The 71,111-nt window shown below is 43.2% G+C and overlaps 4 protein-coding genes across 5 annotated transcripts in view; 1 reads left to right on the forward strand and 3 right to left on the reverse strand.

Annotated features, from left to right (window-relative positions):
- Window positions 1-5,029: 5,029 nt before the first annotated feature.
- On the reverse strand, window positions 5,030-25,083 carry DNAJB14 (DnaJ heat shock protein family (Hsp40) member B14). The gene is made up of 8 exons (XM_035112751.2): window positions 24,794-25,083; window positions 14,719-14,893; window positions 10,698-10,843; window positions 9,178-9,360; window positions 8,545-8,639; window positions 7,680-7,789; window positions 6,077-6,249; window positions 5,030-5,594 (listed from the first exon to the last, which is right to left on the reverse strand). Exons 1-8 carry the CDS (start codon window positions 24,924-24,926, stop codon window positions 5,470-5,472), a joined length of 1,140 nt encoding a protein of 379 aa, XP_034968642.1. The 5' UTR covers window positions 24,927-25,083; the 3' UTR covers window positions 5,030-5,469.
- A 407-nt stretch (window positions 25,084-25,490) lies between these two features.
- On the reverse strand, window positions 25,491-29,926 carry LOC118084450 (histone H2A.Z). Its single transcript, XM_035113979.2, has 5 exons — window positions 29,754-29,926; window positions 29,160-29,237; window positions 28,445-28,558; window positions 27,282-27,411; window positions 25,491-27,157 (listed from the first exon to the last, which is right to left on the reverse strand). Exons 1-5 carry the CDS (start codon window positions 29,754-29,756, stop codon window positions 27,096-27,098), a joined length of 387 nt encoding a protein of 128 aa, XP_034969870.1. The 5' UTR covers window positions 29,757-29,926; the 3' UTR covers window positions 25,491-27,095.
- An 11,568-nt stretch (window positions 29,927-41,494) lies between these two features.
- On the forward strand, window positions 41,495-46,197 carry LOC132592623 (sel1-repeat-containing protein YbeT-like). The gene is made up of 4 exons (XM_060278476.1): window positions 41,495-41,705; window positions 42,319-42,364; window positions 44,514-44,600; window positions 45,597-46,197. The coding sequence occupies exons 1-4, from the start codon at window positions 41,567-41,569 to the stop codon at window positions 45,688-45,690; spliced, it is 366 nt and encodes a 121-aa protein (XP_060134459.1). The 5' UTR covers window positions 41,495-41,566; the 3' UTR covers window positions 45,691-46,197.
- Window positions 46,198-64,875: 18,678 nt separating this feature from the next.
- The window catches only part of DDIT4L (DNA damage inducible transcript 4 like), a 9,005-nt gene continuing 2,769 nt past the window's right edge, over window positions 64,876-71,111 (reverse strand). For both annotated transcript variants that reach the window (XM_035112478.2, XM_035112477.2), the window contains exon 3: window positions 64,876-67,764. In XM_035112478.2, coding sequence (XP_034968369.1) covers window positions 67,280-67,764 — 485 coding nt within the window. In that variant the 3' untranslated portion in view covers window positions 64,876-67,279. The remainder of the gene's footprint in view (window positions 67,765-71,111) is intronic.

Consider the following 71,111-nt stretch of genomic DNA (forward strand, 5'->3'; position numbering starts at 1 on the left):
TATAAGGAGAATTGTGATGGCTAAGAAATAAGTAAATGACAGTTCAATCCATGAACTACTTAAATCAAACCAAGTACAGTACTGATACTCTTAACTCTGTGCAGCTTCACTCAGGATTAAAGAATCAAATCTGGCATCTTCAAGGGCTTCAGATGTAACTAGAGCGTAGATAGCGGGTACTAAGGGCTAAATTATACAAGACATTTGTAATTATTCCTCTGCTGTGTCCAGTATAAATCACTCCCGATACCAAAATCTAAAGCGGAATTTGCTAATAGATTCAGGGTGAGAAATTGGCATTCTTTTCAGCTCTCCTACCCGCCTATCCAAAATACCAATGTATTTCATATCTGGCAACAAATGTGCCCCTTTGGTTTCAGATAAAAAGCCTGGGACACAAATCTTCAGGCGGCTCCTTTGCCAGAAGAAATGTATTTAGCATTAACTCTGAAGGTGTATTCTCCATTTGGACCAAACTAAGCCTCCTAGAGCACAATATAGATCAGGAGGCTTAGCTTGGTCAGAATCAAGTACTGTATACACTTCTAGAGTTAACCCTAAATAAGCTGCCATAGCTGCTGGAGGGCCATGAAAGTTTGTGTCCCGGGCTTTTTAGACTCGTCTACCTGAATTGATGCTTTTGAATTATGGTGCTGGAGGAGACTCTTGAGAGTCCCATGGACTGCAAGAAGATCAAACCTATCCATTCTGAAGGAAATCAGCCCTGAGTGCTCACTGGAAGGACAGATCGTGAAGCTGAGGCTCCAATACTTTGGCCACCTCATGAGAAGAGAAGACTCCCTGGAAAAGACCCTGATGTTGGGAAAGATGGAGGGCACAAGGAGAAGGGGACGACAGAGGACGAGATGGTTGGACAGTGTTCTCGAAGCTACCAACATGAGTCTGACCAAACTGCGGGAGGCAGTGGAAGACAGGAGTGCCTGGCGTGCTCTGGTCCATGGGGTCACGAAGAGTCGGACACGACTAAACAACTAGACAACAACGACAACAAACCCATGTGCTATCTGAAACCAGAGAGACACATTGGTCTCCAAATCCGCCCCCCCCAAAACCCCATTATGGAGAAGTTTAATGCCAGCTGCTTCAGCATAGCTGCTGTAATTATATTCAGAGCCTGATGGCAACTTTCAACAAAAACAAACACATCAGGGTATCATGGCCATGAGAATCTGAGGCATGAAAGCTATAGAGTTAAACTATTCTAATTGCAAAGAGACTATTTCCCATGCCATCACAAACCCATAATTAAAACTATGGGAGAAGGATATATGTTAAGAAGAAAAGGCTGCTTGTGTTTTCAATTAAACATATTGCTTGACAATGTATTTTTCAATTACAGGTCATAAAGCACCCCCCACCCCACCCCAAAAAAAGTTTCCTGAAAGTCTAAGGAGAACAACAATGTACAACAGCAATAACAAAATCAAAGAATGACATCTTAACACTAAAAGCAGATCTCTCAGGCCACTTTTAAAAATGGAGGACTTTATGCTGTGAGTAAGACACACTCATTTGCATTGCAAAAATAAAGTATCTAGTATTCCAGGTCTTGGTTGTTACAGAAGGTTGACCCAGTTCAGCAAATATTGCAGAGTTAGAAGTTTAACTGTAATCAGTATGAGCATTCTCCAAGTACATTTCAGTACTTTTTCAATATTACCACTTGGATTGAAAGATACACAAGTGGAAGTCAGTTTACACACAAGAGGACTTTACCACCAATCCTTTTCTCTGCAACCTGCCCCCCCCCCCGCTGCTCCTGAGGGTTTGGATGGCATGGGATGTGACAAAAAGGAGACTAGAATCAATGGCAATCAGGATAGGCCTCATGTATGAGCAGATGAACCTTCTGCAAGGACAAGAACAGCTCTGTATCCAATCCCCACAGGTTTACAATGGCAGTGTTAACTGCTTGAGAATAGCTTTTATCATGGGAAGTAGGTCCAATTATTGATGGGGTGAGTACTAGTGTGGCCTTCCGTTTACTCGAGTGAAAAGTGTTGTTTCTGGTTGCCGCCTGTCACAAATACAGTACTGTGTGTGCCTATAGCATTCCCTACATCAGGCATAGGCAAACCCCGCCCTCCAGATGTTTTGGGACTACAACTCCCATCATCCCTAGCTCACAGGACTAGTGGTCAGGGATGATGGGAATTGTAGTCTCAAAACATCTGGAGGGCCAGGTTTGCCTATGCCTGCCCTACATTCTTGCTGCACCTGTAGTGTGGCAGGAGAAGAAGCATATTGATGGAAAGCTTTTCTTCCTTCACCAATATTCTCATGGCAGAATCCTGGGTAAGCTTCTCCAAAAACCAAACCGAAGACCATTAATGTATTTTAACCTTTGGTTACCAGCAAAAAATTTTTTTCCAAAGCTTAATAACTGCTTATTTATTCTTGCAACATTTAGTTTTGCTAATTCAGGAAAATTGATCTGGGGAACCTCATCACTCAGAAAATAATGGGCAGCATACTGTGCAGCGCCACTAAAAAACAATGAAGTTGTCAAAAATTCAAAGAAACATCAAGTCCAATCAAGAAACCCTGGTCAAGAACCCCGGCCCTGCAAGACAAACAAACCATGCACAGATGTGACTTATGTATCTAAGAATGTAATCCTAATTAAATTACTAGGAAGAATGGAGAACTCAGTTCCAAGTAAAAGAGGTTTGCAGAATAATCTAATACGTTAACCAAATCAGGCATATTTTAGTTCCAGGCATGTCCCAAGCTTTTGAAAAAAAATGGAACCTACAATATCTACTTTGCTAGAAATCCAAAAGGCACCTTGGCTCCACCCATACTGAAAATGCCTGTCTCTACCATTTTGTTCATGCAAGGAAGACTGGCAAATTAAAGTGGGTGGGGCAGAGGGGGCGTTATTCAAGTTATGATACTGCATGTACATTCTAAGTATCAGAAAGTATACAACATTAGTTTTGCAATTCAATACAAATTGCGTGATCTTCAAAACAAAATAATCTCACAGGGTTCACATATAATACAGGCTTTGGGAACCTCTACTGATTATCACTTATGGAACCTTGCATATAAAGATGCTTAGGTACTGCTGCATGGCTTCTTTTTGTTTGCCCCGTAGCTTAACTGGGAGAAGAATGAGGGAAAACTGATTAAAGTGCTCAACTGCCACATATTCTTTGAAGCTCACTTTGGATACACTCTCCCTGTGCCTAATACTACTTGTCTTACACAAGTCAGTCTGTTCCAACCACAATTCTTTCTCTACCTGCAACAGTCATAAACATCTAGGAAAGGTTACGCAAAGCAGTTATAATCCAGAACAACATCTCTGTACAGTGGAACCTCAGTTTACGCCTACCTCCATTTACGAAAACCTCTGTTTATGAATGCCGCGGACCCGGAAATGTTTACATCCGGGTTCCACAGCGTCGGATGCTCGCACATGTGCAGAAGCGATCTGCGCAGTGTGTGTGTGTGTGTGCAGAAGCGCTCTATCAGCGCTTCGCGCATGCGCAGAAGCATGCCTTTGGCGAGCGAATGCCTTGGCGAGCGAACGCCTCCGCGCAACAGATTGCGTTCGCAAACCGAGGTACCACTGTATTCAGCCATCAAACTCTGTGTTCATGTGGTCTCCTAAATCAAGGTCAACAGATTTCCGAACCACTCAGGTAACATTTAATCTATTTTAAAATTCGAATTTTGTATACATCAGACTACAATGACTAGCTTCACTGGGGGGGGGGGATAAGCTGAGGTACTATATTTCCATTAACACGTAGAAATAGTTTTTTCTCTTGCAGATTCATTTTAAAGTAAATATTTTCTAAGATAAACCACACTGCCCTTAGAACAAAACAAATGGAACATAAATATTTTTATATGCAGTATTAGATGCAAAATAGCTTACAAAGGTTTGCTAAAGTTGGAACTCAGGCACCAAGATTCCTGTTTAAAGTTTCTCCAAAACTGCATATTAAATTTACACCAGCAAAAGTGACTAAATACTTTTTAAAACATATGATCACTGATAACTATAGCACTTTTCTTTCACCAGTGATCTCAATGCTTCTCTGTACAAAAATCTACCCTGTAACATCTGAACAGAAACTGTGGCTTCTTAGCTCTTGTCAACAACCAAAACCACAGCTTAAAGCAGCAATTCATAGACAAGCTAATTGTAAAACTATCAGCAAAGGGTTCAAAGGCACAAGGCTGAACTTTAGAGGTGACATACAACAGTGTTATCCTTGCACAGTGGACTTCTGCTTGTGCAAGAGGACTTAATCCTTTTCTCTCCCCTTCACACCCTCAAAATCTGCTCCAGAGGTGGGAATATTCTGAGTCAATTATGGGGGAAAGGAAAATCCCATTATATCCACTGGTGTGACATTGGATAATGCCCTAGAAGTGGCTTGATCAACTGTTGATACCTACACAGAAAACAGAGTTGTACATTAACACAACTTCCAAGTTCCCCAACTTTTTTTAAAATTGCCACTCCATTATTTTCTCTGCTTTTTAGTGAAAGAGACGCAGCCTATGAATGTATATTTAGCATGCTTGTGTATTTAGCAAGTGGATTTAACACCTTCCATTTCTAAAGGATTTGCACGTGACCCTAAGTTATGCTAAACTAAAAAATATGGAGAGGTGGGTTGTACAGCAGCACTTGCTTAAATACACCTTACTCTTTTCTGGAACACCAAAACAGAATGTGATTAAGTACTAAAAGCAGTATCTGTGCACTTCACTTTTTTGGTGCCAGTGTGCCGCTTAGCAAGAAACAGTCTGGTACAGATGTCTGGTTTGTCACTGTTTAGATATACAGCATTAAAACTACAGCATGAATGCTGAAACTCTGGTATCAGCCAGTCTGATCCAATCATCTCATAAGAAATCCACATGGCCAATTACTTTTTTAAAAATACTCCTTCAAGCTAGTAGATTTTATGCAGAGAGAAAATTGTTCATATTTTCTTTCAATTCCACACACAACATCTGAATAAGGAATGATGTAGTCATACTATTTGTTCCATCCATGAGATTAAAGGGTTTAATGCATCTAAATGCCTTTGAGATTTCTTTAAACATTTTTATATACACGAGTCTTCTTTTCCACACATATTTACATGGCAAGTATTTCAGAAGAAGAACCACTATGTCTACATCTCCACAAGCGTAGCAGCACATTGGAGCTGCTTCTTGTAGGAAAAAAAAATCACAGAAGCTCTGGGAGTAAAACTTAAATGACAATTCAATGATGTAAATATATGAGCTTGTCATATATTTCAGACTAAGAGGCTATTAAATTATATTGGTACTTCAGGATAAGGTTTTTGGAAACAGCTAGACAGCAGTTTTACATCCCTCTTCCTTTTCATGATGGAATAGTATTTTCTCAGTTTACAGATTTTTCTTTTTATACATAGAGAGCGCATGTACAGGCAGTACATTTCAGGATCTAGCTCATTCTCCCCGATAGATACTGGTCAATCGTTCTAACTCTCTGCAGTTGTCCATGGAGATGGCTTCTGCTTTCCTTCGAAGACGTTCGTCTCTGTACACTTTTGCTGCATACAGTAAATCTGTTTCTTTAAAAACAAAAACAAAGTAAATAAAACATCTTGGCAATAGCTAAAAAATGTTATTTCTTTATTTCATAAAACGTATACATCTGCAAGCAGGACCTAAGCACAGGAGCACTTGCCCTTCCACAAGCCATCCAAGTTGGTAATTGGCAGTTAGGTGCTCCTGTTGATGTGTCAGGAGGTGTGGGTGGAAGAATCTGATTCAGCAGGACTGAACCAATGGGCAGGGGTTTCAGTTCTGCTTTACGCAGGGTTCAAGTATGCAAGTGAGTTCCCTGCATATCTGCTGGTGTGCGGAGGATTCAATGCAACATCAATTACAGGGCAGGTGGGTGCTGTTTAGGGAAAATGAACCTGGATCTCACAAACCCCTGAAAAGGGGGAAAACTCCCTTAGGATCCATGCCAGTATCTCATTCTATTTGGAGATAGATGTTATTTCGGTATAATGCTTTTATTTTTTGAAAAATCATAAGGTCCACTTACTTTGTTGCCTCTCTTTCCAACAGTTATTTCGAATATTGGACACATAGTCCTCTTCCACACTCTTTTCCACCTTCTGCAAATTTGCACCTTTATATTCATTTTTAAAGTCCTTGTTGACATAATAAGCAACACCCAAGTTTTGTGTCTGCATCTGAATGGTCTGTCCTGAACCCCTGTAAAGAGATCCCATACTAAGTGTCAGCCTGTGTCACTGTCCCCAATGTTGTTGTTAGCAAAGAAAAATCAAAGAGGGTTTCAGATTCATTGCAACATAAGAGTTTTCACGAATGTCTTTATGTATATACAACACCAATATGCCATGTCTGTAAAGCAAGAAACAGCAATGTTGTAAATAATGTCTTATATCTGGTGTCTGATTTTCTGTAAACTCTATACCTTCCATGTCATTGGTTTGCTAAAATATGTCTAGAGCTTATCACAATGAAGTGGCCATTCTTTTGAGTTAGATTGCTCCTAATTAGAAGGCTCCACATTAAATATCCTAGCATGCACTTTGCCTTTTTCACAGCTACTGCACACTGGATCAACATCTCCATCAAGCTATCCACAACTGCAAAGTCTCACTCCTGAGTCAGTCACTGCCAGTTCAGACCCCATGAACGTATGTGTGAAAGTATGACCCCCCCCTACATGTAACACTTTACACTTGTTTACACTGAATTGCATTTTACAGTTCATTTTGGAGAGGTCCCCTATCTTTACCTTTGCTTCATTTTTTATTAATATACAAGAAAAAATATTTTCATACTAAAGTGTTAAATTAAGAAGTTCCTAATTGCCTATATTTACAGAGCCAGCCGGGTTAAGATAGTGGTTTCCATTACCATAGGAAACTGGAAGCTAGTAATGCTGTGGACTTTTCACCTTCTAGGGAGAGGCTATCACTCAGGTAGGCGGTCCTGGCCTCTGACACATGCAACCACAGTCTAGCTATTAACAAAGAATCTACTATTAGCATGAAAACATCAGTGTTTTCCCAACCTTGGGTCTCCAGCTGTTTTCAGACCACAGTCCCTATCATCCCTGAGCACTGGTCTTGCTAGCTAAGAATGATGGGAGTTGTAGTCTAAAAACAGCCCGATATCCAAGGTTGGGAAACACTGATTTACAGCATCATGCTGCTACCTGTAGTTTAAACCACAACCAAATGGGTAAATTTCACTGTAAGCTCTACTTTAACCTCTGTTGAATCTACTTTCCTAAAGATATTCTAAGTCAAACTGTCCAAATCTTGTCAAAGACAGCCATGTGAGAAAGCATTAAGGCCTCTTTTCCTAGTGAAGCTGTGAAGGAAAAAAATAAGGCATAGAAACCCTTAGCAACACTGACTTAAGTGATGTAAACCTAGCACAGACCCACAATAAGCCATTGTTCAGCAGAACTGAGCTTCTATATTGAGCTAGTTTTTCAAGGGGGTAATTGGGGCATTTCTTGCTTTTCAATTCTTTCCTCATCATTTCTGAATTGGTGCACACAAAGGAGAAAAGCCCTGGAATACATAAAGCTTGAAAAAAATACAGGAACATAAGAGGTATTTTTAAATATCCATGTAAACCATACAAATATTAATAGTACTACTTACGATTTTGGATATAAGGAGTAAGGAGGGTTAGACACCATCAACTGGCTCAGCAAAGAGACAAGGATCAGCACAATAATTGGCATCAGCTGGATGAACATAGAGAAGCCGCCCTGGAGAAGGAAACAGCAAATCACAGGGTGTTTTGTTTTTCTTGGAAGGAATCTAGTCCACCATCACCACCACTTTCCTAGACAGGAAATATGTATACACCCCAAAAGACCTATACAGTAGTGGATTCCTATCCAGTCTTTCTTGAAAGCTTTGGAAGGAGATAGGTTGCACTAAAGAATAGTTGCCTTATGTGTAGTCTTTCTTTAACTTCATACTGTTAAAACCTATCACTTCGTGGCCTATCCTCATGTGAAGCCATGGCTTAGAGTAGCAATTCTCAACTTTTTCCTCTCTGCCACACTAGTGTGAATCGCTACACCCTTTGAGAACCACTGGCTTAGAGGAATTGCACGAATTCCCATAGAGGAGCAAAAGCAAGCTGCTGCTAGCTCCTCTTTATAAAGTTCATCCTGCATATATAATTATATCTATCTATCTATCTATCTATCTATCCATCCAATGTCACTACTGTAGCCCAAAATCTAATGTAGGCTAATATTATAAAGTGGTACCTGGGGGTGAGCCACAATGGGTCTTACTTCTGAGTAAACATCATGCATAGGATTCCTCCATTAAAATAAGATAACACTAGTTCAGAAAATTCGGAATTAGGTTTTTAACTGTTACTGTTTCCTTGCATCTGTTTACTAAACAGGCAGTCATTTAGATAACAGAACTGCAAGGCATGCTGCTCATTAATATTACTTCTAGGGATATTTCAAAAAATATAAGTTCTTGCAAAAGACAAACATACATCACCCCTCTCCTCTTCTCTTTCATGCCCACTATGACGATGTTGATTATGGTGACTGTAGCCAGACCTTCCATTAGAAAATGAATGCACACTGCCTACAGGGGAGAAAATATTTAAAAGATTGTATTTGGAGCAGAAAAAACACTACAAGGTGAAAAAGTAAATACTCAGCTGTACTCGTTTTGAGGCAACACTATAGGCAATGCAGAATGCCATGCTAATTAGTACAATATATTGCACCTTCAAGAAAAAGGCTTAACAGTTTATTGGACCACTGGCTGCTAGTGGGCAAGGTAAGCATTTAAGTTTCCCAAACTTGTTCTTTGGTTTTAAGCAAAGCACTAGGAAGCATTAAATAGTTCATGGGAGCTCTGATATCATTGTATGAGAACCTTGCTTGTACCATCGTACATGAGGCAATGGTTGCTGAGCATGCTAGAACAGATTTAATCAGTTACAAAAGCACTTACCGTACACTCCATTCATTTAATACATGTGTACAACTCAAGGTGGCTGAGCTACCTGAGGAAAGGGAAGTGGGAGATATTTGGGACTGACAAGTGAATGGGAAGGAAGATACAGAGGGAGTGAGATGGAAGTGGTGAGCTAAGGCGAGTTGATCAGTGAATATACCTGTTGGAAATGCTCCGCCGAAGAACATGTTAAAAAGGTCCTCTGGAGTAATATCTGCTTCACATCCCCTGTGGAAGTTAAATCTACCATTGCCAGGATGGCTGCATGGCTCTTCACTGCCTGTGAGGTCATATTGCTTTCGTTTTTCTGGATTGCTTAACACAGCATATGCATTTCCAATCTCTGAAATGCAGAGTGCAGGGGAAAGAAGGATGGGAGAAAAGAAACAGTTTAGATACACAGAGAAGGGAGTGATACATTGTACTTTTATTAATTCACAGGTCAGACAGGGACCCAGACTGCCTGACTTGCAGTGAGCCACTTTTCCACACTGCACATAGACAACATTGGACATAGTCTCATACATGTATAGGGGTTGATGCATGCCAAACAGTCTAAAAGGAGTAAAGAGTTGTTGTTGTCCATTCCCCTTCCCCTTTGAAAAATGGAAACAAATATATAGTACAGATACCAGTATGACAATAGTACTGTGAAATGCTTTGGGATGCCTCATAGGAAGCAATTTATTTATAAATAAAATAAATAACAATGCAAATAGGTATCACAACAGAAAGTGTGTTCGGTAACATATAAACTTATGTTCTTTTGGTGCAAGCAGTGCTTGACCATAGCTGTGCCCAATTGATTTTTTAATTTAAATACAGTGGAACCTCAGTTTTCGAACACTTTGGAAATCGAACGTTTCGGCTTTCAAATGCCAACAACCTAGAAGTGAATGCTTCCATTTTCGAATGCACCTCGGAAGTCGAACGGCTTCCGAGGCGCATTTCTCTATTTTTCCAAAGGATTTTGCTAACCAGCAATTGTACCTTGGTTGTTGAGCATTTTGGAAATTGAACAGTCTTCCAGAATGGATTATGTTTGACAACCAAGGTTGCACTATAGTAAGTGTTCATGTCGCATCACAAACTGTTTAAAAATGCTTTGAAACAACATACAGGGACCCTGCTCAAGACTGACAAACCCAGTACCCCCTGGGCACATGAAACAAGGTTCCCAGTAGCCTGGATTCCAGCCCATGTTTCCAACAAATTACTGGTAAGGTTCCTTTCACACCTATATCAAGGTTAGTACATAGCTGATGGTTTGCTTTTACAACCCAATATCTTCCGCCTTGTGTATGAGGATCTGAATATACTGAGCTACAACCAAAGGGCCATAAATGGGAGGAAAATAGCAACCAGTGCTATTTTTAAAAGATTTGCATAGGTGCTCCTGGAAGAGTTGCCTGCAATAAGTTACTTCTACAGCAGTTTTTATCCTTCCACTTGCAGAAGTAGAAGATCACAGATTTAGTTTCATTGTCACATAAAATGCTCTGGCCACAAGGTGTACAGCTTAGTGCAAGGTGTAAAAAGCCATCCTTTTGCAGCTACAAAAGGGCACCTTTGGATCCAACCCATTGTTAAAAGGATGTGCATTAACACAACCAGTTGGGCAGAAGAGATACACCTGCCCCTGAAATGTTTTCTTTCTACAAGTGAATTAGAAAATATTACTTTTAAAAGCTTCTGTTGCTCCTGGTGCATGATTTTTGTCCGGATGAAACTTCAGAGCAAGCTTTCGATAAGCTTTCTTCAAGTCTTCTTCACCTGCTTCTTTGGACACTCCAAGGACTTCATAGTAATTTTTACATTTTTTTATACTGCAAGAGGTCATTAAACAAAATAATTTCAATTTTAAAACACAACTATCAACTCTTAAAGCACAATTTGAAAAGTTCATTTTCAAACAGCTTCATGTTATGCACAGAAACCACAGTACCAGTATTTCAATTTCCACCCCCCTTTTTAGCAGTAATATTACACATACATTGGAAAATCCATACGTAGAACTATGCCTAATATTGGTAATATATTTTATTGTAAAGCAATGTTAACAAAGGAATCCCAGATAATTATACACACACACATCCAATATTACAGTTACCTAAAACCCATCTAAGGGTGCAGCAGTTTTTATTCTTTTCCCTTTACATAGCATGAACTTTGCAGCTCATGATGGCAAAAGCATTATGAGGTCAATGATGTAACCATCAAGAAAGAGGTGGCTTCAAACACCAGAGACTATAAAGGATAAACTCCAGGGACAAACAGCACAACTATTCTTACGGGGATGGATTAAAAAAAATGATGGCAGTTTGCAAGCAACACTCTTGTGTCTTCTCCTCAAACCAAAGGACACTTTTATCTTATTGCCATAGAATCCAGCAGCTGACTTGTGAAATTATTACTATTATCAAGGTAAAGGTAAAGGTAAAGGTAAAAGGGGCCCCTGACCATCAGGTCCAGTCGTGTCCGACTCTGGGGTTGCGGCGCTCATCTCGCTCTATAGGCCGAGAGAGCCAGCGTTTGTCCACATGTGGCCAGCATGACAAAGCTGTTTCTGGCGAATCAGAGCAGCGCATGGAGACGCTGTTTACCTTCCCCCCCTATTTATCTACTTGCACTTTGATGTGCTTTCGAACTACTAGGTGGGCAGGAGCTGGGACCGAGCAACGGGAGCTTACCCCGTTGCAGGGATTCGAACCGCCAACCTTCTGATCAGCAAGCCCTAGACTCTGTAGTTTAACCCACAGCGTCACCTGGGTCCCTCTATTATCAAGGTACAATTATTAAATGTGGGTCAAAGCTATACCCACAATATTTGAATTGCATGTACATTTTTAACTGAAAGTTTGGACAAAAGTGTTAAGAAGCATAGGAGGGAATATTATGGAAACACCTAGCAGTAGATAGATTAGCGATTTCTAAAGATTAAATAACAAAATTCTTCTGTTAAAACAGATGAGTACTTTGATACATCTATGTATTAACAAGAGGCAAATCATTTTCATGAACTCTTGCTTGTATGAATGAATATCAATAATGCATGACAGATACAGTTCATTATACTGAAGAAAGAATTGGTAAACTTCCATTAGGTGAAATAATTTGTAAATCTCTGAATATTTCTTTAACAAAACAAGCAAGGAATCTGCATGGAACCTGAAAGGGTAATTGATTTACAGTGGTTGTAGTTCTTCAACAAGGAAAGTGCACTCCTTGGAGTCTCATCTTGGTTCCAGCTCCTCTTTGAAGAGGAATTAAAAGTGCACCAAGGACAACTGGTAAATATTTTGGAGGTGCACTGATATTTCGGAAAAATGGTTTTTAAAATCCCACTGTGATTCAGAGCAACACTGATCTGATAATGTAGTAGTTCCTAGTAATAATAGTTATGAAAATGATGAACCCACCAGGTTTTTTTTCCTACTTAATGAGATAAAATACTGTGATAGATAGTCCAGAGACACCAGCATTACAATAAGAAAGATCTCCATTTCACTTTTATGCTGCCATTGTGCAGGTTTTGAAGATAATAGCTCTTTACTAGAAAGCTAAGCCCATATTTTTTGTTTTAGAAACTTGGAAATGAAATTTTGCCCACATGAGAACACATTATCACCAGACCTCTTTGGTGCAATAAAGTGAGCAGCCTTCTGTTCAGTTTGCTTAACCATTATGCAATCAGTAAAGAGTTATTGCATCTTGCACTGCTCCCAGTTGAACCATACTGTCACCGAGCAACACTCTATTGAAGAACTACAAGCACTCTCTCTTGTGTATAGGATGGGGAAGAAACTAAAATGTTTGTTTATATTTCTGCCTATCAACACACATTATTAGATTCTAACCTGGCAAAAATATGCTAAAACTAATCATTTGGAGATTGTTCTGCTCTATATATGCCGCTCCTGTCCTTCTTAACAGTATTGTCCAAACATTCAGGTGATGTACATGCAATCCAAATGTTGTTGGTATGACTTCTGTCATATTCAGTGAGCAGAGGTTAAGCATGTTGGAAAAGAAGCAGGAAAATCTATGTCAGCCATGAAGCTCATTGGCTATGTGCCAATCACTATCTCTCAGCTGAACCTACTCTGCAGAGCTCTTGTTAAGTTAGATGGGGCTTGGGGCTAAGAAAAATCTTGTCCATCCCTGTCAGCTTCTTGGAGGAAGGGTAGAATAGAAATTTAATAAATAAAAATGAGAATAAAAACCTCAGGATGAAGCAAATGCATGACTAGACCATTTCCATCATATTTTAGAACATGGTTGGAGAATCTCTTGCCTGCCAGCTATATCTGGCTCCCAGAAGATTCCCATCAGCCACTAGGAACTCTTTTCTTCAGTTTTGCCCCTCCTCGACTTTCATGGCTGACAGCATACGGGACCCCAGCTAGTCCAGAAGTACAACAGATTGCAAGCATGGGGGCCAATCCAGATCAAGACCCTGGCATGAGCTGAGGGTCCTTTTACCCTTTCCTCCTGCATTGGAAAAGCTATCTCACTTGCTTCAATGTGATATTCAATCAGGAGTTGGGAACCTTTTCTTTCTGTTGAGGGCCACATTCCCTTGGGGCAATCTATTAGGTGTGCATGCTAAAAGTGAATAGGACTGAAGCCTGTGGTGGTGGAGCCAAAGTCCAAAGTGGGTGGTGCACCCTCTTGCTTTTGGGCTTGCTCTCCATGCCCCTGCTTTTCTTTCTCCTTATCACTTGCAAATTGGGTCAAGGATCACATGTTCCTCATAATCTAATTGCTGATTGGATTCAGGTTAGAGGTGAAAGAGTCACTAATACATACACTAAAGGAAAGGAAGTAGGAAATGACCTCTTCACCTACCATGTTAATAGTAGAATTAAGTTAAAACACTTCAGTATATGGAGCAATTCAACATATTGACACAGCTGCTGTTTATACAGGCAAAACTTTCTTAGCCATCTCATTTACTGTTTGAAATGATAACAAGCTACATCAGGCTCCAGCTGATATTGACAAAGCATTCTGTCAACATAGCGGCAGTGCGCTCAAACTATGAGACCTTTCAAAAATGGAATCCATGAGTTTAGCTCTCACATCAGTGACAGCTGTACTGCTCTAAAAGGTTGACTTAAAACCTTTGTAAAGAGCAGTGTGATGTTCTCAGCTTAGTTAATATTCTTAAGCTGAAATCACACTGGCAACATCTGAAGAGGTACTTTTTTTACCTAGACCAGCCTTCCACAACATGGTGCCATTCGGGTCGTTTGGACTACAACTTTGATCAGTTCCGGTCAGCATGGCAAATGTTGTTGTTGGCATCCGTCTGGAGTATGCCTCTGAGGGTGAAGTCAAATGACTGTGTTAGCCTGGGCAGTGTGTATGAAAGTCCTGGCCTGCCCAGATGACATCGCTGATGTGATCCAAAGGAAAGCACAGCAATATGTTTTGCACCAGCTTGGCACCAGGAGTTGCCAGTAGGAAGCTTACAAGATGCCTTAGAGACTCCACTTCGGATTTTTATAGGGTTTACTCTTCAGCTTTTTCTTTTCCTGAATATATCCTGCATGGCAGCATGGCAATTGGTCAGGTATTATTAGAACTGCTGTCCAACAACAGATGGAGGGCACCAGGTTGGGGAACACTATGCTGTCAGATAAACTTGTAATTTATTATCAGTACTATCAACAGGCAATCTGTTTATTTAGAACAATACCTTTGCACTCCTTCCACTTGATCTTTGGTGTAGGGCTTCCCACTTTCACCTGCAGAAGATGCACTGTTGTCCTTCATGCTATTGGGTTTGTTTTTATCACTTCCACTTGCTGGTTTTCGACAGTAAGCACCACTCCCGGCAGCACTCCCGTTCTTTGAAATTGCTTCCAGTAACACTACAGAAGAAAAGGAGTGTAAATTACATAAGCATTGAAGATACTGCCAATGGGATTACGTTCTGAGGACAAATGGGGAAAGAATCAGATAAATTATGTTCCTAGGCTAATATTTGCAATGCATTCCTATGCAGCAATGCATATGCATTCCTATGCAGCAGGTCTACTCAGTTCAGCAGAACTTACTTTCAAAGTAAGTGTGTATAGGATAGCATTTTAGAGCATAATTTGAACCATCCCACCAACTTCCCAAGGAGTTAAGACAGTGCATATGTGCCTTTCTGCCATCAGAGATGAGTGCTAATGGAACGCTATTGTCAAGTCGTTTTCATGCCAACTACTGCAAGTGCCCCCAAACAAGGCACTGAAGGGCTGTGGCACCAGCACTCCCCGAGCTTCCTTTATGCCAATCTGGAGGTCACACAATGAAAAGGAAGGAAGAACCGTCTTCCCAAAGTTAGGGAAGCAGTGCTGGATCCACTGCTTCATACACACAGGCCCCACCTCAGATCTCACAGCAAGAAATATCCTTGTCCCCCATATAATAGAAAGAGGTTATGCCAAACTAGCTGATGAATTGTACAGAAGATTGATTAGTTAATTGGTTTATTACTGTGGTTTATTATCTTTGTGCTGACACACTGCTATAGACAGCTCAATCACACACCCTCAGATGATTTCTTTAAAGCACGTAAAATGGAGAGTAGTTATGATGATGAAGACATCTGGACTGGTGTCATGAGTGTCATACAAAGGTGCCTATGCGCTACTATAAGTCCCTGCATTTCAGGGGGTTGGACTAGATGTCCCACGGAGTCCCTTCCAACTCTATGATTCTATGCTGCTACTATTACCACAGAAAGTAAGTTCAGTAGTCCTTTTTGCTAGGAAAATAATTTTTTCCTGCATCTCCATACACAGCTTTTAAGGCATAGAGAAAAAGCAATCATTTCACAGTAATTGCTGAGGCAACACTGTCTGGTTGATTCAGTCCTGCCTGCAAAGTCTTCTATAGAGAATCACACGGCGAAATGTAGCACCCAAAAAGGTTGATTCTGGCCCATTTCAGACTATGTTCTGACATCTAAATTATTAAATCGACAGAAAGGAAAACCAAGTTCTCTTCTCAAGAAGGGGTTAAACTTGAGTTATTTCTTCCTGAAAACTGAAACCTATAGTTTCAGTTTAATCAAGATCTTTTTGCTGTAAGAAGCAAAATAGAATAGGTTAGATGATACCATCAGGCAATACAATTATGCAACTAAATTACTAAAATAAGAAATATAAGCTGCCACCTTCGCAAGGGCCTCCTTCCTGGCTTGATGAAATCTTTGACAGTATTTAAAGCAATCAACTGACTCACGCCCTAAACTTCCCAAGCAATGTAATTTTAAACGTATATGATATTAATATTAGATTAAAAAGACTTTCTTGAATTAGTAAAAATAAGTTTTAAGACTGGAAAATCCTGAGCACATTTATCAGGGAGCATTTCCCACTGAATTCAGTGCAGGTCACTTCTGAGCAAATACGCTTGCGATCTGTAAGATACAGCCATTGTCTTGAAATGGGTTAAATCAGAACAGCCTTAGAAGAAAACTATTTTCTACCAAGTTGTTGTTGATCATTACTATTACAGCATTGTAGTTACTCTCCAAAAATGCAGAAGGGAAACTGCTAATTAATCAAAGTTGTTAAGAAAATGCAGATTTTTGAAACTAACAGGACTTCAAACACAATGAAAAGTGTATTAGTGTGAAGCATGTGAAGACAAATATTGTAGGTAGGAAATGGGATTACCAATTTTTATCTTTTCTAGTCCACTCACATTTCTATTAAAAATGTCTAAGAACATTATAATCCTTCTCACTAAGATATGAAGAACTGCATCTGCCAATTTCTACAAATAAAGCTGCTGTTAAAAGCACAAAAGCAGCCCAGGTCGGTGTTGTTTTCCCTAGTCAGTTTGCAATCCCAACAGGAAGACTGTCCCTCAAGTACCAGGAATGAAATGCTAATATGGCAACTCTTATTATTGCAAGTATGTCTACTCACAACTCAGAAATAAGGATACAAATTCACTAGAAGATTAAAATAATAATTTTAAGTAAGACAAAACATATCCAATTGATTTTTTAAATAATCCACATTAGTATACATATACAGTACAGTATATGCAAATAAACCATATAAATTAGTTGCTTCAATATGCCTCAGTGATGTGGACATATGCAGTGCTCTAAGGAAGAATTGAAATGGCCAGTAAAGTACTGTACAATGCTATTTATATAGTAAATTCAAATCCAGACTGTACTATTGTAAAGTCCTTGAAATACTTCCACAATTATAAGCTTCTTTCAATGCCCTTTGCTGTGTCTGCTGTTGATTATGAAAGGTACAATCTATTCTTCTGCTTGTGTATGGTTGCTATTATGTTATATAGAACCATGTCAAAGGGCATGTTTATACAGTCCCATATTCCTGGCTTGATGCTTTCATTTGTAAATAGATTGAAATTATCCCTCAGAACTCTCCACCTCCAAAAACTCTTCAGTACATATGGACATATCATGCCTAAAGGAAACACAAAAAAACAGCATGGGCTTCTCAAAGCACAAAACAAAAATACCAGCTGCTTAGATGGAAGAACAGATCCTTCTGCTCCCATAGAAGGCACAAATAAATCAGGAACAAATAGGCCTACAGGTGCTATACAGTCCCTTAACAGGTCCCTCCAGGGAATCAAAGATTGCAAGCAAAATATTTGCTGAAGTCCCATCAGTCTTAAGCATGCAAGCTACCTCTGTAAGAAAGTAGTCAAACTAACTGAAACATCACTGGCTTAAAACGACACCCAAAATCATTCTTCCTTCCAAGAACAGAGTTAAATGAATTAAAATAAATATAAATAAAGTGATACAAGTTTACTTGACATTTTCAGGGCCAACGCCCTGTAAGAGGAGGGTGGCTAACATTTTACAGCCCAAAAACCACATTGAAGGTTGGTTTAAACTCTTTTTAATATTATATGTATTTTAATTGCTGTAACCTGCTCTGGGAACTTGGAATGAAGGCTGTGTGATAATTTTTTATACTGTAGTATCACCATCGCTCCCCCTCAAGGACTGCATGTCACTGCACACTGACATGCACACCACAGGCAGGCAGAAACATTCAAGCAGCACCCCCCCCCCCTTTCTGCTGATCAGCCTAGCACTACAACAGGGAATAAAAACACTGTCTCTGTTCTTCTGAGATATCAATCTCTGAAGAGCATCTTCTCCCCCTGGCATGGAGCCACTCCTAGAAGGTCCACTCTAAGCACTCCCCTGTTTCCCAAACACTAAGGCCTTCTAAGAACTGCATTACGCCAGAGGCAGAAAAGATACCTTCATTTGAAAGAGAGCTGGTGGGCTGCTGCAAGTGCCTTTCTGGTTCACCATCTCTGCCCTATGACATCCCTCATTCAGATACTCTATTCAGGCAGATTTCTTTAATTAAGACAAATTCCTTAATTAAAGTGAATTCCTATGAAACTTAAAGGTAAAGGGATTCTTTAGTACTTACTTTAAATTGAATATGCAAAAACTAGGTATGCCTAGGCTTGATTTGATTATTTGCCATGATTGCAGCTCTTATGGCTGGTGAAGACTAAAAATTTAGATTTGAAGCAGGGCAATGATAATGTTACATGTGTTGCAAAGATCCAGTTCCACTGCCTACTGCAATTTGCACTACTGCTTTTATATCTCCTGAAGTAAACAGCACTATAAACAAGAGCAACTCCCACGTACTAGCATCAGGCCTTTTGGTTGGCCTAGAACAGGGGATTGAAGTTTACCTGAAAGTTGCTGAGGATTGAAGTTGTTGAGCTTTTTTTAGGATTTCCCCCCAGGACATATACTGCCATATATACAGTGGGACCTTGAGTTATGAACTTTATTCGTTCCGGAGGTCTGTTCTTAACCCGAAACCATTCTTAACCTGAGGCACGCTTTCGCTGATGGGGCCTCCCGCTGCGAAATTTCCATTCTCATCCTGGGGCAAAGTTCTCAATCCGAGGTACTACTTCCGGGTTAGCAGAGTTTGTAACCTGAAGCTTTTATAACCCAAGGTTCCACTGTACATGCCTGGCCTAGAATACTGTAAATGCTTTCAGAAGGGAACGTAAACACACACCATTCACTTAAATTATTCAGGTACCGTAAATCTGCTCTTTTGAGAAATTTAAACTGAACTGCCCGCTCCTCAGGTTTTTAATTATAGGGTCTAATTTAAACATGACACTAAGAGTGCAAGAACTTAGACATGGAACATTTTACAACCCTGCAGACTCTGCTGCTACCATAAGTACTGCACACCCAGGTGAGCTGATCTGGCTTATCTGAGATACTGGAGACATGGAACGCAGCAAGGGTTTTTACAAAATGTCTGGCAGTATGTTTCAGCTGGATCATAGTTGTTGGAGAATCTCTGAATAAAACAGCTCAGCTAGGTGTACATTCTACGATGGCATTTACTGAAGAAATTATCTGTTAAGTCTTATTTGTGCTTTTAAAATACAGTTCATTACAGTTCAGTGATGTGCAGGTGGGAAATTTTCCAGAAGAAAAAATCCAGCACTTCGTTTTTCTATGGGAAAAAATGTCATTTTATACATTTACTAGTAACAATGAATGGATACCAATTGCAAATACAGTATTAGGCAAGTCTGGAAGCTTCACATTTTTGCTGTATCCACTAAATACAAGTACAATAAACATGCTAAATTTGATCACTCTCTAGGGTATCAGAAAATTTTCCCATTACAAGTTACCCTTACATAGAAAAAAATATCTAGAAGATGGAGGCTGGGTAGAATTTCGAGTGACCTGGGTTTCAGTGATATGCATGGTTGAAGAAACTAAAATCATGTAAAATAAGTAAATATATCTTGGGCAAAATCTAGGTCACCCTGTTGCATTTTTTTTTAAAGTTCCTACAAAAGTCCAGTATATACGGTACATGTAAGTTCATGGAAACCTGAACTTGCATACTGCCACAGTTAAAACTGATCCCCTGTCAGCAAGCTAGAGTTAAGAAACTAGAAATCTATTAACATTTCTCAGTGGCCTCATGGAAACAGATTCCCTTACAGAAGTCAAAACCAGCTAAACCAGACCACCCAGCTACAATGCTATGCACACTTATTTAAGGCTAAATGCCAATGAACTCAGTGGCACTTGAAAAGTCCTGCATAGGATTGCACTACACAGCTGGTTTGTTTGTTGTGTAGATATACCCCAAAGATCAAGTCTCTAAAATTTCAACAGGTACAATTCATGTATTGCCAAGTGTTTTTGCAACAAGATTACATACTTTTTTGCTTTTTACAATAACAAAAAAGAAAGAAAGAACTGAGACAATGGTGCTGGCTCCAGTTAGCTCAGGCCCTAGGTATAACAAGAAAGGTGCTGGTGCTGGGGGAGTTGCAAATACTGTATACTAAGGCACTTTTAATACAGTGCAGAGCTGAGTCGATACTGAAGTAAGACCTGTGAAATTTAATGACAGCTACTCCCTACTAATTGTGGCTAGAATCATCTCTGCTAATTATCCTATAGAAGTTATGAAACATGTCAATGGGATTTCTATAGCAAGGGAGTACCCAGTTCAAAGGTTGCTTCACTAGGTAACTTTAGGTGAACTCACTAGGTAACTAGGCAACTGACTCTCTGAGCTACCTTACAGAGTTGCTGTTGTAATCCATCAATGAAATAATGGGAATGAAACAAGTTGAAACTTATAAATACTACATAGTATCATCAGAAGGATTGGTTTCAGGATATGGGGACACCAGTGGCAACTGCTAACCACTGGGTAAGGTGGAAAGTGGAGAGCCAAACAGCAGGTGGAGCCAAAGCCAATAAAGGGGCAGAGCCAACTAAATCTACTGTAGTTTTATCGCTATTCTCCTTCCTGCTGAGTTCTACAATGGCAGCACTGAGACTAAGCAAGTAGAAGCTGACAGCCAGGGCCACCCCTAGAATGACTAAGTAGAAAGACAGGTAAGTTGGGGCTGGCCATGGCTGACTGAGGTTGGAGGGCCAATTGTCCCATTTGCCCTAATGGGCCAATCACCACTGGGAGGCAACTTGGAAACTTGTCATTCACACACCCCATCCTCCTCACACATCCAGTTAGCACAATCCTCCACTGTGTAAAAGGTAAATGACCCCTGGACGGTTAAGTCCAGTCAAAGGAGACTATGGGGTGTGGCGCTCATCTCGCTTTTCAGGCCGAGTGAGCTGGTGTTTGTCCACAAACAGCTTTCCGGGTCATGTGGCCAGCATGACTAAACCATTTCTGGTGCAACGAGACACAGTGATGGAAGCCAGAATGCACGGAAACGCCGTATACCTTCCCACTGCAGCGGTATCTATTTATCTACTTGCATTGGTGTGCTTTCGAACTGCTAGGTTGGCAGAAGTTGGGACAGAGCAACAGAACCTCAGCATTGTCATGAGGATTCGAACTGCCGACCTTCTGATTAGCAAGCCGAAAAGGCTCAGTAGTTTAGACCATACTGCTATCCGTTCCCAATTCCACTGTGTACCATGAAGGGAGGGCGCATGAATGTATAGAGGCAGCAGCTCACATGACACACACTTGCTTTGGGTGGCACTGCAGGGATGACTGAGCCCCACAGCTATCCAGAAGTTGTTGGACTCCAGCTGCCACCATACCCAACCACTGGATATGCTATCTGCAGCTAATGGAAGTTGGGGGTCCAAACATCTGGAGACCGTTAGGTTGGGGAAGTATAGTCTAAAGCAGCCTTACTCAACCTTGGGTCCCCAGGTGTTGTTGCTAATCCTTTACCTTTACTCCCATCAACTTCCCCAATAATGGTTGGGACTCAAACTGTGCCAAGAGTGTAAGTTCTGACAAATTCCTCCACTGCATCTCTGACAATTTCATTTCGCAGAAGGTGGAAGAACCAACAAGAGGATCATCTATCTTGGACCTGGTCCTCACCAATAGGGAGGAACTGATTGATGAAGTGGAAGTGCTCGGAAACTTAGGAGGAAGTGACCATGTTCTCCTGGGTTACAGGAAACAGAGGCATGGGAAAACTGAGTGTAGTTTGATACGCAGTCTGGACTTTAAGAACGCCGATTTCGAAAAGCTGAAGGAGCTACTTGGTGTGATCCCATGGTCAGAAATACTCAATGAGAAGGGAGTCCAAGAAGGATGGGAGTTTCTAAAAGGAGAACTATTGAAGGCCCAAATGCAGACAATACCAACAAGAAAGAAAAGTGGGAGGCATCTAAGGAAACTGGTGTGGCTGTATAAGGAGCTTACAGATGAGCTGAGAGTTAAGAAGGGCATGTATAAGAAATGGAAGAAAGGGGAAATCACAAAGGAGGAGTATACAGTTGCAGGGGAAAAGTCAGGCTGGCTAAAGCACAGAATGAGCTCAGGCTTACAAGAGAGGTTAAAAATAATAATAAAGGTTTCTTTGGCTATGTCTGAACTTAGAGGAAGAACAAGCAAATGGTAGGTCCTCTGCATGGGGAATACAGAGAAATGCACCTACTTTGCCTCTGTCTTCACCCAAAAGGAAAGAGATGCCCAACCTGGTGATAACAAAATAAACGATGTAAGGAGGGAGCTGCAGCCCAAGATAGGAAAAGATAGGAAAAGAGGTAGTAAGGGAACACCTAGCTACTTCAAATGAATTCAAATCTCCAGGGCCTGATGAGCTGCATCCAAGACAGCTTGTGGATGTACTGGTAATTTCAGAGCCTTTGTCTATTATCTTTGAGAATTCTTGGAGAACAGGTGAGGTCCCTACAGATTGGAGGCGGGCAAATGTTGTCCCCATCTTCAAAAAGGAGGGAAAGGAAGACACAGGTAACTACCAACCGGTGAGCTTGACATTGATACCAGGAAAGGTCCTAGAACAGAGAATTCAACAGTCGGTCTGTGAGCATTTAGAAAAGGATGCTGTGATTACTAAAAACCCAGAATGGGTTTCTCAAAAATAAGTCATGCCAGACCAATCTGATTTCTTTTTTTTAATGGAACTACAAACTTGGTCGATCAGGGAAATGCTGTGGACATACTGTATCTTACTTCAGTAAGGCTTTTGACAAAGTCCCCCATGATATTCTCGCGAGGAAGCTGATAAAATGTGAGTTGATGAGGTAACTGTTAGGTGGATTTGTAGTCGACACAAAATTTTAAAATTTCTTCCACTGATCTGAAGAAGTGTGCATGCACACGAAAGCTCATACCAATGACAAACTTAGTTGGTCTCTAAGGTGCTACTGGAAGGATTTTTTAAATTTTGTTTCGACTACGTGGATTTGTAGCTGATTGACCAAACCCAAAGAGTTTGGTCCCTTGTCATCCTAGAAAAAGTGACATGTGGGGTGCTGCAGGGTTCTGTTCTGGGCCAGTTGTTCTTCAATGTCTTTATAAATGAATTGGATGAAGGAATTGAGAGGATGTTCATCAAACTTGCAGATGACACCAAACTGGGAGGGGTAGCTAATGCTGCAGAAGACAGAATCAGAATTCAAAATTACCGATTGAAGAACTGGGCACAAGCTAACAAAATGAATTTCAATAGGGACAAATGTAAGGTTCTGCACTTAGGCAGGAAGACCCAGATGCACAAATATAGGATGGGGGACATCTGGCTTACTAGCAGTACATGTGGAAAGGATTTAGGGGTCTTGGTGGACCACAAGTTTCACATGAGTCAACAGTGTGATGCAGCAGCAAAAAAAAAAATCTAATGCCATTCTAGGCTGCATCAGCAGAGGTATAGTGTCCAGATCAAGGTAAGTAATAGTACAACTCTATTCTGCCTTAGTCGGACCACACTTGGGATACTGTGTCCACTTCTGGGCACCACTAAACATCCATTAAACATTCAAAAAAACATTCTGACAGTAAGAGCTGTTCACAAGAGGTGGTGAACTCTCCTTCCTTGGAGGTTTTTAAACAGAGGTTGGATGGCCATCTGTCATGGATGCTTTAGCTGAGGTTCCTACATTGCAGGAGGCTGGACTCAATGACCCTTGGGGTCCCTTCCAACTCTAAGATTCTATGATCCTATGATCTCTAGCTAGCAGGACCACTGTTCAAGGTGATGGGCATAAGCCTCTTAATCTCAGGGTCACGAGTTTCAGCCCAACAATGGGCAAAAGATTCCTGCATGGTAGGCGGCTGGACTAGATGACCCTCGTAGTCCCTCCCAAGTCTACAATTCTGTGATTCTATAATACCGATACTTCAGCATGGAACTCTCAAGAGGTCCCCCACGCGCCAAAAAAGTTAACCACCAAACCTCAAAATTACCAAGTTGACTTCAAACCTAACCAAAGAGCTTCACTCATCACTGATGTTTCCCAAGAATGTTTATATATTCTAAATGGAAAGTGCAAAAAGAAAAGAAAAGAAAGGGGCTGTTGGCATGCCCTAATACTGTCCAAGCCTCTTTCATTACGATCAGATGGGACTCCTGGCCCGTTCTGTTTTTAGCAGCAGCTTCAGGAATAGGATCATTAATGGGCTGGGGACCCAAAGCTGAGAAAGGCTGGTCCCCCTGCCTGCTATAAAGAACAAGAGCAGCAAACGCCGCCCTCTCTCTTGCCGGCTCCCTCGACACAGCGCCCCGAGACCAGACCCCAGAGATGAGGCGACGGAGTGTATCCGACACCTTCTTATAGCCCCCCCCCCATTTCTTCTCCTTCTAGACTCCCGACACCTGTCCGTGAAGGGAGGCCATGCTGGGATCCCAAGGGCGCTCTCGAAATACAAGGGCCAACTTTCAGAGGGAGGCGCGCAGCCTCGGCCAAGAGCCCCCCCCCCGGGGGGTGTCCTCTCGGTTGGGCGCCCTGCGCTCACCTTTGGCGGTCTCGGTCGGGTAGAGCTTCTGGGCCTTGTTGAGGAAGCGCAGCGCCCGCTCCCGGTTGCCGGCCTCCAGGGCCTCGCGGGCGATCTCGATGCATTTCTCCGCCTCGTCGCGGTTCCCTTCCATGGGCCTGTCCTTCCTCCGCCTCCGCCCGCCGTAGCGCAGGGAAAAGGCGCCTGACGGGGCCAGCCGGGCGGGCGGGCGAGCGCCGCCGGGGCGCTGAGGAGGCCGGGGGTGGCGGGGTTTGCGAGAGCGGGGCTCGCCGGGGTCTTTCCGTGGGCCGCCTCACTCCGCGCCTCTGGGGCCGCTGCCGGCGGCGGCGGACGCTCTCCGCTGCATCGCCCTCCGCTTCTCCCGTCAGCGACGTCGGCTTAATGCCGCTTGCTCGACGCACCGGAGCCGGCCGGGCCCAGCACCGCCGCCGCTCTCGCTTCCGGTGACAGGCTCCGTGACCGGCCGCGAGGATCGCTTTGCGCAGGCGCGGCCGAAAGGCGCACTCGCCTCCCAAATGCCACGACGCGAGCACGGCTGCTCCGAGCGGCCAGTAGGGGGCGCAGCCCAACCCCAACGAGCAGGTGGGCTGCGGGGGCAATTTAGGGTACCTGCCTGCTCCTCACTTTTCAATACACTTCAGGATGCTTTTTCTGAGTGAAGAGCACTCTTTTGTACCTTACAGTATTATATACAGTACTTGTGTATTAGACCAGAGCTGTGGCTTTATGACAAGCTGAATTAGATCTCCCCTTCCTGAAAATGTGAGATGTTAAGAGGACCACATCTAGTTTTTTAGGATGTGCAACAGGGATTGGGAAACCGTGGCCCTCCAGATGTTGGACTCCCAACTCACACTACATGGATTTATTGCTGTTTTTAAATTGTAACTCACCCTGGTGCCTCATGGTGGTGTAAGAAATCGGTAATATTCACCAACCCATCCTGCACCTGCTTTTCAGCGCCATGCAGGCTTAAGGCAACTGTCACTCAAGTGCACTCTGAAATATTTTCTGTGCTTTAGTAGGCACAAAAACTCATGTAGCTAAACTTGCACAATCCACTCCAGGAGGCCAAGCTTCACAGAAGTACAAAACAAACCTCTTAGAAAGACCCCAAGAAGTCCAAATCAGTCCAGTGGAAATGTTGGGGGACAGAATGTAATGGTGATGCTAGGATAGGAAGCTACCTTCCAGCAGGACCAGTGGTCAGGGATGATGGGAACTGTAGTCCAAAAACTAATGGAGACCCAACTTTGGGAAACCCTGAAGAGTAAGGAGGAAGCACAGCATGGAAACTGCTGGTTTCTAATTAGGCGTGTAATTAGAAAATGTCAGGGTTTTTTAAAAATCACTTTAAACAGCCCCATCTCTGGAATAAAAAAATGTAAACATAAATGTAAAATACATCTAGTACAGTAGTTGGCTCTTTGGAGATAGTAGATTAAGCATAAGAATCTGCTTGAAGGGTAGCAGGTTGTTCTGCCTACATCTGCCTACCCCTTTTATAGAGACCAATTATTCATTCCCACTTTGAGACCAAATGGAATCAACCATTGTTCCCCCTTTGAGCATATGCTGTACATGAACACTTCCCTGTGTTAATTGGCCAACTGCAAATAAATACAGATTACCGTACCAAGTACCTACATGATTAGCAATTACTACGGTATTGCTGCACCAATGCTGTCCGCTTCTTGCACCTATTTACCTTAGCTTTCCTTTGGTTATATCATTGGTCTGTGTTAGGAACTAGTCTATGCACATTACAGTACAGTAACTGCAATTCCATTTCTTAAAGACATGAATAAAATGATAAAAATGTAATAATGTAACATTTATTGAACTCATTGACCAGAATGGAATAAGGTCTGTTTCTGCTTGTCAGAATGGTTGTTATTTAACTACAAGAGATTGACAGCAGCAACAGCATTTTAATACCTCAAGTTGTGTTTAATTATTTCATAGAAATGCTTGTGCCAATCCTTTGTAGTTAAATTTTAACTGAGTAAAGCAACTTCAAGCATAAAAAATGAGCAACAATGTCAAGAATTTCATTAAAATCCAACATATCTAAAACAGTCAAGAACCACGACAACAGCTTCTCTGAAGCCATGTAACACTTAAATAAGGTTAAGACTTCAAATATAGAATTTTGGTTTGTTAGAAAGCTTGATGGGCTCCAGCTTCAAGGTTACAGAAAGGCAAAAAGTGTTTCACAGATGCAGTCCACTGGAAATCCACCAACACTGGACAACTGAGCATTTAAGAGTCCCAAGTTAATAAGGAATCCCATGTTCCTCCTTTACACTGTTTTCTGCTGTCCTTTCTTTCCAATGAGAGACTTATGGATATGTGGAATTACACCTGTGGGAAGGAAATAAAGAGATTGATTCAAATGATGAGATCACCAACACGATTAGATTAAGTGCTAAAACAAAGCCACATTACTAACTGTGGTGATGGCAGACTAAGTTAAGTTGTCACTTACCTCCACCAGCAATTGTTGCTTTGATTAGGGAATCCAGTTCTTCATCACCCCTTATTGCAAGTTGTAAGTGACGGGGAGTGATTCGTTTCACCTTCAAGTCTTTGGATGCATTTCCTGCTAATTCAAGTACCTGAAACAGTTGTTACTCTGTTAAGTACAGCTTAAAAGTGGGACACAAGAAAATAGTTATTATATTCTCAGTCTAACAGCAGTTCAGGGTGCAAGTCAGCCATGGCTTCCTCCAATTTAGCCCATCTCTTTACAAACACCCCTCCCATTTTCCAAATAACATTTAACATTTCATGATTCCTAGAGAACAGGCTTCTCATTTCAAACATGTCCAGTATACTACTAATCTCGGGGATTACAGTAAGGGCTAAGAGTATTGGGGGAGTGTCGAAGTGTCCTTATGGTAACTGTTGGGCTTCAGTTACCATATTTATTTTTAGTGTGGGCCACACTAGCTGGGGCTGATAGGAATTAGAACTCAAAAACCTTTGGAGGACACCATGGTCTAAACAAGTGGTTTTTGGTTAGTCATGTTCCTTAAGAGGAAATTATGAAGAAAATCAGGAAGCTTCCTTATACGAAGGAAACTACTGTTCTACCTAGCATAGTGTTGCCTACACCACTCTTTGCCAACCTGGTGTACTCCAGATGTTTTGAAGTGCAACTCCCATCAGACACCTGTGCTGGATGGGCTTGATATTTGTAGTCCAAAGTATTTGGAGAACACTAGGCTGGTGCAGACTCAACACCAATGCCTCTGTGTTTAAGAAGCCTTCCTAATCCTAGCTGGCAATTGAACCCTTCTACATGCAATGCATGCGCTAGTACCATTACACAACAATCCCAGTTGAGGAAATTTCAGACAAACAAATCATGTTTCCTTAAGCTTAATAGTTTGGGATTTTTCATACATTGTGGACTGCCCCAATCTTTGTTGAAAAAGCAGAATTAAAATACATTAAATAATAGCAGCATGTTTTCTGAAAGCATACAGCCTCAGTGGGCTCTTAATAATCAGGATTAGTAACTTACAGGATTTTACTACCTTTCACTTTACAATATGGGGCATTTTATTGGGACAAGACAAAAAGTCAAGCTATATTCTATTGTGCATATGCAATGCAGAATGCTTTCTCTCCTTTCCAGATTCTTACCTCAGCTGTGAGGTACTCCAAGATAGCAGCACTATACACAGCAGCTGTAGCTCCCACACGTCCATGACTGGTAGTCCTTGATTTTAGATGCCGGTGAATACGACCCACCGGAAACTGCGCACACAGAAAAGTAATCAAGGCCCAAATAAATACCAGTAGTTTCATACCCAATCTTAAAAACCTCAAAATTAGTCTTTAACAGATGACGCCAATACAGATTTCCATATTTTCATGGGTATACGTATCTAGAAGCCAGCCTATCTGTAAGTGTGCAGTAGGGAAGTGAAGCACAGGCACTCCCTCCATTGTAGAATGTGTCAAAACATAATAGATAGCCATGTTCAAGTATATAAAAGGATGTCATATAGAGGAGGGAGAAAGGTTGTTTTCTGCTGTTCCAGAGAAGTGGACACGGAGCAATAGATTCAAACTACAAGAAAGAAGATTCCACTTGAACATTAGGAAGAACTTCCTGACAGTAAGAGCTGTTCGGCAGTGGAATTTGCTACCAAGGAGTGTGGTGGAGTCTCCTTCTTTGGAGGTCTTTAAGCAGAGGCTTAAGCATTGTCAAGAATGCTTTGATGGTGTTTCCTGCTTGGCAGGGGGTTGGACTGGATGGCCTTGTGGTCTCTTCCAACTCTATGATTCTATAATTCTATAATAACCCCCCCACAGGAGGTCATCGACTTTAAATCTTCTTTCTGCACATGCATACCTGTAAGCCAGCCCTTTGCGAACGGGACACAGTTTTGGTCTTAGTCTTGCCGGAGTCTTTCCCAGCTTTGCCGCCAGCCTAGTGCACAAAAGAAAGTGTGGAAGAATCAATACCATCCCTAGAACCACGTGCTTTATTTTCCCGGCTGTTTAAGAGAGAAATGGGGGGCGGGGAACTGGTAGCAGCCCGCGCATGCGCACATTTGGGCACGTTTCACTAGCAGCCCGCTCCCTCCCCCAGCGGCGCCTACTTCAGCCGCCGATTCGACGCGCATGCGCCAGTCGCCGCAACGAGCCGGCTGCGCAGCGCATGCGCCTCAGCAGCGACCTTATACCCGTCCGCTACGTCTGTGACCGCGCCCCTTTTCCTCCTTATCTATTTCCCTTCACAGCTCTCCCTCAACTGGCGCGTATGCTAAAGAGAACCGTTGGTAGCGCGAGAGACGTACGTTCACCTAAGCGGGTCACGGGTCCCCAACGTTCGCCTCGCGGCGGCAACAATCCTCCCCCGGCTCAGGCGCGCGCTCGTGCCTGCTGCGAACAAGCCCGCCTCCCTCTCAGCCACCCTTTTCCCTTCCTCCGCGGCTCTACTCACCATCTTGAAGGAGGCTTGCTTTTCGTCCTGGAAGGCGCTTCACAGACGTTGAATGGACACCTTTCCCCTCCCAATTCTTTAGCGGCGGCTTCCGATTCAAAACTGCGTCTACTCCCGCCTTCCACGATCCCTTTATACCCGACTCCAACGTCCCTGCATCCGGGAACCCGGATCGCGACGCCGGCCAATCGCGGCGAAGGGGCGGGCGCCTCTGCGCCCCGGGAGGACCAATGGGAAAGCGGGGCGGGAACCAGGCCGCTTGTTCGGAGCACCTCGTGTCGAGCCGCCCATTCGAACTCCGCCCGCATTTAAAGCGGCTCGCCTGTTGAAACGCTGTTGGTTGTCTTAGGCGGGAGGAGGTTGCCGAGGCCCGCGGGACAAGCGGTCTCGCCTTCGCCCAGGGCTTGGGCTCCTTCCTTTAGCCCCACCCCACAGGAACAGGGTGGGATCTAGTCGAAGGAGGTTTATCGTTGGCGATTTTAAAGCTACCCTTCATCCTAACGACACCCTTTGTGTTTTTAAAAGCGCCCAGGGATCTTCGGCCGAAGGGCGGTATAGAAATTTAATAAACAAACGGGAAAGATGCAATTTGAGCTTTTCAGGCGAGTGGCACAAAACCTGAATTTCATGGACAGATTGGTTAGAAACCATAACTAGCATTCTAAAAAAAATGTTAGAGCTTTTAATGAAGGTTGGTACATTTTTAATTCTTTTAATTTTTAATAATAGCAACAATAACAACAAAGTAGGCCCAACAGAATCCCCAGCAACAACAAAGTAGGCCCAGCAGAAACGCATGCACACACTGAGATTCTCTTTCCCTGGGAAATTTTCTGTGCAATGCCACAGTTTTTAGATGAAGAAAATTAAGGGAGTAGGTGTTCCATAGTGGGATCAGCGCCTTTTGCAACTTGTATGTTGAAATCTGCATTTTAGGTTGCTATCAGAACTGCAAACCTGACCTTTCTTTATAGGATCATGATGAAACGTTGGAAGCTTCCTTATACTGAGTCTGCTCGTTGCTTCCCTCTTCCTCAGTGCTGTCCACACCTAAGATAGCCAAGCGCTGGATTGCAGCTCCCATCAGCTTCAGCCAGCAGGGCTAATGGTCAAGAATGATGATCCACAATATCTGGAGGATACCGCGTTAGCTGTCCCTGGTAGGCATTGGCTAGTGGTGGTATTCCCGGCCCACCTGTGGATGCCAGAGATTGAATCTGGGATCTTCAGCATGCAGATCAGATGCTCTATCACTGAGCCATGGACAGTCAACCAGGAAGACATGGAGGGCCTTGAGTTGCCCTCCTGTGTACATCACCGTGGGTTCTCCAGTAAAGGCTGAACTGAATTTTTTTCCAGTGCACTAAAATGAATTTGCATCTAATTTGTCATGACGTTCAGGTCAAATCAGGTGGGATTTATAAAATTATGCATTGCGTGGATGAAGTGGATAGAAAAACTTGAGTGCATTTGTGAAGTGAACACAGTAATCAGTGAGCCATTCATGGTTTTCTTCCAGTGTCTTTCCAGTACTGTTGGTGAAACCTGCAGCACTTAAAACATAAGGAGTCACAAAATGGGGGTGGTGGCCCTTGTGCAATCCAATTGTGTGACACAGTCCAGTAATTAGAAAATTGGCATTTTTCTGTTGGCATCTGCACGAACAGCCCATGCCAAATATCCACCCTGAGAGTACTTACTTAGAGCAACTTTCAGTTTATACAGAAAATGAGAGCTCGTGAATCTACCTTGTCTTCTCTCTTCCTCCTACAAAGGCATTAGCTCACAGCTACAAGCTTTAATACCCAACTTTCAAGGTCACAATTACAAATGAAGATTGTGACATGCTTCCAGCCCTGATGCTTTTCTATGTTCATTTATGTGCAAGCCCCTTTAAAACTGGCACCTACTTTTGAGTAAACACATTGAGTTGGACAACAGACATATTTTCTATACCCTTTGTGAATCACACACCAGTTTCTCTGGAGAAGAAGGAGAGAGGAGTGGATGCTAGCCATATATATTACCTCCAGTGTTGGCAGCAGTATGTCTCTAAATACCTATTGCTGAGAAACAAGTAGGGAGAGAGGACTAATGTTCAGCTTCTGCCTGCGGGCTTATTTATTTATTTATTTAGAGCATTTGTACCCTGCTCTTCAGCCGAAAAGGTTCCCAGAGTGGCTTACGTATAATCAAAACAGTTACATAGGCGTTTGGTTCACCACTGTGTGAACAGGATGCTGGACTTACGCCGGTCAAACTTGCAAAAATTAATAAGTCTAGTAATAAAAAATGTTGGAAGTGTAACATCAAAGAAGGAGACTATTACCACATGTGGTGGCTCTGTGAAAAGGTAAAAATCTATTGGGAACAAATATACAATGAACTAAAAAGACTGTTACGATACACGTTCCCAAAAAGACCTGAAGAAATGTTACTAGGAATTTTAAGCAGAAGTATAAAGAAAGGAGATCACAAACTTTTCATGTACGCCACCATGGCCGCAAGGGTTATTTTAGCGCAAAAGTGGAGAACAATGGAAGTGCGAACAATAGAAGACTGGAGAGAGAAGTTGATAGAATACTCAGAGCTAGCGAGGTTAACGGGGAGAATCAGAGATCAAAAACAACAAAAGTTTCAAAAAGAATGGGAAAAATTTATAATTTACAGTATAGGAAAGACTACTGTAAGATTTAGTAAAAGAAAGACCAAGGAGAAAACAAAATGGGGGAAAAAAAAGGGAAAACTGGTAAATGGCCATTACAAAATGCAACAAGAGGGTATGTAACCAGGACGTAAGTATATAGTTAAGAATAAAATGGATAAGGGTATCTGGTAAAACATATAATGGGACGAAAATAATCGGATGGAAATAAAACCAAAAGAGAGAGAGGGGGAGGTCAAATGGGGGAAGACGAGGTGAAGAGGGAAATATAGATCAGGAAGGAAAATGCTGTAATTTGAGATATAAACCCAGGTTGACAATCTGTATAAAATGATAACTTTATTTGAGGTATGTAAGCTGTAAAGGGATACCTGTGGATTACTTTTCTTTTTTGTCTGGTACTGCTCTTTCTTCCTTTTTATGTGATTTGTTATTGTATACAGTTGCAAAATTAATAAAAAACAATAATAATAATAAAAAAAGAACAGGAGGGCTGTTTCGTCTGGTCCAGCTTCACTTTTCCTAGCTTCTTAAGTAGGACACTGCACATGGGTAGCTTTCTATATCTTGAGTTTACACATTTCACTTAATCCAAAGCCATTCACTTATTCCAAAGCCAAATTCTACCATACTGAATGGGTCTTAGTATTGCAGCTTTCTAGGTAGCGCTGTGGGTTACACCACAGAGTTTAGGGCTTGCTGATCAGAAGGTTGGCGGTTCAAATCCCTGCAACGGGGTGAGCTCCCGTTGCTCAGTCCCAGCTCCTGCCCACCTAACAGTTTGAAAGCGCATCAAAGTGCAAGTAGATAAATAGGGACTGCTCCGGCGGGAAGGTAAACGGCGTTTCTATGCGCTGCTCTGGTTCGCCAGAAGCAGCTTTGTCATGCTGGCCACATGACCCGGAAGCTGTCTGCGGACAAATGCCGGCTCCCTCGGCCTATAGAGCGAGATGAACGCCGCAACCCCAGAGTCGGACACGACTGGACCTGATGGTCAGGGGCCCCTTTACCCCTTTACCTATCAGTAACTACACACTAGCCCTACAGTTTTTGCATGCAGTCCACTTTAACCTTCATCTTTTCTCAGCTACTGTATGTATTTTTTTTTTTTTTGCTTTTTACTAGAACACGAAGGTAACTTACATGATGGTAACACTGAGGTTAGAATGAATTTCAGCTATGCCCTGTCTTTTCCTGCACAACCTTCAGGACCCCGTCTTCCTTTACATCTTGCAGTGCCAAACTGCATATTTCTGAAAGGAGAGCCAAGTTGTTTAGAGAAAGCTGGAGTCAAAAGAGGATGACCAAATTAATCTCAAATCTAGATAAAGCTTATACCTATGACAAACTTAGTTGGTCTCTTAAGGCAGGCACCCCCAAACTGCGGCCCTCCAGATGTTTTGGTCTACAACTCCCATGATACCTAGCTAACAGGACCAGTGGTCAGGGAAGATGGGAATTGTAGTCCAAAACATCTGGAGGGGCGAAGTCTGGGGATGCCTGCTCTAAGGTGCTACTAAAAGGATTTTTAAATTTTGTTTTGACTGCGTCAGACCAACACCGCTACCTACCTGAAACTAGATAAACTTAATTGGCTGTTCTTACGTCCAGCCAGAAAAAGCTGAGGTCTGCACTCTAGACCTCACCTAATTAGCTGCTCATTGTTGTTGTTGTTTAGTCGTGTCCGACTCTTCGTGACCCCATCATAGCACGCCAGGCACTCCTGTCTTCCACTGCCTCAAACTCATTTTCGTAGCTTCGAGAACACGGTCCAACCATCTCGTCCTCTGTCGTCCCCTTCTCCTAGTGCCCTCAGTCTTTCCCAACATCAGGGTCTTTTCCAGGGAGTCTTCTCTTCTCATGAGGTGGCCAAAGTATTGGAGCCTCAGCTTCAGGATCTGTCCTTCCAGTGAGCACTCAGGGCTGATTTCCTTCACAGTGGATAGGTTTGATCTTCTTGCAGTCCATGGGACTCTCGAGTCTCCTCCAGCACCATAATTCATAGTCACCCACTATTTTCCTCTACTAGGCATGTGATTTCCCCCAAGAAAAATAACTTGATAAACGGAATTTTATCAATTAACGTGAGAACAATGGGAGTAGTAGATATAAAAGGTGTGGGCCCACCCTACTGGTAACAGCAGTTAAGAGACAAAGGCGGTTGGTTTCAGATTACAGTACTGCTTGAGGCATGGAGACCATATAGAGTCGTATAACAGCACGGGGGGGGGGGGATTTACAGCCTAGCAGGCTGACTCATCAACCACCATGCCCACCCGTAGGCCACTTTGACTGATGGGCAGGGTTGCCTGATCTCATTATTGTTGGTTCAAAGAAAAATCCCTGGACACCAAGATCAAAGTTAGAGGCAAGTACTCTTTAGTGAGAGAATCTCAGCAGAGACTTAAAATGACAAAATATGCAGCAATGTGAAGCGTGGAAATATAGACTGTTAGACCTTTAAAATATGCCCTTTAAAGTTCCTGACAGAATCCCCCTCTTCCCCTAGCATAGAAAAAGACTACACATTTGGTAAGTTAAAAATGGTTTCCTTACAAACTCTCCAAAGATTAGGTTCATGTGTTTACCTACTTAGCATTTAGAAAATGCACGGACAGTAAAATTTGACTTGGTTACAGCACTGAAAGTTCCTGAGTTGTTGGTCTAGGAACTCAACATTGCCTTGTATGCGCCATACAGTCTAAGCTGCAGCAACCAATAGATTTGGTAGCTTTACCAAAAGAATAGCACACACCAATAACTACATTTAGAAAAGGGGCAAGATTAGATGCAGATGCACAAAGCATTTTTTTAAAAAAATCAAGACACATTGCACTCTGCTCTGCTTCCCCTTTCTTTCTGCCCAGGGTGGCCCTGCCCTCTGCCTGCACCTCAGAGCTGGCGTGTCACACAGGGCTGGGCCACAGTGTTGGCAGCCTTTCCTCCTCCTCACCTGCTCTCCAGCAGTTGCTATGAGCTGCCCAAAGGAGGAGACCGGCAGCAGTAGCCATGGAGAGGCCATGGAGAAGCAACAAGATACTCCCTTGCATTTGCCACTGTCACCACCACAGTCACTCAGGACAAGTGCTGGCGGCGGCACTGGTGACATTCCAGGATCAAATCTGAAACTGGGATGGCTTTGTAATTCTGGGACTGTCCCTGGAAAAAAGGGACACTTGGAGGTTATATGATGGGCAATTGAAAAGCCTATGTACAGTACTTATTATGGCTCTTTATCTTTGGACCAGGCAGGATGCCTTGGAATAGAGGACTGTCCTCGGCTCTGACACCCCTTCAAAACGTAGGACATGAGATGCATGTCCACTCTTCCACACATGGAGCTCCTTATCTGGACCAGGGTGTAGAATTTCCCAAGTGTGCTGTTTTAGTTAGCTGATTGTCTCTGGAAATGCTAGCTAAAATGGGTTCCATTTTCTTTCAAAAAAAACCTCTGGAAATTGTAGCATTAAAAAGCTAATATGGCCACACGATGGCAGCATGGTATAAGGATGGCTCTTTATCACTGCTTCTAACATGGCCACTCAATCAGCAAGAGGACAAAATATAGACTATAATCCACCCATCAATTTCCAGTGGGCCAGCCCAGTGCAGAGTGATGTGTTAGAGTGGGCAGATAGGGGGTAAGGTGACCCCTCGGGTAAACTGGTATCTAGCTTCATATACTAATAGTAAAATCTTTAATATGGGTCTCCCAGAAAAGGCGTAATTTGCTGACTGGGTATTCTGTCAGCAATTGAGCTGTAGCATATTGAATGATGATGCTGATGATAAACAGCAGAATGAGTGCACAAATAGGTAGCTAAGAACTGCAAATGAGTACATTTGTATATTATTACTATTATTAATTAAATTTGTATACCACCCTTCATCCATAGATCTCAGGGAGGTTTCTTATTACATGTAATAAAATTATTAGGAACATAGTTTTTTGCTCCATTTTCTTAGCAGCAAGATCCCCATTGCTAACAAGAAACTCAGAATTATATATGAAACCTATATGTTGAGAAATGAGCTGAGAAGATAGGAGTCAAAAATGCTTTTTAAAAAATTCATAGCTGATGGGGTTGCATGGTGGCCACTCAAATCAGAGAGAAGCTGAGAAACTTAACATGAACTTTTTTGTTTTTAAAATATGAGCTGTTGAGAAGCTCCCGAAAGGAAAAGTCACCATTCCCCTCTTTCTGTTCAGGTGGGATTGCTGGCTTATCCCCCACATCGCTATATGTTGTTGAAAGCTGCATCTGTTGAATTTCTGTCCACCATGCAGCCAAAGCACGGAAGCCTTGCTGGGAAAGAAAAAGCAATGAACCCATACAAAAGGAAAACTGTCCCCCCCCCTTTTTTTTTGCTTCCATGAGCAGTGCCTATTTTTCTTTTTCTTGCTGCCCATAAATCAGAGGTAGAAGCCACACCAAGCACCTGCCCGCTGATGGGAAGATCTGGGCTTGAGCTCAAACTGTGAATGGGATCTGGAGGAGGGGAATGAAGCAGGCTGTTCTTCGCTGGAGTAAAAAACTGGCTAGCAAGAAGCATGCGAGAGGAAGCAGGGGCATGAAAGCAGCTATAATGCAGAGGAAAGCGACAAGAAGGAGCCAGGCAGGTCCTGAGGAGATCTGGGAGGCTCCTCTTCCCCAGAGAATTAAGAAAGCCTCTCTTTCCGAGTGGAGCAAATGGGAGGTGAGTTACCAGGGATGAGGAATTGGGGTTGTGTTTCACTTTTTGGGTCATCTCTCTGCTCTAAGGCAGAAAGGATAGTCATGATTATTATTTGTCGCAGGTGGCAGGGGCAGTATCGAAGTATGCATAAGTGGGACCTGCAACAAATTTTTGCAGCATGGACTGCTCCTGTTCAGGATCCCCCTCCCCAGGCCAGCCAGCTATGCCCTGTTCCAGGACACTCCATTCCATTTCACCTCCCCCAACCCCGTTTTCTCTCCCCCTGCCCACCCCAGCAGTCAATATTCCATGCCAAATGGGTACACTCAGTCTTCATTGGACTGCTTTTGGTTTTTCTTCCCTCTCCCTTTTAAGGTTTTATATTTGTAAATATTTTTTTGAACTTCTGCAAATCTCAGGGTTCCCCTGATCCTGCTTCCTCCTTTCCGTTATGTAGGAATGTTTCCATTTTGGCTGCATGAGGACTCACACGATGAATGAGTTTACTGTCAGTACATTGGATGAGAACAATAGACACGCTGTATCCCTGCCAGTACGCTGCTATTACACTATGAATTTTGGGTACCGTAGTAAAGCAACATGGGGCAGGGATCTGTCTTCTTGCTCTGCTGTAAGTGCCCAGCACAATGACCGTAGCAGTAGTAATAATGCAACCAACAACAGCAGTAAAGATGGTGGTATTGACACCAGCCACTGTGTAGCTGAGAAACTCCAGAGTCCAAGCCTTTCTTGTTCATAGAAATATAGGAAGCTGCCTTATACTGACTGTCCATCTAAACTGGCTAGACAATTTGATGCTACCCAGATGTTTTGGTCTACAACGGCCGTCAACCCCAGCCAGCATGGCCAGTGGTCAGGGATGATGGGAGTTGTAGTCCATATTTGGAGGGGCACCATGTTGGCTACACTGAATGGCAGAGGCTCTGCAGAATCTCGGACAGGAGGTTTTCTCAGCCCTTACCTGCACATGCCAGGAGTTGAACCTTGCAAAGCCTGTGATCCGCAACTGAGCTATGGTCCTCCTCCTTCAACGGAATGGTTTTCTGCCATCTTGCTCCAGGCTTCAGGAAATGCTATGCCCGTGAGACCAGTGCAAGGCTAATTCCACAGAATATTTCCCCACTAACCAGGTGGCGCTGTGGTTAAACCACTGAGCCTAGGGCTTGCTGATCAGAAGGTCGGCGGTTCGAATCCCTGTGACGGGGTGAGCTCCCGTTGCTTGGTCCCAGCTCCTGCCAACCTAGCAGTTCGAAAGCACATCAAAAATGCAAGTAGATAAATAGGAACCGCTACAGCGGGAAGGTAAACGGCATTTCCATGTGCTGCTCTGGTTCTCCAGAAGCAGCTTTGTCATGCTGGCCACATGACCTGGAAGCTATACGCCGGCTCCCTCGGCCAATAATGCGAGATGAGCGCGCAACCCCAGAGTCGGTCACGACTGGACCTAATGGTCAGGGGTCCCTTTACCTTTACCTTTAACCCATAACAGCAGACAAATGCTGGATTAGATGGGCCAATAGCCTGAGTTGGTTTAAGGCAGATTCCCATGTTCCCTTCAACTTTCTCATTGCTAATACAGTACATATCTCTGTTCTCCTGTTTCCTATTTTTTTCAAATGCTGCAAATAGAACCTGCCTCCTGACAACAAAGATAACAAAAAGAAAAATACTGTAGCTCCCATTAAGCTACATCCAGAATGAACACATTTAAAGGCGTTAAGCACTTTTAGGCAGGAAATCAACAGGTAGAGGAGAAACAATAATTGCATATCAAGGCTGCAAGGGTCCTATTTTCTAAAGCCTCATTCAAAGTGGTACCCACCTTTTGCTTCGGACAGGGTGATCCATTACCCTTTGTAACAGCTTGTCATTGAAAACATCTGTGTGTCCTATGATAAAAGCACATTTGTCATGCTTAAAGGACTTAGATGGGCTTTATCTAAGGAGGAGCTGTCTAACAGCAATTTGAGTCCATTGTGCAAGGCAGAGATTTCTTAGGTTTGATACTGTTTGCTTTGCATAAATTGTCAGCCACGGCCTGAAAATATGCTGATAAGCTGGCCAATCAGTGATCTAGACAAAAGAAGTCTGTGCTCCTCATTCATTAAGTGGGGAATTGCAATAACCCAACTAAAGAGATGTCCATCCATCCAGGCATATTAGAAAACCATTTATTAAGAACTCAAACCAAAAAAGTCCACAATAACTAGTGTTCTAGCCCTGGCTAGACTTAAGATTTAGCAGTATCTCCTAAATTGCTTTCTTAAAATGAACTCCATTGTCCTAAATTATCTCTTATTGGATGCAACAAGTAGTGGCTATGGATGAAGATCACAATCCCATTGGCATCCGAAGAAGCAGCCAGCCATTGTAGAATCATAGAATTGTACAGTTGGAAGGGACCATGAAGGGTCATCTAGTCCAACCCACTGCAATGCAAGAATCATTTTGGACAACCCTTAGATTAAGAGTCTCATGCTCTCCTGACTGAGCTCTCCCGCAGAAGATCTTTAGAATACCATGGAGATCCGAATTCATATACAGTACAATGAATAATACCATTTTGTTGGTTTTAACCTTCAAAGTCCTAAATGGCTGGAGACTAAGGGAGTAATTAAAGGACTGCCTTCTCCTGCATAGAGCTGTCCAAAATTTAACTGTTTCAAAGGCCCTTTTCTGAGTGCCCCAGGTGGAATTAGGTGGGTAGTAACTGCTCATAAGAACGCGGGTGGCGCTGTGGTCTAAAACACAGAGCCCTAGGGCTTGCCGATCAGAAGGTCGGCGGTTCAAATCCCTGGGGTGGGGTGAGCTCCCATTGCTTGGTCTCTGCTCCTGCCAACCTAGCAGTTCGAAAGCACGTCAAAGTGCAAGTAGATAAATAGGTACCTCTCCAGCGGGAAGGTAAATGGCGTTTCCGTGCACTGCTCTGGTTCGCCAGAAGTTGCTTAGTCATGCTGGCCACATGACCCGGAAGCTGTCTGCATACAAACGATGACTCCCTCAGCCAGTAAAGTGAGATGAGCGCCGCAACCCCAGAGTCGTTCGCAACTGGACTTAACTGTCAGGGGTCCCTTTACCTTTAACTGCTCATTGAGAGTGCCTGTTATCCCGTTTGTGGACTGTTTTGTTAGTAGTTTCAGATGTCAGAAATTGTGAGTGTCAGGCACTCATAATTTCCAGATTTGGTATGGCTCCCTCAGCCTATAGAGCGAGATGAGCGCCACAACTCCAGAGTCGTTTGCGACTGGACCTAATGGTCAGGGGTACTTTTACCTTTACCTTTACCTTTTAAGTGTTAGAATGTAATCAGAAGACAGGAGTGCCTGGCCTGCTCTGGTCCATGGGGTCATGAAGAATCAGACACGACTAAATGACTAAACAACAAGAAGAATGTAATCAGTGCCTGAAGAGAAACTGGAAAGCACACTCTTAATAGCCATACTCAGCTTCCCATGTCATTGAGCAAACAAAGACAGGGTGATGACCCATCAGGAAAGCCATCAAGAAGGCAACACTCTGCTGGATGTGGAGAGGTAGGGGGTTGAGCTCAGGGTTAGCTAGAAAAACAAAGGCCAGCAGTGGAGCTTCGGGTTAGCAGCTTTTGCTTGATGTGAACTGGAGGGAAATTGTTTCAGTCGGAAAGCTGGTGAGAGGGCCAGAGCCACATTTTGGAGCATGTTTGATTTCTGTTTGTTTCTGAGGCTGAAGCAACAGAAGAGGCAGAACCCTCTTAGAATGTAATGCTGGGAGCCCATCTATCATAAACTCAGGTTGTATATAAGTGTAAATAAACCATATATCATAAAGACATCACCGTCTCCGCTGTGCCTCATTCCCAAAGGAAACACAAACCTTGGACCCCTGGAATCTCGCAACACTCAGATATTGGGGTGGCATGTAACAGTATTTTAGTAGTAGTAGTAGTAGTAGTAGTAGTAAATTTATTGTCAATGTACAACCTGTGTATGCTTTTAAAGAAAAAACAAAGTGGGGAGGAAACGGGCTCCACACACCCCATACTTTTAAAGCACGTTGCTCCCCCCAGGGAATGCTGGGAACTGTAGCTTGCACCTCACAAACCTATAATTTCTATCTGAAGAAATTATCTGAAGTGGTATCTGAAGAAGTGTGCATGCACACGAAAGCTCATACCAAAATATAAACTTAGTTGGTCTTTAAGGTGCTACTGAAGGAATTTTTTTATTTTGCTATAATTTCTAGCATCTATTACAAGCTACAGGTTCCAGGATTTTTAGGGGTTAAAATGTATGGTGTGTGTCAGAGGCGCTGATGCGGCTACTCACCCAGGATAGAAGAGTGAAAGGAGAATGACTGTGAGACAGAGGGAGGAGGAAAACATTTCTATAGTAACAAACCTGGGGATTAGTGGTCTTTGGTCTAAAAAGACTTCTAGCAAACCTCTTAGTCCTTTCTTCTTTCTTTACAGCTGATGGCTATCATTGGTTCCATCTTTCTTCTGCTTTACATCATGCTGTGTTACGAGAACTTCCATTTCCATGTGGCTCATATGTACGCTCATCTAGGGTACCCCAGTGCCCAGCACATTGTGGGACAGAGATATCTAAAAGGTAATACTTAACTTTGGCTGCCATCAGATGACTTCTGTGCCCAATTTGAATTTGTAATTTGTGAAAAGGACTTTTGTGCAGGATCTTGCCCTGTTCACACAGATCTAGGCTACCCATGATTGAACTTGAACTTTCTTTTTTTGCACCGAATAAAGAACAAGAACATTAGAAAACATTAGATAAAATAACCTGGGCTTCTTGATTAGATGGAAGATCTCTGCGTGTACAGGGACCCTTTCACATATTAGGTTGAATGTGTGGGCTTGCGGCAGCTGTTGCACAGCAGGATCACAAGTGCATCCTGGTTCCCCCTCTGTATTTTCAGCTACTGTGATAGCTGCCCTCAACATTTTGGACAATAGGGGTAGGCTTTTCACCTAACAGGCCTGTATTGTGAGGTTGTCAACTGATCAGCAAAAGATGGTCTGGCTTGTTGCTTTAACGGCAACTTGTGGAAATGAGCCAAGCCAAGTTTTTTCAAAGCATGGAGGTGTTCAGTATCACCACCGTCTGCTAAGGTCTGTAAACCAAGCTGCCCTTAACAGTGCAGGAGCAAGTACCAGTAAAAAAAAAGTTGGCAACCATATTGATTGTGACTTTGCCTCATTGCTAGGAGCTGGTGTGGAAAAGAATGAAGAGAAAGCCATGCAGTGGTTCAGGTGAGAAGCGGGTAATGATTCATTCTATTGTTGCAGGCATCCGTCTGTCTCAGGAGACAATGGAGGAGTGAACCTTTGGGGGTGAAGTCAAACTGTTGGAAGTCCGCAGTGCCTGCTGCGGCTATTTATTATAAATAAAGCTTTCAGGGAAGCTTTTAATGTGTGATGGATTTCTGTATTTTAATGTTTGATGGATTTCTGTATTTTAGAATTTCTGTTTTGTTGGAAGCCACCCAGAGTGGCTGGGGGAACCCGGCCAGATGGGCGGGGTATAAATAATAAATTATTATTATTATTATTATTATTATTATTATTATTATTATTATTATTATTATTATTAAATAGATCCATAGCTGTCCAGAGCTCCAAGGCCAATGGGAGGAACAGCAAAGTAACCATTTCCTGGTATTTTGGTTTCTAAAACTCCCATTTATGAAAAGGCATAGTGAGGGATCTGAGGGCTCAATTCCAACAAGAAACAGCCATCTCCATTGGGATGGACAAAAGCCAAGGGGCTCCTGAGCATTTAACAGTTCTTTGTAGATACTGTAATGTGGGCAAGTGCATCTCGTGAAGAAGTAAGAATTAAACGGCTGTACCTGCCGATATTGCAATTAGGTAATTTTACCCTCTGGGTCTGGGATAGCTACCCCTGGGATAGCTCAGTTGGTAGAGCATGAGATCCTTAATTTCAGGGTCATGGGTTCAAGCCCCACCTTGGATTCCTGCATTGCAGAGGGTTGAACTAGATGACCCTTGTGGTCCTTTCTAACTACAATCCTATGATTCTATGAAATAGTCTTAAGAGGGTTCCCCTCACATACATTTTGATGTGCCAAGCCAGTCCTGCTGCATTTGGGGGTCCTCCTGCTCAATCCGCTACATGGGGCCCTGGACATCTGCCCCAAAGCCCTGCCTTGACGGTACCACTAACACCTGCTGAATTTAAGAACACAAGAGCTCAGCTGGATCAGGCCAAAGGCCCGTTTTGCCTCACACTCTGTTCTAACAGTGGCCAACCAGATGCCCTTGGAAAGCCTGCAAGCTGAACCACCTGAGTGCAACAGCACTTTCCTCACCTGCAACTCCCAGAATCTGGGATTCAAAGGCATATGGGAGGTAGAACATAGCTAATGTATCTAGTAGCCACGGATAGTAGCAAAATTCCTTTGTCCTTGATCACCCTTCCTCTGCTAAATCCCGCAGCCGGGCATGCTCAACCTATCTCTTCAACATGCTTCCTAAATGTTTCTCCATTAAGCACCTTGATATGAAGAAGTAATCGATGAGAATAATTTATTCTAGGTGTAGTAATTGAGCTTATAGCCATCTGGAGAGCGGTTTGAAGGTCCCACGCCAGCAGGAAGTCCAGATGGGACAGGGTTTTTTTAAGGGTGGCCAGTTATGCATTGCCAAAACAGATTTGTATAGCCAAAAAGAAGAGGACAAAGGAGGATGTCAGTTTGCACATGGTAATTTATAAGCATAGACGCGAATTTAGAAATAATTGCCATGATTTAAATAAAAATACAATACATCTCATTATAGTGCAGAAGACACTAGGTGACCTGTGTGCCTCCTCAGTCTGTTGACCAGGCACTCCTGGCTGTGGATGGGCAACTTCAAGGCTTCTGCTCTCCTCTTTTATGGTTCCTAAACTGTAAACCAGGCTTGGACTGGGCAGCCCTCAAATTGGGGATGCCTTCAAATACAGCAAAGGGCTGTTCTCTATCAGGCCTTTCAAAATGGAGGTCTAGTCTCTGTAAAATAGGACACACGGTCACCGTAAGATTTCTTTCGACTTATACTGCCTGCACTTAATTCACCTCATATTCTGGTGTGGGATTTTTGGGCCTAGCGTAACACATCATATGTTTAAAGCCCCCACCCCACCCCACGAATTCTGGGACCTGTAGTTGGTTAAGGGTGTGGGGATTGTATAGTTCTGAGAGGGGTAAACTACAGTTCCCAGAATTCTCCCCCAATCTCCCTCACAAGTTGCTGTCTCTGGTGTGGCAGTAAAGGTGTTTCAAGCATGCCCCCATTTCATCAGCGAAATGTTGGAAGTTGCCACATTCTGCAAGTTTGTCTGACCTGGTCACCATGTTGACCCTAATTTGGAGCCTCTTTCCTTTGTCTTCTCTTTCAGACAAGCGGCAGAGCAAGGCCACCCACACTCCTCTTTCAACCTGGCCGTGGGGAAACTGAAGAACATGACAACTATCCTTGAAGAAGGGTATGCTTCATTTCTTTCTGCTCCTAGGGCAATAGTCAATCAAAGTCCTCCCTTCTCCATGAACGTGCTCTTGACTAACCCCCCTTGTCTTTCCCTGACTAGAAAGTTTCCTTAAATTCTGATAGCTCTTCCTCTCTGTCTGGATACAGGACAAAATGGGGGCGTGAGTATGCATAGCCTGTAGCACAAAGATTACAGTGCACCCACTTTTGCCTCAGGCCCTGTCTACTGCCAGCAAACTAGCCAGGTGGGAATGCAGCCCTTGAACTGAACAAAGTTCCTTGTCTCTCTTTGAGTGTGACTATAGATAAAGAACCCCAAGAAGGGAGAGCAGGGCTGGATCTAGACACATCAAAGAAGTGTTTCAGTTAAACACGTTGTCAATTTAAAGTAGGGTTGCCCTGTGTCCTCTTTTTCCAGGACACGTCCTCTTTTTCATGATGAGAGTCGTCACAGAGACCCATAATTAAAAGCAGAAGTAGGGAAAGGTGTCCTCTTTTATTGCTCTTCAAAATATGGCAACCCTAACGGGGAAACCCGGTAGAGAAAGACGGGACTCCACAGCGCCATCTGGTGCCACAGTGTTATATTGCATATACAACGCTTTTTCTTTACCAATCTAGCTGAGTCCCAGGAGGGGGCTTCAAGTTGCCCATCAACAAGTAGCTCCCCACAGCAGACTAAGCAGGCATGCATCTGCTGTTACTTGGTCACAGTCTTGCTCCTCACTGGTGAGGTGTATTATTATTTTTGCTTACATTCTGTTAGTTATTTCTTAATTTGCATTGTATACAATAGCATGTGCAAATGTTATGCAAATCTGCACGTCTTTACCTTTTTTTTTTTTTGGCAATGCATCGGACACACCAATGGGCACCATGGCAAATGTATAGATAATGAAGAAGCGACGCAGGCACAAAACTGCCCATTCCCACACTGTTCTCATTTCTCCTCTCTGTCTGCCTGTTTATCTGATAATGATTGCCTATCTTCCAGGGATGTAGAAAAGCTTCTGAATGTAGCTGCTGGTCATGGACTCCAAGAGGCCCAAAATCTCCTGGATAACATCCGAAACAGGCATCTACCCTGAGAGACCAGGACTATCGAACAACATGGTTTCCGAGTATATTTGTGTGTTTTGGTTCTGCTTGTATTTCCGATGCTTGGTTTTGGAAACACTGCTGCTTCCTTATATGTGGAGTTAATTGGCATGATTTAGCGTATGGTGCAGGAAGAAATACCCCATTCACGGCAACACGATGTACCAGACAGCGTGGTTTAGGATTTAAGGCCACCATCACTGGAGCAGTAGAATTTATTTATGCATTGTAATAGTCGGCTGTGACAGAAGTGAACATGGCGCATCTTTACCATGCAATCTATAATGGAAATTACCTTCATTTAGCATTCACTATGGCTTAACAGCTGCACTTTTCACAATGCAAGGAGCTGGGGGAACTAATTACATTGAACAGAAGCTGCCTCCACATTCATGATACCCTCATTTTCAAGCTACCAGGGGAATAATTAGATTGAGCAGAAGGCACAGTTCCTAGGCCTAGATATATATGATTTTTGTGGGTAATAAAGTCTTGTTTCATGAGAAATTTCAGACTGTGCTCTCTCATATATTTGTCATGACTGTTCAGTAAAAATATTTATGATACAACATGGGGCATTTTACAAGCATGATCTGGAAGGTTGTTGCTGCAGTCAAATTTGGGGTTTACAAGAGCACCTGGGAATAGGAACAGGATCACAAGGCACATGACAGAGTCCAGTTATGAAGAGTTGCCATTTTACAGCAGCTTTTAATCAAAACGTTAAGAGCTTAAGTGATGAAAGTCTGGCTCTTGGAGCTTTTAATCATTTCCTTTCACTTGTCATATCCGTTCACGGCTTTTCTAGCGTTCTTCTAGAACTGTGGTTCCCTATTAGCTAAGTACTGTGCACCCCATTTTTTTTAAAGCCAAGCCATGGACCCCCTACTTTTGAAAATGTTGATATCTTGGTGGTAGGTTTTCGTTATGTGAATGGTGCCACCATACTCTCCAACATGTCCCAGAGCAAAACTAGCTGTGCATCTTCCAGGCTGGGCTCCCGTGCATTTTTGGGCACCATGCTTTCATGTGAGATGTGTGTCTGTCTGCAATCACGCACATTTTGGGTAGCTGTGCTGTTGTGCAAGAGCATGGACCCCCCCAAAAGGATGTCTTGGACAGTTGATGGGTATGTGTCATGGACACCCTGTTTGGGACAGCGAGATATTGGAGGATATAATAAAGAGATACTTGAAAAATAGACACTCTGCTACTAAACTGTGGCCCTTCCCCTTAAGATTTATAGAGCTGCTGTTGAAGTTATCATCACCAATTGAATTTGTATACTGCCCTATACCCGCAGGTCTCAGGGTGGTTCACAACATAAAACAACAATATAAAAACATCCAGCCATGTTAGTCCATTCAGGGGGGAAACCCGCCCCCCAAGCAACAGTGAGCTTACTCAAAATTTTGACCACTATTTTTCAACCCTTTCCTTGGTCATCCTAATAAAAAGGATTCCTATTTGATTTTAAGGTGGTAAGTTTTGGTTTAAGGATGTGACATTCCTTGAAGTGAACACTAGGAGTCCCCAAAGCACTGTCTGAACTTTTCACGGGGACACAGTTCTTAGCGCAGGTCATAGCAGTATAGACAGTACGGTATATAATCCAGCGCTTCTCAAATGGTGGGCCTTGGTCCCCGTTTTAGGTGGTCGCTGGCGCCCCAGCCTGCCCAGTGCCTCCTCATTTGCCTGCCCCACCCTTATTTTGATTTAATATTTGATATGGCATTTTTATTCTGCTTTTCCAATAACAAACATTGAGCTCAAAGCGGCTCACAATCATTATAAAAGCATCAAAAGACAACAAACATTATGACTATACTATCAAACACAAGAACATGGAAATAAAGCAAACAACAATGAATTCATCAGTTTAATAAGATCATAGTCATTCGAAATATCAGACAATATCAAAAATCGTTCATCAAAATGATCAATACAGTTCAAGATGATTAATACCCTGGAACCAAGGGACTCCTTGCTGAGTAAAGGTGGTTGGGAGACAGAGAAATATGGCGGCGGTGGGTGGGTTGAGGAGAGGAAGAACTCCTTCCTCTGAGCAGAAGGTCTGGAGGTGGTGGTGAACGAATCAGAAAGTGAGATAAAAGCTAATAGGTATTGGGCAATAATGTTTTTTTAACAACAAACAAGCAAACTGGGAATATAAAGGAAGGGCATAAGAGCAGAAAAGTGTTGCAGGAGGAAGAAGTGAATGTAAAAGGACCAAAGAGGAGGTGTGAAAGAAACTCGAGTGCCAGAGGGATTAAGGGTTGAGTGTGAAGCGAGACTGGAAGAAGAAATTATAGGAGATGGGGTAAAAAAAACTTTGAGAGGCATGTAGGAATGGGAAGGGAAAAATATAAGAGAGTTCTAGCGCCTCTGGGTTAACTCATTCTGCCTAAAATGAGAGTGCTGAGTCACTATAATTCCAAAGCCTTTGCCTGCACTTAGCTGATGGAAAGGGAGAACTATGAAACTCCTTGCCACAGGGAAAATGTTGTGGGAAAGAATTTAGTCATTTCCTTAGATGGTTTAGATACCAGTAGAAAATGTTGCTAGTGATTGCCATCTTATTATGCTACACTCTGCCTCTGTCTGCCACCATTTTGGGACTAGCTCTGTCCCTGGACAACCATGTTGTGACTGATGGACCTCAGAACTTTTCAGTCGTCTCAAGCGGGCCCTGCAGGTAAGTAAGTATGAGAATCCCTGCACTAGTCTGAACTAAAGGTGGACAGAAAATTGCCCCTCTTTCTACCAGTGTCATTTGTTTCCTGTGAAAGCGAGGGGAGATTTTGGAGACCTGGTCTTCCAGCTAACGGCAGCAGTTCTTAACTTAATAGCCTATGAGAAAGTCAAAAAAGAAAAGAATTTGAAACATTGTATGTGAGACCTTTGGGGAGATCAAAGTGGCACCGTCTCCACTTACAGCCGTCTCAGAAGCAATTCCCATTGAGTTCAATGGGGCTTACTTGGAGGTATGTGTAGGATTGTGGCCTCACACCTCCTCATCATGACAGTATCTTGGCTTGGAAAAATACAACTCTATCAAGTCCAAGGTTGGAGAAATCCTGCTTTAATGAGATTAATCTCCTGGGTATTTTCTGCCTAGGTCAGATAAAATGAGCCCGATAACTCTGGAAGGAGCAGACTGTTGACTCTTCCAGCCCTCTGTGATTGCTTTTCCTGTCCTCTCAGGGTTACCGAGTGGAACAATTAAAAGTGTATTTTACTGGATTGGCCCAGGAGAATGAAGCAGTGGAGAGGCCAATTATTTGGCTGAATTCCTAATACCAATTGGCAACCGATGCCATTAATTGAAGTGAAAACCACAGCCAAATGTGAATATCAAATAGGCTTGAGGTTGGTAGACAAGGTTAGAATGTGATGATTTGAAGTTAACCGCCAATCACCCCACCCTATTGCCTTCCCGCACATCTTGCAACTCACATACGGATTTTCTCTGACCTTCAAATCCCTCCCCACCGTCCCTCCGGAAATAAAAGATGTCCCTGAATAAGGAACTTTCCTCATCACGGCTCCCACCCCACCCTCTTTCCACACAGTGTGCAGTTGCCTTTATGGCATTCCAGAGGGTTCAGCTGCCTTAGAATAATAGATTAATAGAATTGTAAATTGGAATGACCCCCCGGGTCATCTAGTCCAACCCCCTGCAATGCAGGAATCCCAAGTAGTCTTTCTACTGCAGTTATCACATTTCCTCCGGACTCAAAGGGCAATACCTTGTGCCTGGTGAAATACAGTAAGGCTCCCAGACAGCACGATACTCTTTATTTATTGGTATTTATATATTACATTTATATCCCGCCCCCTTTCCTTCAAAGTGGTGTGCAGATACACACACACACACTTTTCACAGGAGTAGCAAAATTGTAACTGCTACTCACCCACTGGTGGCAAAGAGGACTTCTGCAGAGCTTGGTTAGGCTGAGGCAGTACAGTAATTGTCCTGAGGAAAGCAGGTAATATGTTTTAATTAGCTTCTATTTCGTTTTTGCAAAATAGCTTTCAGGCTGGAGGTGCAGCAATTAAGTGAACATGATCGTGGGAATGAAATTCATTAAGGGACGTACCCTATAATTGCCTTTTACATTTGTCACCATCTGCAGCCCAGAGAGGTGTTTCAGCCCCTTGGTACGGTATCTAGCCCAACTAGAATAGGCTGGAGACAACTTAACCAATCCAATGAACATTAAGAACACCAAGCGGCTTCACATTCAGACCTGTGTTTGTTTCCTCTGCCAAACTAATACATGGCCTGCTTTGCTAAACAACTCACCAACCATGAGTTGAAGCCTACCAAAAACACTTGAAAATCCCCCTTTTTACAGTCTCGATATGAGGGCAAGGCTTTGTTGGGCTACATGTACAAGTCAAGTGGGCTGAATTTAGCAAAGTGGACCACAGATCTTGTACGGCAGGTCTGTTCTAGCCAATGCGCAAACCCTGACAAAAGTTGAGCTAAGATATAATTCAACCTACTGGTTCATCTCTCTCTCTCTTTTTAAAATCAATTTACAGTATTTATATTTTTTAGTTATATACATTTCAATAGTTTTACAGTTATTTCAACATTTTGAAACTCGACTTCCTCCTCATTCTGCAGTTCCTTAAATTTATTTTTTTATATATATCCTGCATATTCCAAATTAACTTAACTTATTCATTTATTCATCTACTCTAAATATAAAAAGGTAAAGGGACCCCTGACCATTAGGTCCAGTCGTGACCGACTCTGGGGTTGCGCGCTCATCTCGCATTATTGGCCGAGGGAGCCGGCGTATAGCTTCCAGGTCATGTGGCCAGCATGACAAAGCCGCTTCTGGCAAACCAGAGCAGCACATGGAAACGCCGTTTACCTTCCCGCTGTAGCGGTTCCTATTTATCTACTTGCATTTTTAACGTGCTTTCGAACTGCTAGGTTGGCAGGAGCAGGGACCAAGCAACGGGAGCTCACCCCGTCATAGGGATTCGAACCGCCGACCTTCTGATCAGCAAGCCCTAGGCTCAGTGGTTTAACCACAGCGCCACCTCTTATAAAACTGCAGGTTATTACAATAATCCTACCAATTTTATTATCTGTTTATAGTTTGTTTGTTAATATTCAATAAACCATTTCCATTCTTTTATAAAATGTTTGTTATCTTGATTTCCTATTTTTCCAGTAAGTTTCGCCATTTCTGCATATTCCACAAGTTTTTGTATCCATTTTTCTTTCATTGGGACTTCATCTTCTTTCCATTTTGGGGCAAATAGCATTCTTGTCGCTGTAGTTGCATACATGAATAAATTTCTATACAGTTTGGGTAGTTCTGCCCCTATAATTGCCAAAAGGGAATTACTGGAATTCATGTCTCTTATGAAACTGCTTGGAATTCTAAAATAGCTGAGGAGGAGAGAATGCTTTAATGACCCATTCAACATCAGGAACTATCCTTGAAGGGTCGAGGTCATATGTACGTACATGTGTTTCACACACCTCATTATTTAAAATTTAAAAGAAGACTGATCGTCGAAGAATTGATGCTTTTGAATTATGGTGCTGGAGGAGACTCTTGAGAGTCCCATGGACTGCAAGAAGGTCAAACCTATCCATTCTTAAGGAAATCAGTGCTGAGTGCTCACTGGAAGGACAGATCCTGAAGCTTAGGCTCCAATACTTTGGCCACCTCATGAGAAGAGAAGACTCCCTGGAAAAGACCCTGATGCTGGGAAAGATGGAGGGCGCAAGGAGAAGGGGACGACAGAGGATGAGATGGTTGGACAGTGTTCTCGAAGCTACAAACACGAGTTTGACCAAGCTGCGGGAGGCAGTGCAAGACAGGAGTGCCTGGCGTGCTCTGTTCCACGGGGTCATGAAGAGTTGGACACGAGTAAACAACTAAACAGCAAAACAGAAACATCGTCACCTACTCTCACCCCCATCCACCCTCCCATCCCCTATCTACCTTGTTTTCCCTCTTTCTTCTTAGTGTCTTAACAAATGAAACTGATTTGCAATAATGATACATGTTAAAATATGAGTGAAACTGCACACACCTTTGTAATTCAAGAAATCTTTAATAAAAAATATTTTTAAAAATAAAAAACAGCAACAACTTGGCGGTGGGAGGGGTGGAGTTTACTCAGGACAGATATAATGGTGTGTGGGGATGTGGTTTTGTTTTTTAAAAAAACTATCCTTGCCCCCCATCGCAGTCCCAGCCAAATTCGGTCCTGAAGTTCTTTATCTGGCGAGAAACCCTGCTGCAAGTGAGAATGGCACATTCCCTCCAAAACATAAAAACCAGCTTTAGGAACCTTCCAAACTGTGGTCACATCTGCACTATACAGTTATAGCACTATTATACCACTTTAACAGTTGCAGAGAATCCTGAGAATTGTTGTATGTTAAGCTTGTAGTTGAAGTCTGACCTCACGGAGCTACAACCCCAAGGATTCTCCATGACTGTTAAAGTGGTATAATAGACTTTAAAACCAGGGCCGGTCCAAGACATTTTGGTGATCTATTTATGCACCGGGCTAGTTAACACAGGGCCTTAGCTGAGTGGTAAAGCATCTGTTTTTCATGCAGAAAGTCATAGAATCATAGAGTTGGAAGGGACCACAGGGATCATCTAGTCCAATTCCTGCAATGCAGGAAACTTTAGCCCAACATGGGGCTCAAACCCCTGACCCTGAGATTAAGAGTCTCATGCTCTACCGACTGAGCTATCCCTCAGCTCCCCCAGATTCTCTTCCTGGCATCTCCTGGTGGGGCCCGGGAGAGCTAGCAGCCTGAAAGCCTAGAAAGCCTGTATGTGAATGACAATGTATTTGCTGCAGGCAAGCTCCTGTAGCCTCGAAACATCCGTGACATACAGTTTATGCAACAGGTGAAGATTTTCCTAGCATGGAGCCAGTGCCACAAGGGACATGGCACCTACAGCTACCCTACTGCATGTGTCAAGTCACTGGCTGGCGCTCGGGTGAGTAGTTGGAAGAATCACACAATACGGTTTTCCGTTTCGGGACCTCCTCCAGCCCAGATGCTGTTCTGTGAAGACTTTGGCATCGTCCCATGTGTTGCTTCTTTGTTGCTAGGGGCCGGTAGGTAAGAGATCAATTTCCAACCCCCTAATACAAGTCAGCTTTAGCTGAGCTCAGGAAGAGACTCAGAAGGAGGCAGGCAGTGTGATGGGCTCAGGGCCAGTGGGCTTCTTAACCTGCTCACTCAGGTGAGAAGACCCACCTCCCAGAACGCACTAGTGGGGTGGCAAATCGGCAGAAGTGGAAGGAGAATGAGGGATAAATGTTGGACGATGGTGAGGGAGCGGCAGTGGGACAGCGCCGCCTATTGGCTGGGATGCTGGCAGGGGTGGTTTTTTGGTAAGGCTTAAGCATCACCAAAAAAGGAGGGCCGATGTCAGTGGGCATGTTTGCAGGTGCTAACTTATTTGTAGCTATGCAAACTTCAAAATAAGGGCTATAATTTAAACAGAAATCTCATCCTGGTGCAGAGGACTGCGACCAGGTTATCTACGTGTCTGCTCCATCTGCTACCCAGATTGCTGGCTTATTGTTGCTGGGCAACTTCAAGGTCCCTGCTCTCCCTCCTTATGGTTCTTTATTTTGTTAAAGCGGAATTGGATCAGACAGGTCTTCAACGGAGGGTTGCACTTAAGCAGCCCTTTGGGGGTAGGGCTGTAGCTCAGTAGTAGAGCACCTGCCTTGAATACAGAAGGTCACGGGTTTGATCCCCAGTGCCTCCATGTAGAGCTGGAAGAGAAATGTGCTTGAAACTCTGGAGAGCTGCAGCCAGTCACTGTCAATAATACCGGGCATGGGATCCAACTCCTAAGGACCAAGGTCCATTTGGACCTCTTCTGGGTCCCTCCCTGGTCCCCTGCCGCACACTCTTCAGAGTCCTGCCAGTTCCTGACAATGAGTTTGATTCCTGGGAACGCCCGCTCTTTTGTACCTGGCATGACCATTTGGGGCCAAGTGTGCAAAAAGTTGAGTCTCACAGCAGATGGTTTGAGTTTTGAGCTCCTGCTGGAACCAAACACACACCTCCTGCTTTTCCACTCCATGCAGTGAGCCACTCCATGTGGTTGCTACCAGTTCTTTCTGCGACTTCTCTAGTTGTGTGACCTGGGCTGCATTGCAAAAGGGCCCCTTCCCTCTTTAAGTGGGTCTTCTGGACCCTTTGTCTCTGAAGGACTGGGCATGCCTCCTGCCCAGGGCGGGACTGTTTAGGTGCTGCGTTGTGTTGCACAGGCTTTCCTACTTCCCCTCCAAAATTGTGCTCATGAGCAGCAACAGGGGAATCAAACCTTTACCTGGAGTGATGCCCAGAGACTGTCAGAAGCAGGGGCATTGCTGGCTGTGCCACAGGGACCGATAGACTGGGGTGATGCAGGGTGCTGTGTGTTGCATGCTGGTTGTGTGTTGCAATGCAGAGTTGTGCTCTGGAAACAGATCCTCATTGCTGTGAGTTTAATGGCTGCGTGTGCTGCAATGTGGGTGTTGTTATTGGCATAGCCCGTGGCAGGCGGTTTCAAGAGTTTTCTGATTTACCGTGTTTTCTCCTCCCTTTCTGTTCTGCGCTGATAGAGAATATGTCAGCCACTTTGCCAGTTGTACACTGCTGGCCCCTGCTGAATCCAACCAGCTCAGCAATTCTGTGGGACAGCCTCCACCAACCTGGTGCACTCCTGCTGTTTTGGACTACAATTCCCATCAGCTCCTAGCTGTAGTTCAAAACCCCTGTAGGCGGTTTACGCTTGGCAAAGCCTGGCGTAAAGGATTGCGGAGCTGCTTGCATTCAGCAATGATAGGTGTCGGATACGCCTATGTGAGCTGATTTTGTATTTCCTGGATGCCTTTGGCTGCTCCTCAGGCTAAGGAATAAGTAAAGAAATGGGAAGACAAATTAAAGCAATCGGAAACAGTGCCCTCCGAATCATTGAAAGTGAATTGAGTTCGGCCTTAAGGTTGCAAACAAAGCTGCCAAGATGCATTAAAACATTTGTCAGATGAAAACAGGTGATCTTGTTCGGTGAGGGCCAGCTCAAGTGGAACACTTGGTATTCATAGGATGACTGTCACAAGCGCGTGCACACACACAAATCCATGTCACAAACATATACAGGCTTTGGTGGAGCCTTGAAATGCCGCTCCAGAGCTGCTGATACTTCTAAGCTACATGACAGCTGTGCAGTTGTAGTGATGCTACTCGCTGGCCAGCCCAGCTGCCAAGGTTGGAGTCAGGCATAGGTCAGCAACAAATACAACAAATCACCTGAGGCCAGTGAAGTTAAATCTCTACTCAATGAAACAACCATAGAGCTTCGGCCTAGTGGTCTCAGCAAGTCTTCCAAGGAGGTCTTGCCCCAATAGAGCAGTTGCGAGGACTGAAGGTCCCTGCCTTCCCATGCCTATCTAAGGCTCCTTTTCTCCAGGGTTTTCCCCATGCAGTCTCAAACTGCATCTGTGCACAACTAATTTCTGTTTTGCTCTTTTCATTTCTCCGTGTGTTCCTAAAGACTGGGGGGAAGGAAGCTGGTCACAGCAGCAGTGGGGGGACTCCCTGGATTCTTCACCTCACTTCTCTCCAGCCTCTGCTTCAGCCTCCAAATCTGAACTGCACTCTGCCACGGATTCTTCCTGCTCACTAAGCCCAGTTGCCTCTCTTGCTGCTGACACCTCCTCCCCCCAGTCTGCTCCTTCTCTCTCTGAACACTCATCACTGTCCCAGCACCAATCCCCTGGCTCTGAGCCTTTCTTCCCTGGGGGTTCCCTAGGGGGTTCCCTGACTCCCACCACTCCTCTGCATCCAGTCAGTCCATGACAACAGTTCAGCAAAAAGAATTGTTGGTGGGTGCACACCTTCCATGGCCCTCAGAGATGAACCACATGCTGATTCCTCTTTTATTGAGATCGATAAATTTGCATTTAAATGGTTTTGTTTTTTTAAAAAAAATAAAAAATAAAAAATGTTAGGTTGCCCAGAGAACATTAGTTTAAAATGGTTGCCATGAATAAATAAATATGCATGGGTTTCAAAACTGCTTACCCTTGGCTGGATTATGCCCAAAATAAATAATATACCAGCATGATTTCTTTTCTTTTTTTGCTGACTACAGTGAGAGCAAGATTGGCATACCAAGCCTGCAAGCAAACAAAATAAATACTCCCCTCACCTTCTCTGCAAAGTTAATGCAGAACAATGACTGCCTGTGTCAGAGGTATTCTGAAGTTGCCAGTGGAGCTAATGAACAAAAACATTGACTAAGTGTCCAAAACCTGTCAGTGCGCTGCACTCTGATGACTCTGGGAATTCTTTTAATGATCTACCGAGAAATGCCACACGAATAATACAACAGAATCATTCTTAAAAGCACAACACTGGGCACTTCACAAACTTCTAGTTCAGCATGTCCAAAGGCAAATACTATTTTCCTGGGCATGGGTATCGTGGGGCATGAGTTCTTCTGGGGAACCAAATCCTATGCCATTCTGACAACACTGAAGATAAAGTCGGGCCTTCATGTACTGTTTAGGAATTAAAATAAAAAAAATTCCTTCCAGTAGCACCTTAGAGACCAACTAACTTCGAAAGCTCATACCAATGACAAACTTAGTTGGTCTCTAAGGTGCTACTGGAAGGAATTTATTTATTTTGTTTCGACTACGTCAGACCAACATGGCTACCTACCTGTTTAGGAATTGTCCTGTCAGGTCAGGAAACTTTGCATATTTGCATAATAGCTTCATTTAAATTACAGAGTGCAGAAACTCTTCTTATGCAGCGTTTAGCATTTTCTCTGGGAAACGCAGTGTGCTATACTGTATGTGTGTAGATACTGAACTTTTTCTGAATTTATTTTTAAACATATGATGCCGCTGTTAAGGCTGCTATTTTAAATGGAAAGATTGTATTTCCTGCTACTGGGGAAAATATATTGATATTTATATCTTTTTCCCATTGGGGTGAAAGCAGCTGGGGGAACATTTTGCAGAACAGTGACACAAGGAGAAAAGGTTACTGGAAACTGCAAGAAGGCTTGGGCCCTGTTGCACTTAGGTCCTTTGTGAGGGCATCTGGCTGGCTACTGTGAGAAGAGGATGCTGGACTGGCAGGATGCAGCCGGCGCTCCTTAAACTCTTAAGGCGAAGACGCCATCTGCCATCAGTCCATCTAAAATTGGGATGGGGGTGGGGAGAGACCAAACTAACTAAAAGAATCACAAAGATACATGTGAAATGTAAAAGTAAAGGACCCCTGGACGGCTAAGTCCAGTCAAAGGTGACTATGGGGTTGCGGCGCTCATCTCCCTTCAGGCTGAGGGAGCCGGCGTTTGTCCACAGACAGCTTTCCAGGTCATGTGGCCAGCATGAGAAAGCTGCTTCTGGTGAACCAGAGCAGCACACGGAAACACCGTTTACCTTCCCGGTACCTATTTATCTACTTGCACTTTGATGTGCTTTCGAACTGCTAGGTTGGCAGGAGCTGGGACAGAGCAATGGGAGCTCACCCCGTCTTGGGGATTCGAACCACCGACCTTCTGATCAGCAAGCCCAAGAGGCTCAGTGGTTTGGACCACAGCACCACTCGTGTGTATCTTTGTAGTCCTGCCCTTTGCTGCTAATCTGCCATGCGGAGGGACTAAATGAGACTATCAGCTTGCAAATTTTTTAAATATGTTTTTGCAGTGAAGAAGCATGAGGGGCTTGGGACAATTTATCATGTCCCTGTTGCTGAATCTCACACCTCTCAGCACTTCATAGCACCCAATGATGAATGGGTTGTTTACTACTTTCTGCCTTGGTCTCAAGGGAGAGGTGGGGTGGGGATCCTGCCAGCATTTCTGGAAGTTTTGTTTTTTTAGGGCAGTATTTTCTTTAGTTTACAAGAAGAGGTTATGAGATGATTAAAGGGTAGGTTTAAAGCCTGCCACTGTCAATTCTCGTTAATTTACAATGCAGACATTTTGCTTGCTTTCTGGATGATATCATCCCACATTCTTGTCCTTGCAGCTAGTATTTAAGATTCAGCAGTGTGTTCATAAATAAGTTAGGTGTGAATAGTGAAGTGGCTGAATTTTGCAGGTAAATGCAACACTTCCTTTGCTGCTGCTAATGAATGCCCTTTTGTGTTGTTGTTGTTGTTGTTTTGGTGTTGTTGTTGCAACAATTTGCAATTTTAATATTGCATGTTGTATTACTGCTTCTTTTGTCAGCTACTTCGACTTTTCATCTGAACTGAACAATGGGATAAAAGTTTTTAAATAGGACATTTAATACCGGTATGACATTTGTTCAATATCAAGTGGTTTAGAAAAGCAAGCAAGCAAGCAAGCAAGCAAGCAAGCAAGCAAACAAACAAACAAATGTCAAATCATTCCTATAAGAGCTCCAAAGGATTCTTTCCAAACTGGGAAGGTGTAGCTTAATCCCAGTATGCACAGGCAGAGAGAAAAAGAGCCAAGCCCAGTATTCAAGATACTGTATTTTTGGATTTAATCATTCAAAGAGATATACGTACCTCGGATTACAGACGCTTCAGGTTACAGACTCCGCTAACCCAGAAATAGTACCTTGGGTTAAGAACTTTGCTTCAGGATAAGAACACAAATCGTGTAGCGGCAGCGGGAGGCCCCATTAGCTAAAGTGGTTGTTGTTGTTGTTGTTTAGTCGTTTAGTCGTGTCCGACTCTTCGTGACCCCATGGACCATAGCACGCCAGGCACTCCTGTCTTGCACTGCCTCCCGCAGTTTGGTCAAACTCATGTTCGTAGCTTCGAGAACACTGTCCAACCATCTCGTCCTCTGTCGTCCCCTTCTCCTAGTGCCCTCAATCTTTCCCAACATCAGGGTCTTTTCCAAGGATTCTTCTCTTCTCATGAGGTGGCCAAAGTATTGGAGCCTCAGCTTCATGATCTGTCCTTCCAGGGAGCACTCAGGGCTGATTTCCTTAAGAATGGATAGGTTTGATCTTCTTGCAGTCCACGGGACTCTCAAGAGTCTCCTCCAGCACCATAATTCAAAAGCATCAATTCTTCGGCGATCAGCCTTCTTTATGGTCCAGCTCTCACTTCCATACATTGCTACTGGGAAAACCATAGCTTTAACTATACGGACCTTTGTCGGCAAGGTGATGTCTCTGCTTTGTAAGATGCTGTCTAGGTTTGTCATTGCTTTTCTCCCAAGAAGCAGGCGTCTTTTAATTTCGTGACTGCTGTCACCATCTGCAGTAATCAAGGAGCCCAAGAAGGTGAAATCTCTCACTGCCTCCATTTCTTCCCCTTCTATTTGCCAGGAGGTGATGGGACCAGTGGCCATGATCTTGGTTTTTTTGATGTTGAGCTTCAGACCATATTTTGCGCTCTCCTCTTTCACCCTCATTAAAAGGTTCTTTAATTCCTCCTCGCTTTCTGCCATCAAGGTTGTGTCATCTGCATATCTGAGGTTGTTGATATTTCTTCCGGCAATCTTAATTCCGGCTTGGGATTCATCTAGTCCAGCCTTTCGCATGATGAATTCTGCATATAAGTTAAATAAGCAGGGAGACAATATACAACCTTGTCGTACTCCTTTCCCAATTTTGAACCACTCAGTTGTTCCATATCCAGTTCTGACTGTAGCTTCTTGTCCCACATAGAGATTTCTCAGGAGACAGATGAGGTGATCAGGCACTCCCATTTCTTTAAGAACTTGCCATAGTTTGTTGTGGTCGACACAGTCAAAGGCTTTTGCATAGTCAATGAAGCAGAAGTAGACGTTTTTCTGGAACTCTCTAGCTTTCTCCATAATCCAGCGCATGTTTGCTATTTGGTCTCTGGTTCCTCTGCCTTTTCGAAATCCAGCTTGCACTTCTGGGAGTTCTCGGTCCACATACTGCTTAAGCCTGCCTTGTAGAATTTTAAGCATAACCTTGCTAGCGTGTGAAATGAGCGCAATTGTGCGGTAGTTGGAGCATTCTTTGGCACTGCCCTTCTTTGGAATTGGGATGTAGACTGATCTTCTCCAATCCTCTGGCCATTGCTGAGTTTTCCAAACTTGCTGGCATATTGGGTGTAGCACCTTAACAGCATCATCTTTTAAAATTTTAAATAGTTCAGCTGGAATATCATCACTTCCACTGGCCTTGTTATTAGCAGTGCTTTCTAAGGCCCATTTGACTTCACTCTCCAAGATGTCTGGCTCAAGGTCAGCAACCACACTATCTGGGGTGTACGAGACCTCCATATCTTTCTGGTATAATTCCTCTGTGTATTCTTGCCACCTCTTCTTGATGTCTTCTGCTTCTGTTAGGTCCTTACCACTTTTGTCCTTGATTATGGTAATCTTTGTACAAAATGTTCCTTTCATGTCTCCAATTTTCTTGAACAGATCTCTGGTTTTCCCCATTCTATTGTTTCCCTCTATTTCTTTGCATTGCTTATTTAAGAAGACTCTCTTGTCTCTCCTTGCTGTTTTTTGGAAATCTGCATTCAGTTTCCTGTATCTTTCCCTATCTCCCTTGCATTTTGCTTGCCTCCTCTCCTCCGCTATTTGTAAGGCCTCGTTGGACAGCCATTTTGCTTTCTTGCATTTCCTTTTCCTTGGGATGGTTTTCGTTGCTGCCTCCTGTATAATGTTACGAGCCTCCATCCATAGTTCTTCAGGCACTCTGTCCACCAAATCTAAATCCTTAAACCTGTTCCTCACTTCCACTGTGTATTCATAAGGGATTTGATTCAGATTGTATCTTACTGGCCCAGTGGTTTTCCCTACTTTCTTCAGTTTAAGCTGGAATTTTGCTATAAGAAGCTGATGATCTGAGTTACAGTCAGCTCCAGGTCTTGTTTTTGCTGACTGTATAGAGCTTCTCCATCTTTGGCTGCAGAGAATATAATCAATCTGATTTCGATGCTGCCCATTTGGTGATATCCATGTGTAGAGTCGTCTCTTGTGTTGTTGGAAGAGAGTGTTTGTGATGACCAGCTTGTTCTCTTGACAGAACTCTATTAGCCTTTGCCCTGCTTCATTTTGAACTCCAAGGCCAAACTTGCCAGTTGTTCCTTTTATCTCTTGATTCCCTACTTTAGCATTCCAATCCCCTGTAATGAGAAGAACATCCTTCTTTGGTGTCATTTCTAGAAGTTGTTGTAGGTCTTCATAGAATTGGTCAATTTCACTTTCTTCAGCTCCGGTAGTTGGTGCATAAACTTGGATTAAAGTGGTGCTTCAGGTTAAGAACAGTTTCAGGTTAAGAACGGACCTCCAGAACGAATTAAGTTCTTAACCCGAGGTACCACTGTATTTGTTTTGTTAAGTGAAAACAAAACTAATGTTGAATCAGGACTAAGCATCATTTTCGTTGCTACAAGCTATGCAAATAGGACATTTAAAGTTATAAATGGTTCCAACAAACTGAAATGTTATTCCCCCCCTGCAGATACTTGATTATGCAACTTTATTACTTTTGCACTCTCTTTTTTTTTATAAAAAAAATGATATTAATCTCATCACATTGATTCAGATTAGTGTGTGTTTGGGGAATCTGTAGTTAGCTGACATCAAATATTCTGTTTGCTTAGGGTGAAAAAGAACCTAATAGATGTCATGAGGAGCTCGTAACAGTTTGATACATAAAGGCAAAAAATGCTGCGATTATCCTACACTGCTGCAATTCCCATCAAATAATAAGATTAGGAAAAGCATACTGATATAACGGTGGCACTGGTTGGGCACTTCTACTTTCCAACATTCCTTTTTAACTCATTGCTTCACAGCTTGGAGGTATTGCTTTTTTTTTGTTTTGTTTACCCTCTTGTATGAGGCACATGTAAGGGACATGGGTGGCGCTGTGGGTTAAACCACAGAGCCTAGGGCTTGGTGACCAGAAGGTCAGTGGTTCAAATCCCCGCGACGGGGTGAGCTCCTGTTGCTCAGTCCCTGCTCCTGCCAACCTAGCAGTTCGAAAGCATGAAGTGCAGGTAGATAAATAGGTATAACTCCAGCGGGAAGGTAAACGGCGTTTCCGTGTGCTGCTCTGGTTCGCCAGAAGCAGCTTTGTCATGCTGGCCATATGATCTGGAAGCTGTACCCCAGCTCCATTGGCCAATAAAGCGAAATGAGGGCTGCAATCCCAGAGTCATCTGTGACTGGACCTAATGGTCAGGGGTCCATGTTGAACAGCTCTGAATGTCTGTCAGTCCTTACAACCAATCCAGAGGGTAGCTCTGGCTGTGTGCTTCCTTCTCCTTAGGCTCGGTGTTGCTCTTGTTAATAGGAACAAAGCTAAAATTAGTTGGCTGTACCTGTCTTCACCAGCCATTAAGCTCATTGCTTTCCACACCACCAGTCCCAATGGGTCCCAAGTCGGTTTTAAGTGTAAGTATTGTTTGCAGAGTACAGGTTGGAAAGCACATTAGCCTCTGAGAAAACTGTGGTTGGCATATGTGTATACAGTTTTACTAAGCTTTCTTTGCTCCTACTCAGACAGGAACTACATTAGCAGCTATTCTGCAGATTCCAAAGCCACATCACAGAGTTTCCGAGAAATCCCCTCAATTTCCAAAGCAGTTTGTCATATAAGGCTCCCATCCTCAAGCCCCAAGACCACTGTGGATGCAGAACCAGTTACATGATTTTTCCGGAGTCTAACAATATGCTGGAGAGGAGAATTAAGTATCAATGTATGCTTAAGATGATTTACTTTGGCATAACCTGCGGTTTTGAGGTTTCCATTATGTGCAAAAGAATATACGGCCACTCAGTCAAAATTTGCATTGTATGTTTTGATGAATGGGAGCTCACTCTGTACCTAGAAACACACCTTGTTTGTCAAACACAGGCTAAATAAAAAAATTCCTTCAGTAGCACCTTAAAGACCAACTAAGTTTTTTATTTTGGTATGAGCTTTCGTGTGCATGCACACTTCTGTGCATGCACACGAAAGCTCATACCAAAATAAAAACTTAGTTGGTCTTTAAGGTGCTACTGAAGGAATTTTTTTATTTTACTTCGATCCAGACCAACACGGCTACCTACCTGTAAACACAGGCTAGTTAGGTTTATTTCCGTCAATCTGAAGAACCCAGATCTTCCTCTATTTAAAGAATTGAATGGGACATTTTTGAGATGTGGAATTTCTACTCTCCTCTTTCCCGCCTCCATGCTGCTTTTCAAAAAGGTGAAGCATATGTAAGAACAGCCAGCAGGATCAGGCCAATGGCCCATCTAGTACAGCATCCTGTTCTCACAGTGGCCAACCAGATGTCTATGGGAAACCAGGGAGCAGAACATGAGCACAAGAGCAATCTCCCCTCCCGTGATTTCCAGGAACTCCAGCGGTATTCGGAAGCATTCCTGCCTCCAAGTGTGGAGACGGAGGATAGCCACCATCCCTAGTAGCTGTCAGTTCGCATTTCTTGGTGCAGAAAGTATTGATCTGATGCAGGCATCCCCAAACTGCGGCCCTCCAGATGTTTTGGCCTACAACTCCCATGATCCCTAGCTAACAGGACCAGTGGTCGGGGAAGATGGGAATTGTAGTCTAAAACATCTGGAGGGCCGAAGTTTGGGGATGCATGATCTGATGTGTAGAGATTTTTCCTATTCTACTTAATTCAAGAGGGTTCTGGAAGCAGAAGGTTAATGATGTTTGGGTTATACCTTCAGAGAAGCTGTGTGCAGCTGGTTTAAACTGGTTCTCTTATCTCTTCTGTCACAGCCATGCTGACTATAAAAATAAGGCCAGAAGGAGCCTGGGTTCACTTTCGCTTTCTATCTCTCTTCCTTCTGGTGTGGTGTTCTGTACATAGTATGCTATAATGTTAAGGTTTAGACTTATTACAAGTTATTGTAAGTTTAAGTTAAGTCAGCTGCAACTGGATTTCTTATGGACAGTGCCATTCCTGAACGTATTGGATTTGTGACCATTATGCTCATTTGCCTTCAGTAGCAGTAAAGCTCTGCTGTATGAAATGCAATTGCCTCTGATCTATTTTGGGGGGGAATCCTGCAACCTGTTAAAGTTTTTACTCTGCTAACTATACATTGGAATCTACTCTGGATCAATATTGAGTAGAATTTCATGACAGTAGCCCCTGATAGTCCTCTCCTCCATAAATTTGTCTAATTAAAGCCACCTAAGTTGGTGGCTGTAAGAGAGAGGGCTTGCAGAGAGCAGCCCACTCTGCTTACTTCTACCAGCTGGGAGAGCAGCAGCGAGAGCAGGAAGTATGGGAGGGAAAACCAGGAACAGGAAGTGGTAAAGAAGGGTCCAGGGCTCTGCAGAGTCCTGGAGGCTCAGCTCCAGGCTGGGAGCAGGGAAGCAGGGGAGGAGCTAAGTAGAACGGCACCTCAGGAGCCTGGTTTGGGACCACGGAGGACCCGTAGAGCAAGGAGGAGGGACGTTTGGATGCCCAGTCTTAAAAGGGCGCTCAGAGCCCGCGAGACGCCATTGCGGGCTTCTGCCCCATGCAGAGCAGACATGATTTGAGACATCTCAGCACTGTTTATAGCATGCACAATAAAACTCTGAAAAATCCGGACGATGTGTGGAGTGCTTACTCGGGAGTAGCCAACACCCTTCTGTGACAGTGGCCCTCACTGTCTCTGCGGGAGCGAATTCCATAGTTCATCTGTCCTAAGTTCAGCTTCATTGAATGTCCACAATTTCTAGTGTTGTGAGAAAAACCTTTCTGCAATGCTACATCCCCTTCTTCATTTTGGTGGCCCTTTCCGGAAGTGACAGGCCAGGCACCTTAATTCTTCTCGAGACTAAACAAAAACGAAAACCCGAGATCTGAGAGTTAAAAATATACCTTTATTTATAAGACAGACTTACATCTCCTTCCATAGGAACCAACACTTTAAGATCAATGCTAAGACCATAACAAGGCAATGCAAAAACTAAAAACATTTTGCAACTTCAAAACAATTCTGGCATCTGCGTCAGTGCAACACCCACCCATACAAATGGCGGCCATTTAACACCAGAAGGTTAACAGCGGCTTTAAGTGCATCATGAGTTTACAATGGTCCTATAGCAACAAGACAGAAGTTCAGTAGCTGGTATAGAGAAATGGGCCAATTTTTATTCCAATGTCAGCTATTTAAAATTCAGTCTTCTGCAACTAACAGGCAACAGAGACATCCCTTTCTCTGCAATACTCCCATCCCCCGCCCAGGTCTATTAGTCTTTCTGAAATACATGCCATGTACATATAAGTTTGGCCCCTCCAAATAATAGCATTTGAAGGAAATCAGGAGTGTCACCTGTAGAAGCTTCCAAGATCACACCCTTTTTATTGGATATTAGCAAAATGCTAAACTAGCCCAGACGCAGAAACAAAAATTCCTTGGCATTAGACAACGCTGCCTACTATTCACACTACAACAGTCTTTTCTCAATATCCCTGTTTCTCAATGTTTATGTATAGTAGGATCTGGTCCCTCATGAAGTGCTTTTCCCAAAGAAAACCACGAATCCTGGTATGTTAACATGGCCCATCTGCATGAACAGTGCTTAAATCTCAGCGCTGTGAGCTATAGGAGTTTAAAGCCAAGAGGCATTCAAGACATTCAGTGCAATACCTTTGCTTGACACAAGCAGCCAATTTGATTCAATGGGGGCTAAAAGAGTGGCAAACCTCACACCCTCCATCCTCAGTGTGATTACTGGGTTCCTGAAAGGACAGTAATGGGCAACTTATGGTAATAGCTGAAGTCCAGGCAAGAGACGAAAGCTGAAGGTTTGGCACGACCAAGATGAAAGACCTCCACCCTAACACTTCCAAGGGAAAGAAGCCTTTCATAGCCTTAATATTAATAAGGAACATTTCCCTGCTGCTGCTGAAGTAGGGACACATCCTTGACAAAAGTATTATGGAGAAGAGGATACCAAGAACCACACATATATGCTGCTCTTTGGATCATAGATGGCTCATGTCTGGAGTACACATGGGTGGCAAGTCAGCAAAAAAATAATAAAAGATATTCAGCTGGCCTCTCTTGCCTCTATGGCCATGTAGATTTCCCCTTGGCTAAGCCAAGAAACTCTAAGAGGGAATCAACAGTGAACATCAGAATGGGAACTTCTTCCTCCCAATCTGTGGTAAAGCAGCCTTCTGAACCCGTCAACTATGAATCGTCTGCGGGACCATAATAAAGTCAACCGGCTGTGGTTTTTAGATGATCAAGTGGTCACCTGAAAACCAGCAATCATTTTGGACATGACTGAAGGGAAGCCCAAGAAGTGGTTGTGTGAGTTGTTCTTTCACACCAAAAATGGAAGGCAACTGTGTACTACAGCAATAGCCCCCCCCTTTTTTCCAGAAATAGATGTGAGGTAGGTCAGGTGTATCGATGGAGACCACCACCACTTCTTCTACGAGACAGAGTAAAAAATACCTGCAGCATTTAGTGCCAAAAGCCACCTTCAGGGGTTCTACAGAATTCAAAATACACCACGTTTCAATTGAAATATAGTGCAGTTGTTACTAACACTTTAGGGGAACCATTTTAACACAAACCCTTCCATCTGGAGGATCCCGTAAGGACAGAACTATGCTAATTTTTGTTAGTCCCCCACAAATTACTAGCAGGATGAAATTTAAGCTATTGTTGCTTTGCCACCCAAGCCTTAACTTTTTGTTCCGGGATGGGGAATCCGTAGCACATCAGTTGTTATTGGATTCCAGTTTCCATCAGCTTCAACCAGCATGGCCAATGATCAGGGATGATGGGCGTTGTAGTCCAGGAACAGCTGAAGAACAGGTTCCTCACAAAGACTTTAGTTCAGGCATCCCCAAACTGCGGCCCTCCAGATGTTTTGGCCTACAACTCCCATGATCCCTGGCTAACAGGACCAGTGGTCAGGGATGATGGGAACTATAGTCCAAAACATCTGGAGGGCCGAAGTTTGGGGATGCCTGCTTTAGTTCCACGTCCTTCCAATACTTTCTACCTGTGTGTTTGGTGCTACAAACAACATATGGAAGCATGGTTCCTATTAACACAGTAGTTGCTGTACTACAACTCCCATCAGCCCCAGCTAGCATGGCCAGTGTCCAGGGATGGTGACCTTTGTAGTTCAGTAACACCCGGAGACCCAAAAGTTCCCAGCTCCTGTATTTATGTCAAAAGCACACTGCCGGCTGTTTTTGTTCTTTGAAGGGTATAAAGGATAACTTCCTCTAGTTCTTCTTAAAGAAGCTGAATTTAGAGAACTTAGTTTTTTTTCTTTAAAAAAAAGGAAGGAGGGAGGAAAGGGGGGGGTCAAGAATGCCAAATTGTTAACAGGGAACATTTAGTACAGCGGCTAGCAATAAGCAGCAATCAGGTTGGCTATTGGGACTTTCTGGTGCTCATCAAGGAATGTTTCAAGTATCAGTAGCTGTGTTCCTTCTCATTTTACCCAGTACCAAGTAGCTGCACCGAGGTTTAGCCAGCCTAAATAGAGGGTATCTGTGCAAAAGTCGCAATCCTCTTAAAATAAAAATAAAAATCATATTTCTAAGGGTTTCAGGCTCAGTTATTTAAACTGTTAAAAACAGGTGGGTTTTTTTTGTTTTTGTTAGCATTCTTCCACAACTGTTTCAATCAAGGAATACAATTTCTTCTTAATTAGACGAAACCCAGGACTCAGGATCAGAGTACGTTTGATGCCGGAAGTGAAGCAAGCTCTGGGGAAGAAATCCCTGAAACTAGGCCATGAACAGCAGTCCTGTTTGAACACCAGTGTCAGTTCAAAAGTAGGAACGACAGTGGGGTCATAGACAATCTTGTCCAGCTTTTTACACACATTTCCTGTTTCTAAGTTGACGTGAATGACACAGCCTCTTAAGCCACAAGGCTCGGTGGAAGAGAGACGCAAGACGTCTTGGGCTATCCTCCTGGTTAGCTTCTCAGGGACTAGAACCTTAGAGCAACGCAGTTTAGTCTGTTTTGATTTAGACAGGCAGCTCTCCAGCATTCTAACTAGACTCTGACATTTCTGTTCCTCAAACACCATCTCATTAAAGTTGGGTTCGGGCACTACATAATCCCAGTAGTCAAAATCTGTAAAGGATAGAAGAGGAGGAAAGAGATTCTCGGTTACCAGGCAAGAAGCCAGCCAGCCACCACCGGCAGTATCAAATAATTACAGCAAGCCAAGATTTCAGATATTATATATAGTGTGTTTGTTGTCCCCCACCCCAGGCTAATATAAAATTGCAGCTAGGTCTACTGTATCTGCTGCCAACAAGCAACCCCACTTTGACTTCATGCAGAAATAACAATTTATTAAATCGCCTTTCCCTTGACAAAGTGGTCATGAAGTGCACTGCAATCAGGATATGGCCCTTTTGGCCACTAACAAACATTTGATTATTTGCTAAAGAGGAACAGAAGAAGATGTCAGTAGAAAAACACACAGAGATGACACACAAGACTCCTAAGCAAGTGATCCAATCATGCTTTTCTTAATAGATTACATTTGGGCAGGTTGTCAGAAGCTGAGCCAAATTGCTTCAGACACACACACACACACACAGCCGAAAGAGAAGCAACTTGTTCACCTCACTAAATTAAACATTGGAGGAAATTTAGGCACCGTTTTCACCACATCTTTTAACGTGGCAAAGAGGATTGCAAGCAAAACTGTAAGGCTGCAATCCATTTGAATTAATGTTTTGCTGAGTCCAGTTGGATGAAAAGTTATTTCTCAACCTATAGGAAAGCTTCAGTTTTGCTAAAAGGTATATGCCAATACATTGCTAATATTTATGTGCAAATTTAGGGATGCAAGCTTCGGCTGCTCTATCTGGTCACTAAGCTGGTGAGGAGGAGGTTTAGGTATCATCAGTAAACATGCTTGTTTTTCTTGGGGCTATTTTGATTGTGACAGGATAGTTTTAAAAGGAGATGGAACTTTTAGAAATATTTCAGGTAGTGTTGCAAGAAAGGGCTGAGTGGTAGCTGTTTTACTTCCAATAAGCGCTTAGCCTGCAGATATCAAATATAATGCAGATACTAATCATCTGGAAACTATTGAATTAGTTTGATAGCTCTGCTAAAATCATAAGCATTTACTTAGTCCTTATTTATTTTGACTTTCATCTTAGGATGCATACTGATAAAATAGTGCTTAGAAAATGAATTTCATGGCATTATTATTTTGGTATGCAATAACTTCTCCAGTCCTTGGGTTAAAGGTTCTCTGCAAAATTTTGTGTAGTTTTATTTTGGTAGGACACATTCCAAGGACCAGCCCTAAAAAAATCAAAAATCAAAGTTGATATCCAGCTGGTGTAAAAAAAAAAAAAGGGTACGATTTTTTTCACCATAGTTGGTGAACACAGCCATGTTGCTGGTTTGCAAAATGTCACCTATTGGTTGGGTTAGTGTTCAGAACAGTTTATATGGTGAACTCTCCTGGATCAGTCCAAAGGTCCATGTAGTCCAACATCATGTCTCCTACAGTAGACAACCAGATGCTTTGGGAAGTCCACAAACAAGCTGGGTGGATCAGGGGAATGCTGTGGTCATAGTGTATATTGTATTCAGTAAGGCTTTTGACAAAGTCTTCTGCAAATTCTTGCAGAGAAGCTGGTAAAATGTGGGGTGAATAAGGTAGATTTGTAGCTGGTTGACTGACCAAAGTGCTCACTAATGGTTCCTCGTGATTCTGGAAAAAAGAGGCAAGTGGGGTGCCGCAGGGTTCTGTCCTGGGCCTGTTGTTGTTCAAAGTCTTTATAAATGAATTGGATGAAGGAAATGAGGGTGCAGTGGAGTGTGCAGGTGCCAAAGTGCCTCAGAAGGCAAAACTGGCACTAAAGATGACTTTAACAGATTGAAGACCTGGGCCCCAATTAACAAAATGAATTTCAACAGGGACAAATATAAGGTTCTGCACTTATGCAGGAAGAACCAGATGTCCAAATATCAGATGTAGGACACCAGGCTTACCAGTAGTACATGTGAGAAGGATTGAGGGGTCTTAGTAGACCACAAGCTTAACCTGAGTCAACAGTGTGATGCGGCAGCAAAAAGGGCAATGCTATTCTAGGCTGCATCAACAGAAGCACGGTGTGTCCCAATCAAGGGAAGTAACAGTACCACTTTATACTGCCTTGGTCAGACCACACCTGGAGTACCGTGTCTAGTTCTGGCTGCCACAATTTTAGGTGCTGGAATGTGCGTAGAGGAGGGCACCAAGGTCTGGACCATAGCTGTCAAGTTCTCCCCTTTTTTAAGGGAAATTCCCTTATGCTGAATAGGCTTCCTCGCGAGAAAAGGGAAAACTTGACAGCCATGGTCTGGACACCAAGAACAGTTGAAAGAGCTGGGTATGTTTAGCCTGGAAAAGAAGAGACTGAAAGGAGATATGATAGTCATCTTGAAACATCTCAAAGATTGTCACATGGAAGATGGAGCAAGCTTGTTTTCTCCTGCTCCAGAGGGTAGAACCTGAACCAATGTATTCAAATTGCAAGAAAAGAGATTCCGACTAAACACCAGGAAGAATCTTCTGATGGTAAGAGCTCTTAGACAGTGGAACAAACTCCTTAGAAAGGTGGACTCTCCTTCCTTGGAGGTTTTTAAGCAGAGGTTGGATGACCACCTGCCTGTTTTTAGCTGAGATTCATGCATTGCAGAGGGTGGAACTAAATGATCCTCAGGGTCCCTTTCAACTCTACAATTTTATGATTCTAAGCAGTAAAAAGTAAAGGTAAAGGGACCCCTGATCATTAGGTCCAGCCGTGACCGACTCTGGGGTTGCAGTGCTCATCTCGCGTTATTGGCCGAGGGAGCCGGCGTACAGTTTCCAGGTCATGTGGCCAGCATGACAAAGCCGCTTCTGGCGAACCAGAGCAGCACACGGAAATGCCGTTTACCTTTCCGCCGGAGTGGTACCTATTTATCTACTTGCACTCTGATGTGCTTCCCGAGCTGGGACCGAGCAATGGGAGCTCACCCTGTCGCAGGGATTCAAACCATCGACCTTCTGATTGGCAAGCCCTAGGCTCAGTGGTTTAGACCACAGCGCCACTCACGTCCCGATTCTAAGCAGGACGTGAGCACAATGAGTCACTAGTATTGCTCCTCAGCCAGTGACTATTATTCAGGGGATATAACCATCATTGTAATAGCCACAGATAGCCTTATTCTCCATGAATTTATCAAATTCCATTTCACGGCCATCTAAATTGGTGGTGACCACCCCCACATCTTGTGCTAGCAAATTCCATTGTGTAACCATGCCCTGGGGGGAGAAGTACTTCTTGTCTGTTTCAGATTCATAAGATGACCCGAAGTTCTAGCATTAAGAGAGAAAAATCACTGAAGGCATTGAAAGAAACCTATTAAAACAAAATTGACAAAATATTGTACAGGAAGGGAAAGCATTTCAAATATAATTTATA

Source organism: Zootoca vivipara, chromosome 9, assembly GCF_963506605.1.
Source record: "Zootoca vivipara chromosome 9, rZooViv1.1, whole genome shotgun sequence".
NCBI lineage: Eukaryota > Metazoa > Chordata > Lepidosauria > Squamata > Lacertidae > Zootoca > Zootoca vivipara.

Excerpts from the sequence above, each read along its gene's own strand:
- LOC132592623 (XM_060278476.1), top strand. The coding sequence starts at position 41,567 with ATGGCTATCATTGGTTCCATCTTTCTTCTGCTTTACATCATGCTGTGT. Across the intron at positions 41,706-42,318 it reads GGGACAGAGATATCTAAAAG|GAGCTGGTGTGGAAAAGAAT; the intron begins GTAATACTTAAC and ends CCTCATTGCTAG. Across the intron at positions 42,365-44,513 it reads AAAGCCATGCAGTGGTTCAG|ACAAGCGGCAGAGCAAGGCC; the intron begins GTGAGAAGCGGG and ends CTTCTCTTTCAG.
- LOC118084450 (XM_035113979.2), bottom strand. Across the intron at positions 28,559-29,159 it reads CGCAAAGGGCTGGCTTACAG|TTTCCGGTGGGTCGTATTCA; the intron begins GTATGCATGTGC and ends CTGTGTGCGCAG. Across the intron at positions 27,158-27,281 it reads AGCAACAATTGCTGGTGGAG|GTGTAATTCCACATATCCAT; the intron begins GTAAGTGACAAC and ends TCCTTCCCACAG.
- DNAJB14 (XM_035112751.2), bottom strand. The coding sequence starts at position 24,926 with ATGGAAGGGAACCGCGACGAGGCGGAGAAATGCATCGAGATCGCCCGC. Across the intron at positions 9,361-10,697 it reads AGCAACAGAAGCTTTTAAAA|AGATTGGAAATGCATATGCT; the intron begins GTAATATTTTCT and ends TCTGCATTTCAG. Across the intron at positions 5,595-6,076 it reads TTGGAAAGAGAGGCAACAAA|AAACAGATTTACTGTATGCA; the intron begins GTAAGTGGACCT and ends TTGTTTTTAAAG.